At 41.0% G+C, this 61,845-nt stretch overlaps 1 protein-coding gene across 1 annotated transcript; it reads left to right on the forward strand.

Moving 5' to 3' along the window:
- Positions 1-5,369: 5,369 nt before the first annotated feature.
- nxph4 (neurexophilin 4) lies at positions 5,370-56,842 on the forward strand. The gene is made up of 2 exons (XM_030091961.1): positions 5,370-5,548; positions 56,006-56,842. Exons 1-2 carry the CDS (start codon positions 5,495-5,497, stop codon positions 56,813-56,815), a joined length of 864 nt encoding a protein of 287 aa, XP_029947821.1. The 5' UTR covers positions 5,370-5,494; the 3' UTR covers positions 56,816-56,842.
- Positions 56,843-61,845: the final 5,003 nt, after the last annotated feature.

Consider the following 61,845-nt stretch of genomic DNA (forward strand, 5'->3'; position numbering starts at 1 on the left):
CCAGTACCTGAGCTGCCCCACCAGGGAGGAGAAAACCCCGGGCCTGTATGTTTTACATTTAGGAAGCATACAGCTGCCCCGTAACCTTTCCCAAATTGGAGATGGAGAGAGCTACAATTTAAGTTTGTGCACAAGACTATGAACAACTGCTTGCATGTCACGCGTGGTGCCGACAGGTTGTGAATAAGTAAAGGTTACTGAAAGTGGAGCTGTTGTTCCTGTAGCATCAATATGCATTCAAACAATATATAGTAAATAATAAAGCGTTAAAATACTACATACTTTTATATAATAAAAGTAAACAGTTAATAATGCAGTAAATAAAAGTATATACAGGTATATAGAGAGATGATGGAGTTTCTGCTCAGTCAAAATGCATGCTTAGAGGATCAGGTTCAAACAAATTCAAATAAAAAAATAAAACCTTTATAAATTAGCAACAATTGAATCACAACTTTCTTTTTAAAAGTAATCATGTTCGACTATTTACTTAAAATGAAAGTGACTAATTACTGAATGAATAATTCTTAAGCTACTTCTCTCTGAGCCTCTCAATGATGTATTGCTGTGACTCAGTAGCTGAGCTGTGACCACGGTTTGGGTCAGTCTGATGAATTATTCACTCAACAAATTCACATGAAGTGTGTTGGAAGTCCAGCGATGATGCACTTTTCTTTTTCAATCTGTTTGAGTTCCTCAGTACTAATCCTTTTTAACTTCCTGTGCAGCTGCACTTTTCAGCAGACATGCATGCAGCTGTTTCTTGAAAGAAACCAATTTATGAGCTAAAAGCCAACAGTAACAAAAGCTGCAAACACTCTCAGAAGGTCTGATGAAGGCAAGGTAGCGGTTTTACTGCCACAAGTATTGAAAAATAATGTCTAATGACTAAAGCTTTCACTTGTGCATACTAAAGTTTCAAGGTCAGAGAAGATTTAGTTACTGTATCTGATTTGTTGCCAGTCTACATTACAGTAACTCGAGACTTTATAATGCCTTGTTCCCAACACAGAACTTCTTGACAAAATGTGGAATTTATGGTATCCTGTAGTAGACGGTTCTTCTGACTGAAGCAATGAGGGAGGTGCAGTTGTGGGGAAAGTGCTTAAGGAGGTGTTCGCATGTTAGGTTTGGTCTGGTTAGAACAAATCCCGGCGATATCGCTGCTTCAGTGCAGTCCATCAAGTTCATATGCCCTCGGTTCTCATCACGCAGACAGAGACCTGCTTTTCAAACTATCTCAGTACCTGACATGACTTGATAGAAGTTCACAATGTGGATGAAAGACCTACAAACGGACCAAAGAGTGGACGTGATTAGCTTCAGAAACACTGTATCCTTGGAGATCTTCTTTGTTGCTGTTGGTGTGTGCAACGAAGGAATTCCTGCCACGGTTTTGAATCCTTTATACATTTTTTAGACTGGTGGTGAGTTCTCAGCTGGTAAAACATACCACCTCAATAATCCCACGAGCACCGCATAGCATTAGGTCCAGCACACACAGCCTTTTCAGTGGAAGTTATGAATGGTATGTCAGCTTCCCAGCATGCATTTTGTTTACATCTTTAGGTTCACTGGCAGAAATGTCAGTGTGGGCGCAAAGTGAGCGAGGGTGAACTTTCCTTTGTCCTGAGCATTGAACAGCTACACTTTCACCCATGGAGACAGAGTTTTAAAGGCTCACATTAATAAGTTTATATGATGTGTTAAATTTACATTTCTGGAGCCAAGCGTGTGATTTTCTTCTAAATCTCGTCAGGTAGATGTTAAACTTAAAATTAAGTCAGGGTCTCTCATAGTGTGAGTATGAACATTTTTCATTCTCAGTAAAGACATTTTCATTTTCAGGTAAAAAAAACACACAATTTCAAAAATGACAAGTTCTTCTTCAAACAGATTTCTGAGAGAAACTCATAGCATCTATGTACAAATAAGTGTTTTTAAATGTAATTTACAATGAATCCTTTTGTGTTTTTCACTTTTTTCTTGCAAATATGCTCCTACTTGTACATGAGAAATGTGATATTTCATTGTGACACGTTTTAATTTTCACCTGTCACTCCCCGCTGAGATTATTCCCCGTAGCTGACCCCTGAGTTTACTTCCTCCTTTTTTTTTTTTTCTTTCCACATTATTCTAAAGGTCGCAGTGAATGGCTGCATATTTTAAATTTTGTGTTGATAGGTATTTTCAGAAAATGACAGTGTGAAACACAATACCTGAACATCAAGCAATTTGTGGAGTTATCCCGATAAAATGATCAACATTCACATCCTTTTCTCTTTCTCTCACTTCCCTCCTCTGTGCTTGCCTCTCCTCGGTGCTCGTTTGTCGTTTCCCAGTGTGCACTGACTCTTTCCCTCACAGGGAGGCAGTGCTGTGTCATTCACACAACCGTGAGATCCACTGACAGGCTGCAAAGACTGGGAACTAATTGCTAATGTTCAACACACACATACACACACACACACACACACACACACACACACACACACACACACACACACACACACACACACACACACACACACACACACACACACACACAGCTACAAACAGAAACTCTTCTCTTCACTCGTCACAGACCGGCCGTCCTGTTTCACCTCCTCCGAGCTCATCAGCATGACGTGCACGCCGTCCAGCACTCCCACAGACTGGCCTTGGACTGAGACACGTGAGGACTTGCCACAGATGTGCTGTGGCAACACGTCACCTGCACGGGAATAATTCACAGTGGAAGACAAAGCGCTGCCAGGTACAAACACAAGACAGGTAAAACCCAGAGTATGACAAAACTTCACAGAGAGGCTGTAGTGTCACAACTTCACATGAAGAGCTTTTCCCACCATGCCTTTTTCTTTATAAATGCTTTATTAAAGAAGTTTAGTTTAAAGAACTAAACAGATGAGTATATTCATTTTACTGATACATTATTTGGAACTAAATGTATTTTTCTGTCTTCTGCTCCACTTTTTCCAACAAAGACTCCAATAATGCTTGTTGAACAGATCACAGGACAAACAGTCACACCTCTGGACAGTTTCGAGTCTCTAATTAATGCACGATTCTGGAGTGTGGAATCTGACAAATGTAACCTCAAAACAAAGCAAAACAAAGCACACAAACATAGCAAGAATGTGCAAACTACACACAAAAAGGCCCAGCTGGATTTGGACTCATGAAGCTTCGGCACTTTGCTTGAACTCAGTGTAAAGTTTTAAGCAATGATATAAAAGGATATAAAATGGATAGAAAAGGCATCCTAGTTGCAGTCTGTACTAATTTATATCACACTGAGGCAGAACTTTCTGTCTCCCGATGTTTGGTACTACAATTAATTGTCTATGGATCCAAAATACTATTAATATTAGTATAATTACCTGTGGAATATTTTAGAATCAATGGCGGATCCCAACAAATCTTTCAGGAGGCCGACAACGAGAATACTATCCCTACATGCAGTGCCAGCAAATGGAGTGATGGTCGGCTCGTTCATTCAAAATCTCCCACTATCATGATGCAACTGGCTGAATTAAGCTGGCTTGATGAGATGAACATGGTCAGTGTGGATCAAACCTCTAAATCAATCTGCCTTCATCCAATAAACCTGACATGTTGCCATCTGTGCTTTGTAGTGATTGGTAATGGTTAAACTGTGAGCTCCAGAAAAAACAAAAAACAAAGTGGTGTCTGTCTTAAAAAAATTTCTCGTGCAATTTTATGGATGCTGAACAGTTGCTTCATTTCTGGAGTGTAATTGCACCTCCAACTTTAACTTTGGAGAGACATAAAACCCCGTAAGACTTTGATGCGTAAGATAATGAACATGCAAAGGGAACGACTGACAAAGTAGGCAGGAGGAGAATCACTCAGTGGAGAAAATAAACAGACATTTGACGAGTCAGTCATTCAGACAGACAGCCAGCGCTCAGGAACATACTACATCAAACACTGAGTGTCGACCCAGACTTTAAGCTTATACCGAAGAGCCAGTCATTCAGTCACTGACAACATTACATCATGCTACACAGACAAACACACTTGCGGTCCAGCAGATGGACGCACTAATCTCCGCACAAACTTCAACGATGGACGAGCAAACACTGTGCATCCCGGACCGGTTCATTTTAAAGGGGCCACGATCAGGCAGGCAGCAGCTGGGACTGGCCACGAGGGAGAGATGTGGGGCCACTTCCCCAATATATCCATGCAACATTAATATTTCAAAATTGTTTTCTTGGGAATTTATAGTCTGGCTCGCATGGGCAGTTGGCCTCCATCACACACAGTCATGCAGGGCAGTCCAAATTCTAGGTTTCTGAGCAAAGGAATGATTGTTTTCTGAGGAGACTTGGTGCTTCACCCCCCTACAAATACTGAGAGGCACACAGTGCTGCTGGGCTTGCAAAAAACAAACAAAACAACAAAAACATTAACCTGCCTATGACATTCTTCCACTTTAATTACATATTTTCCCAAAAGTTATCTAGATGAGGATACAAAATCAATGACAGATTAGCATTATATTGAGACAAAGTCATTAAAAGTAACATGGATAAAGTCAAAAGCCAAAAAAAAAAATCCAAGTGATCATGATTATTGTCACAGCTGAAAAATCTCTGCAAATGAAATGTCAAAAAACCTGTAAAAACAATCTCTCATAGCCAAAGGGGATGGGATAAAATTGCGTGTCTTGCTCAGACATCTGGAAAAAATAAATAAATAAATAAAAAAGAAGCAGCAAAAAACTGAAACTCAAGGGAGTGGAGATGTTGTTGTTTGTTCTTTTAAGTATATTCTAATAAGAAATCATGCCCAGTTGTTAGTTTGTTCAAGTATTTTACAGCTCGTGCACATCCATGGTCATCACCTGAACACCGCCTGGACAGAGTGATCCACATGCAGTTGTGGTCAGTGTGCTTTCCAATAACCGCGAAGCAGCTGTGCGCCGTGACGCGCGCACGGAGGGAGAGAGAGAGAGAGAGAGAGAGAGAGAGAGAGAGAGAGAGAGAGAGAGAGAGAGAGAGAGAGAGAGAGAGAGAGAGAGAGAGAGAGAGAGAGAGAGATCTCATCTCTCCAAGTCATCCAGTCAGGATCCCCCTAAAAAAAAAAAAAAAACGCGCACACACACACAAGAAACAGCGCTCATCCTCACTGAGACCCGTTCTCCAACCTCCACTTCACCAACTGACTCCGTCTCCGCGCGCGCAAAGTTCCAGCAGACGTCCGGCACGAGCGGAGCCAAACACCATGGATGTGCCACGCGAGGCGGACCGCAGGAACTGAACCCGCCGCTCAAAGTTTGCCCCGCAAGCCACTCTGACTCTCACTAAAGCGAACACGCGCAACTTTACGCGTGCTTTCCCGCTTTTGCAGCACTTTTCGCGCGCCGCCTGCCACTTGGGATTGCTTGGATTCCGCGGTGTGTCTTTATATGTTCAGCCGGGGAGACGAGTAGCTTTTTTCCGGGGTGGTCCTCTAAAAGGAAGGTGACATGCAGGTTCTCGGCTGGACCGTAGTTTTCCTCTGCCAGTGGATCCTACGGCAGGTGAGTTTATTGTCTTTCACAGAAGAAATAAATCTTTTTTATTTTTTCAACATTGACGGCTTTTAAAAAGAAAGAGAAAAATAATCAGACCTTGAGATGCTGCGTTTAGAGGGAAACACCTGCCCGATCCTGTTAAAGCTGTAGTTTTTCAGAAATACCACACAGTTTCAACAATGCATTCACTGTGGGGTTTTTTTTTTTTTTATATTTTATTTAATTTTCTTTCATTGGACTCAGCAGGTGTGGCTTATTTTAATTGAATCGTTTTTCAGCTGTAGTCAAATATTGTATCGCCGCAACTTGGATTAAAGTTGTTTAATCCACACAACAGCTGCTCATGCGCGAAAGAAACACAGTAGGTGTTTTCTCTGCCTGAATAATTTTTATTTTACGAGCGTAAAAACGCATGAACCACTATTGCCCGCTTTTTTTTTTTTCCTCCAAACGCGCTGATTTCTGCTGTCTGTGCGTTTCCCCTCTGCTCCCGGTGAAGCAGCCCTCCTTATCTACTCATCTATGTGCGCTCCGAGCAACTTCCTCTAATTTTTCTTCAGAAGTTAAACACGCCCGTGGCTTCTTTTATTATCTCGTCATCGCCATGGCAAAGAGTTTGTGCCCACAGTTTGGAGGCTGCAGCTGCGGCTCGTGCGGGTAAATGCGCACGTGCCCGCCGCGCGCTGTCCTGGCTCTTTGCGCATGATACCAGAGTTGTTTTTTTCTTCTTCTTTTTTTTCTTTCTCCTCTGAATTTCTCACACTGACTGTAATAATGTGCATATCAAGACCACACCTCGACACGTGATAGAATGCAATGCAACACAAAACAACAAGCAGACAGTGGAAAGCTGGATGTCCCAGCAGATACACAACACTGGTGTGTGTGTTTGGCCTCAGCTACAATGAAAGAGAATAAAAACATGACCTTCAGTAGGTTCCTCCTGTGCTCCCTTCCCCTCACCTCTGACTCCTCGGTTTCTATTCTTATCTTCTTTTCATTTATTCTCTTTGCATAAGCTATATCTGCCAATATGTATGAAAAACCACAAAAAATCTGCCAAATCTTGTTTCAGATCATTATATTTTTGCAGGCCGTAAAAAAAAAAGCACTGCTGTCATGCAAATCAAGTTTTATTAGCAGACAAGCATCACTTGATACAAGTGGCAAAGTGTCCGGTTTTGGCCGGTAAAGAGCGTTTTGGAGGGGTGGATGAGTGGGGAACCCTCACTGCCAACAGATTTTGCTTGGTGGCCCAAACAAAAGAAAATCATGTCTGCGGTGTTTCATGTGTGTGATTTTTTTTATTTTTTTTTTTTTACGATTTATTTTTATTTTAACACACCATTGCCTTCTGGCAGATTGGGGTGAGGTTGCAATGTGACAGGTAATAACATCTACGCTTCTTTTGAAGATTGAATGCAAATTATTTCCTCTCAGCAAAGTGGGACTGTTACATCTCGTCCGCATGAGAGTGCAACATGGGATCGAGTATGAGTATTGACTTTGTATTAGATTATAGCAGCCGGGCTTCTCAGTAATGTGCCGTTTGAAATTGTGATACGAGTTTAAAGGGGCACAGAAGCCTGTTTGTTTTGTGCTGGGGACGACACAGTGACATAATATGACAAGTTGCATCCTTGGGAGGTCTATTAGCTTGACGGATTAAGAGATGAAGAGGCAAAGGAGGCTGTCAACAAGTAAAGGCTCCTGAAAAATTGGGTAAACACAGAAGAGAAAAGTATGATAGAAAACTACATTAGCCACCCGTTCGAGCTGAATTTAACTATTAACCTGAACTGAGAGGCCTGCTTAAGTACGTGTGTGAGTGCATCGCTGGGTGTTTGCAGGAAAAGACGAGGGGGAAAGAGAATGAGAAGATTCCCCTCAAGATATCTTAAAATCAATTTCATATTTTCAGGCAGCATTGAAATGTAAAACCCCCTTTATCTCTTTCAAATGAATTTAGATGTGAAAACCTTTTTTTTGGGGGGGGGGGGGTTTCTCATGCTCGTAATACCTGATGATGATAATAATAATAAAAGACTTGCGTTTGCTGCATATGATGTCCTCTGCTGCAATATTATAATTTTCCACCCCGTGCTTTGAAAGGATATCTCCAGTAACAACACTACAAAAGGAGAAAAGATGTGTGAAAAGCTCCTTTGCTGTTTTATGCTCCCAGTAGAAACAATAGCATTAGCCAGCATCTCAACCTGACAAAATCCTCTTATCTCCCTCCATAAAACAACTAGCTGTATACCCCAGGGATATTACAGCAACTGAGTCCCTTTAATTTCATTATATATAGTCCTACTTCCTTTGCAATCATGTCTCATATATTGTGCACCGCTTTGCATTTCAGCAGTGTCTGTGTACGTCTGTGTGAAGTGTGTCTGGGAGATACAGCTGAGTGTGTTTTCAGGCTTCGTGTTTGTGCTCAGGATCAGATGTTTTTTTTTTATGTTTGTTTTTTTTAATTTCCAACACGGATTAAGCCAGGTGGTTGGTGGTTTCCCTCCCACTTGTCGTGTCTTTTTGTCCGTCCGTCCGTCAGTCCACCCTCGGATCGTCTCAACTTGTCAGAGAGCCCACTTTCAGCGAGCGGGCGGCTCCAGTGGCCTGTAATCTGTGCAAATTATATTCTCCATTCACAAACCGATTAGATATGTAATCTGTTGAATCGTGATGACAGAAGCAATCACATTACTGCTATATCTGTAGCCTCTGAAATTGTTCCCACAGATCAAAGTATCCTTTAACCTAAAAAAAAGGAATAAAATGGCACAGATTCACACAGTATTTTAATGAGTCCTAACGTGGCTCCAATGAAGGTTAAGCAACGATCCATTTTATTTAATTTGCTTTCCACCCTTTCAAAAGCCCTCTGCCCCCATTTTTCTGACTAAACCATCACTTGTGAAATGAGTCATCTCTTGCTTGGTTCAGGGAATGGTTCCACCTCAGGCTTTGTATTAGCCTGAAGGAGACTGAATTTTAATTTAAATGTGTGTGTGATTTCATGTATTTTTGACTAATGTAACAGAGAGTAATATGTATTTCCAGCTTTTTACACACAACCCCTCATCACTATTTACCTAATAGAGCTCTTGTATGTGGATTTAAATATATTTGCGTCCGTTATGATGAAATTAGAGCATCAATTTCAGAGACGTAAATAAGTCAGGAGTGTTCATAAACAACTGCAACAAGATCCCACCAGTATTCCGCAAACTCCTCATTATTCGGTCGTGATAAAGTTGTTGAAATTCAATCTCAAATAAAGGTGCGTGCCTCCATGTGACTGACAGCTCGACTCCACCTGAAGTCAGAAGAAAAGAAGCTCTGTCTTTGAAATTATTGATAAGGCAGTGGTATCATTTCTGAGACTCAAAAGTAGAGAAAGCAGGAGTTTTTCTAGATCTGCTGCTGCCGCAGTTCTCACCGCCGAGCTGGATTGTAGCGGGTGTTGGCTTCTTTTTCTGGTTGAGCCACCTGTTTAAGTCTCACATGCAGATTGTGAACGTGTTTCTGAGTCACACATCCAGTTTCAGTTCATGAGTCGTACATCTGTTTCCACATTTTTGTAAACAGCAGTGAATGACATCTTCAGACATTTCAGACATGTGAAGCTCCTGCAACAACAGCAATCGCTTGTGTGTAGTATTTGCAAATTGTACTTTGATTACAGTAAGCAAGTCGACTCCCAAGGCTGAAAATGCAGTGAATTATAATGAAGACTGGTGTCTTTATGAGTGCGTGCCATTTTGCTCTCACAGTTGGCAGAGGTGGAGCTAATATATGCTTTCTTCTCACATACAGTCGTCTCACTGCTTACAGGGCTGATAGAAATACCTCACTGAAGATTTGATTCCAAGAAATTACTTTATCATCCGTGCTAATCACTCTCATGTGCCATTTGATATGTTGAAAAGTATGCTGTCCAAAATAATATGTTTATATTTTTTTACATTTCTATCGTAAAATGTTCCTAAATTATCTCTGGATTTCTGTTAACGGTTGATGACAACTGTTTTTATAGGTGTCATGTGTTACTCAAGCGTGGCTTTTAAGAATTAGTAATTTTGATTTCGAATAAATCAGACCGACCAGGTGAATTGACTAGAAGAGAGGTATGACTTTCCAGAGCTAACCAGTCAAAACTATCACCCATCTGAACGTTTATCCTAATTCAGTTATGGTTACATATTAATGTTTTTTTTGTTTTTTTTTTAGTTTGACAGAGCAAGTAGTGCAGTATGTTTCTTTTCACCTGAAATATGTCTACAGCTAAACTACAAATACATCAAATTTGTGCTTAAATACCAGATTTTGAAATTACCCTGAGATTGCTGCAGCACTTCAACATCCACAGCATTATCATTACTTTTTACCTCGCAGTTGCATATTTGTGTGTGTTTTCAGTGTTGGCCTTGCACTGTCCTCACAGGCGCTGAAAGCCGCATTCAAGCTGCGTAGCGCAACATTTTCCCTGGGTTATTTAATTTCCAGGGCTTTATGGTTTTTTATCACTTTTCAGTGGAGAGGAAACAGTCTGGTCGTGCATGCATGGGGTCAATGAAGGTATCTGCATCTCATCACCTCAGTCTGATCCGGAGGAGCCTCGACTGTAAATAACCAGAGCGTGTTGTATGAAGGAAAGACAAGAGAGGAGAGGCAATCCAGAGTGTGGTGGCGCTCAGTCTAGTCATTTTGAAAACATGCTTTGTAAGGTGTGTTCTTAGAGCAAGTCTGGAAGCTTTCAGCTAAGATAAATGTGTAAAACACCTCATTTCCTTGGCGGATTTGTCGTCGTCAGTTTTCGGCTGAAGTGAAGCAGTTCGCACGTCTGAACAGAAAAAAAGAAAAGAAGAAAAAGCCAGCTGGTAAACAGACACTGTGGTGTTTTTCACTGTCACAAGAGCAAGTGGCTTTGAAGCTTGTTTTAAGGTCGGGTCCCTAAACGTGTCAAAATCCAGGCCTAGATTAAAACTTTGTTCCAGTCTGGGCCCACTGGCCTGTGAAAAGCAGGTCTGTCTGGGCTGCCGTTTGGACATGAACTCGCCATGAAGCCCCGGCCAGTTTTCACTCCAAAGCTGTTTTCATCGAGTTAATGGTGCAGTATCATTATGCTAATTTGTGGGAGAAACACATTTCCATCGATGTATTGTGATGTGTGAAATACCACAATCCGATGTATTCAATTTGGAATTTTGTATTTGTTACAGTTTTATCAAACATTAATGATGTCACTTCCATCTGCTTTAAAGTTGTGTGTTTGGTCATGAAAAGTGGTCCTTCACTATATTGGAGTAGCAGCAGTTCAAACAGCTCAGATCATGAATTTGCTGATTGTGATTACTGACACTTGAAAGCAGTAATAAGGAAATAATGTGTCTGAGTGTCACTGTTGAGTCACAGTCAAAAACAAAGATTTTTATCAAAGTTTGTTAAGGTTAATGTGAAATAATATGTCCTTGCATTTGTCTTTTTTTGGTGAACTCTTTCAAAATGGACATTTTTTTACATCGCCACCTGACAACGTCTATCCCTTTGGATGAAATGTGTGCCGTTTGAGCTGAATACAGACATTAGAATGCCTGAAGAAAGGACGAAAACTGGCTTTATTCAGGTACTGATAAATAAATACATAGACAACATACTTTCTCATTCATTTTGAATCTAAAAGTGGCGTAAAAGTGTGTAGATTCAGCCATCCTCTGTACCGACTGATTCAGTTCAGGGTTGCAGGACCGATCCCCGCTGCCTGTGGGTGAGGCCAGGTTACGCCCTGGAGGGGTAAAATGTGCACATTCACAAGATGAATGTTGATGTAAAGAAAAACAGCAGCAGTCAGAAACTTCTGTGTGCTACTAACTGAAGTGTTGGTCTGCCCAGATATCTACATTCAGTTACACAGAAAGGGAATCGGACCCTCTGCCTTTAACCTCTTCAGATTGTTTTTCAGGAATCGTCTTCTTAATTAGTCACATTTTGCTGAACTGTCCGACGCAGCTTTTTCCAAAAGCATTTTCAGAGGTTGGCAAATGATTAAACGACACCACAGGGTGGCTTTGGCTCAGCTGGTGGAGCGGGTTGTCTTCTAATGCCAACGTGGGTGGTTCGATCCCCCGTCCACTCCTGAGCGTGTGTCAGCGTGTCCTTGGGCAAGACATTGAACCCCAAGTTGCCCCCCGGTGGTGTGAAGCCACTTTCCATGGCAGCCTTCACTATTGATGAATGGATGTGACACTTTATGTAAATTCGTTGAGAGTGATGAAGCGGTATCAGTAAAGTCCATTTAACATTTTGACCGTCATCCTGTGCTGATTAAACCGTTCTGTTGTTGTAAAAAGCAAAAAACAAGCAGGCGTCTTTCATTCACAACAGTGCGATTTGTTTTCATAGAGTTCTGATAATGAAAGGGTGAACACTTACTCGAAAGAAACTGTTAATGGAACCAAATTTACCATTCATGGTTTGCCAAAGATTAAAAAAAAAAAAATTAAAAAAATTGACAGTTGTTCAGTGTTCTGATTAAATTTTGCCTCAACAGCCAGAACATCCCCTGAACACCCACCCCCGCCCACTCACCCGCTATTAGGTTAAGTTTATCAGATGTGTTTTATAACTTGTCACAACCTTGGACCCACTGGTTGGACACTGATTAGAACAAAGGGGGGGGGGGGGGGGGGGGGGGGGGAAGCTGTAGGTTGAAAAAATACAGATTACTGAACTTCACTGACACAAAAAGACATAAATCATGCTTTAGTCTTAGTCATGCTGTGAAACAAATTTCAGTATCGTGTAAATACATTTGAGTATCTTAATGTCATTTTGAAGCCATATTGCTCACATTAAGTTGAAATGCTCGGACAATAAATATATGCAAAAAAAAAACCCCTCCTGTCATTCCTCAAATAGAGAAAATCCTGACCAAGAGATGCGTGAGGTGACATGACTTGAATTATTTCATATTATTTCATTTCAGATCTACATTGATATATGTATTATTAAAAATAACCAATAAAAGCTCATTAATATTTAGAATATATAATAAACCAACAGAAGGTAGTTTTGTTTTTTTTTTCTAATTTCACACCATTCAGACACAAGCGAGCTCAAAGTGCTCGACAGGAACCCTGAAATAGTTTTTAAGAACACGCACTGGAAGAAAATTCCAATTAAAATTATAATCATGTTTGACCTCATTAAAAATAAAGCTAAAAACTAGACAATTGCTAGAAAAAAAACAAAGGAAAAAAAAAACAACTTTCAGTGATTGTATTTAAGCAGTAAACAAAGCAAATTCAACTGATGCAACGATAATCAGTAGTTCAGGAGTCTCTCTTTCCCCCTTCAGTGAGCTGCAGCAAACTGGAGGCTTTGAAGCCCTGATTTTAATGATCTGATGGTATTCTACTATCACTGAGGACGTGTCCAAGTGCATCTGGACATGTATCCAGCTATCATAAATGTTTTTTTTTTTTTTTTTCTACAGTTGAGGAATGTACCTGAAGGTTTCTTAAACTTACTTGGTTTTGATCCGAAAAACATTGAGTAAACCTTTTCCAGATGATCTGTGGGATCTGGATGCTTCATAAGGTACATATAAATCAGAGGCCTGAGACTATTTAGTGCTAATGGACAGGTTACAAGATTTTGAAGTTGGTCATTTGAAGCCAGCACAGTAACTGAAGGGGTTGAGGGTGCAGAGTGGTGTTCGTCTGATCTATATTTTCCTGTTCACCTGAACACTGAATAAAGGGATCAAAATAATTTACAGACTTATATGTTTGCAACAGTGTCATGTTAGTGAGTCGACCAATCTCATGAATTGTATTGTTAAGTTATATTTTTCAAAAGTTTGTAACATGATCCCTCACCCAGATTTACCTGGATGCTTATCAGTGTTGCAGATATGGATTTGTTAGATTTATCAAACTTGCTGAGGTTTGTGTGTGTGTGTGTGTGTGTGTGTGTGTGTGTGTCACACAATGTACCTAGTAACTGTATTCAGCTGTCGCTTCAGCACCATGGACAGCGCTCTATTTACTGTCCATGCCTGTTCATACCCATTTGTTTCTTTTGAAACTGTAACTAAAGAAACATTTGCCTTGTTAATAGTCTAATCAAGAAGTGATGAGCGCTGAAGGATTTCTGTTGTTTCTTGACCAGTTTTGCCTTTTGTCACTTCATTACTCCAACCACTGGTGAAGCGTCATGTTACATAACAGACACGGGCAGCGAGGATAATTTGATCCCAACTAAAGAAACATGATCAATATGAGTGCGTACATAAAGTCTGCCTTAAAATGAGGATCAGCATAAACCACCTATCACTTTCTGATTTCAATTTATTTCCTAATGGATCTCTTTGGATTGAAATCTTTCAATAGATGTGTGTATGTGAAGCATTCTCATTCTGATCAGGATTTGATTTTGATTACATCTGTCCATGTAAACACTGAATGAGTCAAAGCTGAGATGGGAGTATCGTTCAGGCTTTGTGTTGTATAAACTCAGTATTTTTAATTCAGCCTTGACTTTCAGTCACACCTCTCCTTTTTTTTTTCTGCTTCATCATCTTCCAGTCGTGGGTTGCCACAGTGGGTCACCTTCCTTCAGTATTCTGTCTCCTGTATCGTCCTTCTTCACTCAAAATCACTTCCTCCTTGAAGCTCCTCACTGGCCCTCCTATTCCTTGGCAACTTCATCCTCAGCATCCTTTTCTCTTCATAGCCACCATCGCTTCTATTCACATGAGCAAGTCATCTCACTTTCCCACCAGACTGCCAAACACAAGCTGCTCTTCTGATATCCTCATTCGTAATCCTGTCTGCTCTGATCACTCCCACCACCACCTCCACTCACCTCCTGTGTTTCAGTCCCAACCACCATCACTAAACTGTTCACTTAATCAGGGACGGTGTGACCTTCGGCCTCTTGTAAAAGGCTTTATCAATCTCTTGGTGTGTTCACTTGCTTTCTTTTTTCCAGGTCTTAGTTGTTTTCCTTTTCTTTTCTTTTCTTTTCTTTTCTTTTTTTTTTTTTAAATAAATGCTTTTTAAAAAACACAAGCTGCTTGAAGTGAGAATAGATAGGATTTTGCATAAAATGAAGCAAATTTTTCTGTTTAATTTTTACAAACTAGCCTCCAGCTGTCAGGAGAGTCTTACTTTGGTTTGGATTGACTGGGTGGTGATTGCCAGATGGTGGGCTTTCACATAACTGCAAATAAGGTTGGCAATTGGTCGAGGCTCTTTTTTTGTCGTTGGAAAGAAAAACATAAAATTCAGAGAAGCAGACAACTTGAATAGACGCCCCCTTCCCGTCTCGACTGGGCTTAAGTTAATGTAGAAATGGTAAACAGAGCTTATTTCATTTGGTAACAGTTTATAGCATCATGGCAGCGTTTAGATGCAACAAAATGTGCTTCCATCAAATCCACAACCTCCACTGGCTGAATGAAAGCATTACTCTTTTCTCTTTCATGCTGAAACAAGACTGTGAGGTATAGCAGCTCAGAGGAAAAGCTTTATCATCTCTCATTTAACACCTGTATGTCTGATGAGAAGCGAAGATGTCAGAAAATTGATCAAAAAAATGAGTGAGTTCACAGTTGAATTCACAGTTCATAGTTTGCTTTGTGCATGTGTGGAAAGCCTTTTCACTTACATTTATTATAAAATGTTGGTTAGCTCATAGTTTGCATTGTACGCATGTCAACATATTACGTACACAAATATAACAATTTTAATATGCGGTAAATTAATAAAGAAAGTAACAGCCATTCTTAAGACATGATCATCCACAGATGAAGTCCTAAACTACAACACTTAAAACTGACACATTTACACGGCATAATAGGACTCAAGCTGCGCATAACATAGATTTGTTTTTATTTAATGAGAATGTGGGGTTATGCAACTTTTAAAATCCCCATGTATCACACATTCCTTTTGAGAAAATGTTAACTTCAATCCACTTTGCATGAAACACTTTGCTCTGCTCAAGGCTGTGCAACTTGTTGTATTACTACAAAACCTGGACCTTATACAGGTCTGATTTTTGAAGCCTGGAGCCAGTCCATATATTCTGTTTCTAATGCATTCTTGACATAATATGGATGGATTGCACTCTGCATACCTAAATTTTACATAGCACCTGTTGTACGAGCGTCTGAGCCCTTTTTGTCAGCCAGCTTCTCCGATGGGTTGCTCAGGCCATCATAATTCCTGAGAACTGTTTACAGACAACTTTCTGAAGGAGTGAAATTGTTTTGAGCAGCAAGTTTTGAGACATTTACTGATGATCGGCGTGCAGCTTGTCATCTTGGTGGAGAAAAACCTTGAAGAAGATGCTGCTGTTGACATAAGCGGCAAAACTGTGAACCTCTTCCATCTGGCGCCGGGATTCATTGCCCTTCAATGTGCTTCACAATTCAGACTTCAAAGTCACGTGACATCCTATAGATCAACAGACTCATAGGTTGTGAAAAAGGTCATTGTCGACCTTGAATGCCTTCCAAAGATAGTCAGCGATACTTCATTCAGGTTAACTGGCAGCTGATCCCAGCGGGCATTCAGAGAAAGTCAGTGTACCCCCTGTCCAGGTCATTAAGTCTGTCTCATTGTCCTAATGCAGAAAGACATAATAATTTCAAGAATCGAGAAACTGGGGAAAATAAATACTGTCTGGCAAAGGGAGAACATGCAATCTCCACACATAATGGCCTAGCGATTAGGGACAGTACCAGCAACAGCAACACTGTTAAAAAAAAAAACCTGCAATGTGCCATATCAGTCCAAATGCGGTACATTTTTGTATTTTGTTCTAAAGATGTTTGACTATTATAACATGCTGTTAAAAAAAAAAAAAAGTAAGAAAAAAACACTGTCAGAACTGAAGTTTCCCCATTGATATAAAAAGAAAATAACATCATATCTCAAGGTTACTTGGAATGCTGGTCAGTTCATAGCATAAATTATTTGACCTATTTCACACCCACCTTCAGGCCAACTTGTTCCTCAATTACCAAACACGCCTTAGCCAGGGTTAGTGTAAGGTAAATACGCAGTACCCACACTGACGGCTAGAGAAGGTGCATCAGGGTTACTTCTAAAATAATCTTGTGAAAAATGTGTCCTTCATTAAAAGTATGCTAGGAAAAGATTAAAAAAACAACCCTGAAGACGGTAATGGTTGCAAATGTCAACATTTCAGTTAATAAACAAACAGGAAATTATGTGGAGGGTTATTGTCAGCATGTCAAGCCTCTCAAGCCTAAATCAGATGCGATGTTGAAAAGAGAGAGGGAGTAAAAGATGTCAAATATGATGTGAAGCAGTGAACATGTATGCTGCAAGTTGATTTTTAGGACTACATGCTTGGTGAATGTAGGGAATGACTCTAAAGTGCCAGCGCAACATCATCTGTTGCTCTTAATATTGTTTGTGACAATTGGTAGAGAGACTTCACATGAGATATAACTCTAAAAGGGAATAAAACCCACACTGGTTATGCTCCATTTAATGTACCAGGCAGCTACTGTGAGGTGTAGATCTCATGAACTTGAGCATGACACAGTTAAATGTTGTCTCCGTCCTCTGAATTGGGGGTAAAGACCCCTAAAGCCTCCGCTGGTGCTTTCAGGAAGTAAATGTTGCAAAACAAGATTAGAGCCGTTGTTCTAGAAACATTTATGTGCAGGAAAATATCAGAGAAAGTGGACTAAAGCAGTCTGTGGGATGACAACAGAAATGTTGTTACTGTCAGAAAATAATCTCGCTCTCACTGTTCGCACCACATACTTTAAACCACAATGCAACCTCATTTGAATTCGGTATCAACAGCCAACACCAAAGTGGGAGCTTTAACAGCAGCTCGTCATGTCTCTGTCCTGTGAATTCTTGAGCTGCAGAGCACTGGGCTCCACATCAGACCACACCAACCCTGGTTTCAGTGCCAGGATAGTCTGGAAAGGAGGGCCTGTGGACATCTGCTGCCTCGGCCCCATGAGGGTCTCGCGGCCTGAGCCATGTGCAGAGCATCACACACTTGGTGAAGGAGGAAGTGCTTGAGGACGGCGATGACTTTTTGTGGGCACTTTTGATTAATCAGGACCAAACAGCCATCCTAATTCTCTGATGTTCGGTGTTGTTCGTTGTTCTAGTGTTTCTCTTGTTATTGTTTTGCATCTTCCCCTTTCCTCTCAGCCCTCAGTGTTGACTCCAGAGTGTTTTCCTCTGTGTCATCTGTTCGCTCTCTCTGTCTCTCCTCACGGCCCGACTGAAGGGGGGTGGGGGGGGGGAGGATGAGGGCATGGAGGGTAAAGCGCATATGGAGGTCCAGGTCAAGATAACCACACCTGATGTGTCTTGAGCTGAGCTCCACTCGCACTGCAGAACACACACCGCACGGCATCTTCGCCTGCCTCAATAGATGGGCCGCCATTATTACAATAACACCGTGTCTCACTCACCAAATCTTATAGACTGACTGTCGAAAATTGCTCGCTAAGAGGAGTCAGAGGGGGCTAAAAGAAGAGGGGAATGGGGGGGGGTGTCTGAGGAAGCGATAAAAGCTGAAAAAAGAACCCGTATGAAAATATCGCTTGTAATCTGTTTGTCGTGCATGCAAAAAATAAACCGGCGATAAACTGATTTATCTGTGAGCGTAAACATGCTTACAGTGCAGAGATAGAATTAAAGAATCCAGGAAATGTGGCTTCTTGATTGTTCGGTGTTGTCATGACCAAGGTGGGCAAGACAAAGGGCTCATTCATCACACTGCAATTACCAGGGAGGTATTACAGCCGTGATAGCGGGGAGGAGAAAATGAACACTCAGTTTGAATCCGATAAAGCGACGCTGCAGCTGGGTGTGTCGTGGGCCTGTGCCGTGTCTGACAAGAGGGCAGACATCCATCAACACACAGCGTCCCGAGCAGGAGAGAAGAGAGGAGACGAGCAGCTCCACCGCTTCATTTATCGTCATCTGACTTTTTGAATTTCAAAATATTTTTGCCTGTGTGTTTTTTTTTTTGTCACACATTTAGGATTCCTCCATTCTGTCCTGGAGTTGTTCTTTTCTTGAAACGGAATTATATACTGCACTGTACAGTTCCTTATTCAAGTAGTTTGGTCTGAAACTGCTTTCAAAACCTACTGTCTTGTTTTAGTCATGTTAGAAATAAAACTATCAGAATAAATATTTCAGAAACTTAGAGATAGATTGCCATGACGTTTTGTACATATATTTCTAGTTTTTATAGGACGTATCTTAAGGACTCTGGCGATCTTGACCTTTCTATGCGCACTAACTGTTATTCTATTTTATTGAGATAAAATCTACACATATTAATGGAAATCTAAAGATTATTATCGGATTAAAGCTAAAATTTTTCATTGTTAGATAACACAAAACAGTTGAGAAACACATTTACAATCATTCCTATTCCGAATTCTTTTAATTGTAATTTTATTTAGATGCTCCTGAAAAGATCAGATGGTTAATTTGACATAAGTATCAGACTGCGTTTTCCCCTCCTGGTTCACAGAACAGTAGAGATATTCAGTCTTTTCTGGCATTTAGCTTCATTTGGACATCTTTGGAGAAGATAGACTGAAGTTTGAATGTGAAGCAGTTCTACCCAACAAGCAGGCCTCGTCCTGTTTGGTGCCTATCAGGCTTCAGATGGCTTGTAAATGCTTTATATGAACAAATGCAGTTTGGTAACAGGTAAATACATTTTTAGACCATGTGCTGTCCATCATAGAGGATCAGAGCAGATCATCAAAGACGACAATGTACAAACAAAACAAACAAAAATCACTTTAAAATTTACCAGTAGATAAGATGAGTAAATGCGTTTTGCCTACAGAGCACTTCAATGGACACACTGGCAAATTCGCCCTGATCATGCACCTTTGGGGGCAACTTAGGGTTCAGTGTCTTGCCCAAGGACACTTCTTTGAATGATTAGTGTGAGACTGAAATGTCAATTTCTTCAATTGACCTGAATGAACTTGGAGTTATATGACCATAACCCCAGATGAAATACTGATTTGAATGTTCACCAAAAGCATTCCTATATTTACACTTTCCCACATTCTGAGGACTGGCTACGAGTATGAACCTTTATCCGCCCCGATACATCATTTAATCATAAATGCGCTAAACTGTTAACACTTAAGATTTGAATCTTTGTGCACTTCATTTTATGCATTACCCATCAATAACATGTATCGTTTCAGCTCTGTCAGTATTTATATGGATGTACTTATATGGCTCATACCTACACACCCAAATACAAACAATATTTTACTTGATAATCATACATTATAATCATACTGAATATGAATAGAACTACCAGATTTGATACATTTTATGTTTATACATTATATAATACAAGTAAACAACACACATATAATATAATATAATATACAATTATATATTGTTTTTCTTTCTTTCTATAATGCTAACATCATCAAAACATATCTTTCAATTTGAAATATTAGAAATTGCATAGCATTTTTTTTTTTTTTTCACTTTCAAGTTCAGTTTCATTTGCAAGTTGCTTGGTTAGTTAGTTATTAAGTTTGTTTGTATTCTGCAGTTGTTCTGCTTGAATCTCCACTTGGGTTTTCTTGTTTTTGTCCTCTTTTGCATTACTTAATAAGATAAAGCAGTCGAGGGAGACTCTCGGCGAAGTGGTCAGCCCTACTTTGAATTGGTCTCCTCGTGTTGCTCCAATTTGAGAGGTCCCCAGTCATCTTTGTGATGTGAGTGGCGTGTTAATCTCCCTCTCTCTCTCTCAGGCTCTCTCTCTCTCTCTCTCTTTTTCCTGGCTGCGAGGAGCAGGGTTGAGCCTTGGAAATAGATCACATCAGAAGGGACGCTTGGCTCCTGATGATGGGCGCCGTGTTTGTTTCATACATGCATGATGAGCAGCGCGGCTCTCGGCGGGAGTCGTCGGTTATGGCATAACGCTGCTGCCCGTGGTCAATGTGCCGCCTGGTCTCGGCCCCCCCTGGGAGAAAACACACGCTGCGCTTCATACTTTTGCTATTTGATACAGCGGTGTGCATTCTGATGCGTTCATGTGTGTTTACTGGTGCGGGAGACAGCCATGTGAACTGAGTGCGAGCTCACGCAGAGCACAGGAACGCCGCACAGAATGTCAAGATGACACATTGTGTTTGTGTGTGTGTGCTTGTGTGTGTGTGTGTGTGTGTGTGTGTGTGTGTGTGTGTGTGTGTGTGAGTTACGACGCAATGGTGAAAGACTTTTAGCACACCTGCAAAGTGAAATGCGACACCTTTTTCGTATAATACACCTATGCAGCTTATACATTTACTAACACTAATTCTGCTTGGTGTTGCTGTAATCAACAGCTTAATTAATTAGTTAATTAATTTGTCAACACATGAATCACTAAAGACAACATGAGAAACTAATAGAACCAAAAAAAAAAAAAAGGGGGGGGGTCGGGAAAAAAGCCCAAAATAAAACAAAATAATCATTTGGACTGTCCATGCGGTTTCATGAGAACTAGCAGTGTTATATTGAAGTGTTTCTGATATTTTGAATGCCTCATGTCAATAATGTGATGGAAAAAATGTGACAAACATGTTGGTTTAATGTAGACCACACAGTAACAGTGTTTAAAAGTGATTAGCACCCTCCCCTCAGTCTGGAGTCTGAGCCTTTCTGGATGTTCTCGCTCTGCATGCACGCGTTTTCTCATGGTAACCTGATTCCCTTCCACAGTCCAAAAGGATGCGTTTGAGGTTAATTGATGAATCTACTATTGCATGTGAGTGTGAGTGAGACTTATCTTTCTGTGTGCTTGTCCTCTGATGTACTTTTGACCTGTCCATGAGGATGAGGTCTGCTCTCACTCGTATTCAGCTGTGATTGGCTCAAGAGCCATGTGTTGCCTGCACTAGTATTGCTTTTTTAAATTTTCATAGGAAGGATTTACTGCCATCAAATATTGGCCAATCACAGAAAAGCCAGAACGGTCCTTTTGTAAAAGTATGAACACTAGTACTGCCATCAAAGCCCTCTTATCTAGGGCTGGATTAAACTTCAAACAAATCTCAGTGTAACGAAAAGACCGAATTCAGAACAAACCAGACCTGAAAACCAAATAAACACAGACGATGGCGGGCCTCAGTCACCTCGTGATTGAAGTAGTTCTCAACTGACAAAGCATATTCTCAGTTGCTCCCTTTTTCAGGAGTTAGATCATTAAATTATTGTATCTTAGACAAGCTTCATGCCCGATGCCCTTCAGATGGGGATCTCCAACACTCAAGGTCAAGATCTGACTGAAGCATCACCTGGAGTTAATTCTAATGATACTTTATGAAATTGGTAACCAAGTTGTCATTGCTGCAGCTTTATTGGGCCTTTATCTCATTAGTGTAGTCATATATGTCATATACTGCATTTAAAAAACAGTTGTAGAGGCGCAGAGCCATCGTCTGTCTTTTCTTCTCATTTGGCAAACAAGCCAGAAACTTTATTTATAAAGCACTTTAAAAACACCACAGTGACCAAAGAGTTCTACTTATGGAATAAATAACATGTAAAGCCCTTACTGATACAGACCAAAGTGAGCTGTGGGGGCAGTGTTGAAGTGAATGACATATGGAAAAAGTGTTGTAAAAGCCAAAGTGTAACACCTCCAGTTGTGTAACGGCTTGACAGCCTGCAACATGTCCTCTGATTGTCGCTCATTCACCATACTAAGATTAGACTTCTTCCTGCTTTTTGTCTCAGGTTTTGGTCAGTATGTTGATTTACAGCAGTGCAGGGTTATTTAACCCTGGTCCCTGTGGCTCGCAGTCCTGTATGTTTCAGGTTTCTAGTTGCACACCTGGTTGCAATGAGGACTCATTACTGAGTTTTCTACAAGCAATGACCATGATGCCAACATTTAGACTGACGTGTGCTGAAGCAGGGAGAGAGCTGAAACACGCAGGACTGCTGCACACGGGGGCCAGAGTTGAGTAACCCTGCTCCAGTGGACGCTGGGACACAGTGACGTTTGCACAGCTGTAGTGAACCACCTGTGTATGAATGAGCCTTTAGCATTCGTCACATCTATTCCAATCCTAGCATTGGTTTAGTCCTCCATCTCGAGCCATCCGCGTATAGAAGTGACTTTCTGGTCAACAAACCAAACCCAAATCTGCACCATCGAAGGCTGAAGATGCACATGGCTACTGGTGGTGAGTGCTCCGAGATTCTGCTACATGAGTGAAATCCTTTCACCAATGAAATGCATTTTAGCTTTTCTTTACAGCACGCGACTGCTGCTTGACGTGCACGTTTTGAGTTTGTCTCAGCTACTTTCGTTGCTGTTTCTTCTTGTTGGCTTTAGTTTATGAAACTGTTTTCTAGAACTTCTGGTGAAATCCTGAATATCGAGCATCTTCCTCCTGCTCTGATATTTCAGCAACTTGTTTGACTCTCCTCATGCTAAACACATAAATATACAGGTGCATTTTACCATATTTGAGTGAACTTAACACACTTTCAGGTGTGAACGCACTCCTTGATGTAGATGTTGAGAATATCAACATTGTTGATGCAGTGAACCTTTTTTTTTTTTTTTTTTTGATATATAAATGTGTGTTGCTACACCTCATATCATAGAGGGTATTAGCCAGCCTTGGGCATTCCACAACATCTTATGATTAATAGCGCTATACCTGAGGGAGATATATAGAATAGGATTTTGTGCATGTAATGAAATATTAAAGCGTAATCCGAGCAACCCCAAATATCATAACTCATGGTGCAGATGGCAGACAATGCTCAGGGTCAGCTCGGTGTTAGGACCCCACCTCGCACAGGACTGTGGAGGAGGGATTAGTTTTTATCATTTTTTAATATCTCCAGCACAGCTTGTAATGCATTAATTCAGACAAGCCTTGGATTTATTGGAGAATGTGGCTGTGTGAGAGGAGGCGGCAGGGGAAAAAAAGACAGGTAACCCAGCTAGATCTGTGACCTCTCTGGTAAGCCGCAGTACACAGGGAAGCTTAGCAATCACACCATTGTAATAAATAAAAGATCCCGTGTAAATCCACTGGACATTGAATCTCAGAGGTTTTATGTTGTATGTTTTCAACTGTTTAATAATAAATTCGTGTTTTCAGTTGCTTGTGCTAATACAGGATTTCAGAAGATTCACATAGCGCATTATTGATACTGAAGGAAAACAGGATGCTTGTTTTTTGTGTGTGTGTGTGTTGGCGGGGGGGGGGGGGTCCTGATGTAAAAAAAAAAAAACTTTCTTTATATATTGTTTTGTGGATTTGAGCCTAATGGAGAGTGGTTGGGAGGTTTCAGCTGCTCCACAGAACCATTTGGTCACACATCCCTCTCAGCCTATTCCGCCGTCTTCCCTCGAGCCGGCTTTCATCTTACACCTCTCTCACCCGCCACCTGCCTGTCAAAACCTTTACAATCGAGCCTCTATCTTTGCCTCCATTCCTGCTCTTGCAGGCTCTTTCCATGTCCCCGTCCTGCTTGCTTCCCCACCTCGATACCGGCCGTGCCCGCGCCGTGACTGCTCCGTCTGTGATTAAAATGTAGCCCTGGAAACAAATAAAATATGTAAGGAGACTCTCATAGTTTCGGCATCCTTGTGCCGTGATAGTTTGTGCTGTGGAGATGCAATTTGCGTTTTTTTTTTTTTTTTTTTTTTCCCTGTTCCTCTCCTGGTGGTTTCTGGCTTCAGTCGCCGTGTTTCTCTCTGGGTGTTTCTGGATCAAGACATGGCAGTTCTTGCTACTGAATTATAAAAAACCTCTTCTTGGTTTTTAGTTAATTAGTCCGAGCAACGAAGAAGCGGGGGCCGGGGGAGGGGGGGGCGCGCGGGGAGATTGATGGCAAGAGAGAAGTAGTGTGTGGAGGCAGCGAGGGTGGACTTTCCCTCCTTCAACTTGGTCCAAGTTGGCCCAGAAGAGGCTTCTGGGGAGGGAGTCTAGGTCAGGACTGAGGGAGGAAAGGAGTGCAGAGCGAACTGAACTTCAGGCTGTGTGGGCACGAAGAAACATTGGAAAGTCATCTCACATTTTTTTTGCTGCCCTCACAAACCTCATTGCTCTTGCCATGTGTTGATTTTATTCCCGACAATACCCTGCCGTACATCGATACGTTGTCTCCCTGTACAGTGTCGCACATCGGGAACCAAAGACGAACTCGCGGCTGCCTGCTCGGAGTGTCGCTAATTTAGTGTGTAATCTGTGATAAAGACTGCACAGCCTTCCTTCACTTCCTGATGGGGCTCAGCGGGTGTTGGTTTTAATTGTCATCTCGATCATTTCTCTCACTTTCAAAAACAGAACCTTGACAACTTACATGTAAGGCTCTGCCTGTCGGCAGGCGGGTATTGTTTTTTTTTTATTACTCCTAACTTCACTTCCCCCGTTTCAGCAAAAGATTGTCAGTGTGGTGTAATGTTCTCAGGCACGACGGGATTTTAGGTGTGTTAGATTGATTACACATATCACATGATTAAATTGGTCTATGGATTATTTACAGCATATTTTTAACATTTCAATCTTTTTCAATATGTATATATAATTTTGGAAATTTAAATTTCCCCATTATCAACAGACACCAAGTCACAGCTTTGAATTAGTGCGGCGGTGGTGCTTTAATAAGCGTGCATGTCAGGAACGCGCTGCTCCTGTCACTTCTCTCTGAGTCCCTGCTGGACGACAAACCGTCATTTAAGACCCACTCGCCGTGTTTCCCGGTCAGAAAAGTGCAGATGGAACCAGTTTTTCCTGAAGCCTCGGTTCACTCCGCTCAGCAGATGTCACCCTCCCCTCGGCAAACACTTGGACCAGACCCCAGCTTGCATGTAGCGACATGACCAGTCAGTGACAGTGACATAATGTGGCACCTAGAGAAGCAGCCAGGCTAGGAAGTGACAGACAAAGAGGCTGATGGGGGAAACAGACGCATATGTCCCAGCAGCGAGGGGCCGGACGCCTCCGTGCGCAGGCCTCAATATGTTCAGCCGGGGAGAGCATGAACGGCGTAATGCAGCATAAACAAGGAGGGCAGCGGCAGAGTAGCCCGATCCCCGAAGGGCCGGCCGGGGTTTGCTGATCATCCTCTTCCTCCTGCGCTCATGACTTTGAGCTGTGAAGCTGCCAGCAGCATTACCTGGAACTCTCAGTGCATGTCTGTAGAAGGGAAATATGGATGCATTAAGTCCAACAGACTCCGGTTTAGGGATGAAAATCGCTTCAATGAGCTGGGGTCATTTGGAAGCTCTTTGATGCGTTCGGCCTGCTCTGTTATCATTATGAGGCTTTTGTAGTCTTCAGCGCATTCATTATTCACACTGTTAAAACAAACCTTCCAATAAAGGAAACAGTATTATTAACATGTTGACAGCTAAATGGAAATCAAATGGATCTGAAACCAGTCAGATGACTCTTTTTTTTTTTTTGTTAAATAATACCACACCATGCATGCACTGCAAACGGGAAAAGCCTTCAAATCAATATATATTTGCTTACTCAAATTCACTGAATAAAAATTACAGAAAGTTCTAGTTTCTGTTGACATCATTGTGCCCTTGGTTTCAGTAATTTTTCAATAAATCCTTTTTTTCCTGTGTGCACGGACGTGACTTCATGTCATTTCATATGCAACATGTTTACAGAATGAGCCAGCTGTCACCATTATATGTGTGATCAACCCACAGGGACTCTGAGAATGAGCTACCAGTCCAAGGTTATTGTTTTTTTTTTTTATTTGCTGAATAGCTGCTGACCTCATTCAAACAATATGTATGATAAATAACATGGTGATTGCATGTATATACTCAAACACCTAAAAACATTTTGAAGGGGAAAAAAATGTTTTTATTCCTTTTTGTAACGAGTTACGGCAAATTTTGGTCAATGGATTGAACATATGTAGCTCTTCCCAACTGCTTGAGCAGCTCCAAAGTGCTTTACATTGTTAGTGTGCAAGAACACTTCTAGATGTGGACAACTGAACTTGCAGTCTTCCAACTGAGAGACAACCGGTCCACCAACTGAGCCGTAGCTAAAGAAAAGTGTCTTAAGCCATAAGCTTTGGAGAAGAAGCTGCCAAACAAGCATCCAGTGCGATGACACCCATCGCATTACTGTGCGGGCCAGACAGCTCATTAGCTAATTATCTGCAGCCCATTGAACAGCGTAGAACTGTAGCAAATGTCACTACATGAGAAATGCTGTTGTTTTCTGCTGGTAAAACACTGCGTGTCCTTAACATCATCTTTGTTTCCATCCTCTCTTCATTACGCTGCCAGCTCAGGTGTCAATCAAACATGGAGACTTTCCAGTTCACCCGAAGGTCTGAGGCGGAAACACTTAACTATTTTTTATATCTATATGTAATGAAAAAAAATACTCATATCGTTGTTTGTCATTCAGTGTTTTGTTTTTTTCTATGAGCTCCTCTGAGTTAATCAGATTTACAATTTGGTTTATGATACTGAATTACGTGATTTCACTTTGATGATGCTCCAGTTAATGAGAATTGATAATAATAGTTCTCATTTAAGTAAAATTCCTGATTCAGGTTTACCAGTCCCATAATTTTTTTGAACCTGGTAGGAATAATAGGATCCTTCTCTACCAAAATGAGGAGACATCTCGTGGCTGCAGTAATTACAACATGCACAGAAGAGGAAGAGGTGTGGTGTAGAGATGGAGACTGTCTTTATCTGAATAAGGGAGTGAATTGTAGAATGAGTCAAAAAGTGACCGAATACAATATAAAACACTCTGAGCACTAAAGGAAAATAAAAAGGTATTTATATGAAAATAACTTGAATGAAAAATTGCCCGTTTTCACTCGTATCACGACCTTACCTGAGATGGGGGTGTGTTCAGTGGTCTTTGTTTTGTTTAGGTGTGATGACACACACACACACACACACACACACATCTCACATTCATACGTGTGACTGAAAGCTGAAAAGCTGATTTAGTGTCAGGATGTGTTGCTTTGCAGCGTCACTGACAGCAGCTGCCCTGTATTTGTGTTTTGTTGGAGAAATATCTCAAAACACTTGACTTTTGGTGTGAATATTTAATGTTTTCCGAACACAACGTGCAGAGGTTGTTACATGTAGCCAACAACACAACAACCAGCAAACACTTTTTTTCCCCCTTTGTCTGACGTATGCATGTGGCCATGTGGAATGTAACTGCCATTATCTGTTTGGTGTAGGTCTCAGGAATACAAATACACTTCTGCTATGTCACTATGTCTGTGAGACCGACTCGCCAGGGAGTCGGTGTTCCAAACATGTAGGAACACAAATGATCTCTCTAAAGCAAAACCGACACTGACTCTACCAGTACTACTACGATATCAGCGTGTCGTGCAAACCTATACGTTTTCTGAAAATAGAAATAAAAAGTAAGTTATTTAAAGTTTTTTTAATGAATTTTCACTAAGATATCTCTTTCTTACTCCTTCTTATACAAACATCTTTCGCGCTGCAAACGAAACATTTGTCAACCAACATCTCAGCCTGTGGATTAATGATTCTCCTGCAGCTTTTTATAAAAAATTTAATTTTTAATTTTTCATCAGTCAGTCCTAAAACAGATACATGTGTGAGCATAATATATATTTTTATATTGATCCACACATCGCTAGCCAGTGCTGCCGAGTAGAACGTTGAGTCTCTAAGCATCACTTGGAAAATCGCGAGTATCACTTTCCCACTGTGATGCTACATTACAGACTCTGTTGATAAATGTTATCTGATACACAAATGATTGAAATACAGTATTAATTGATGACCTGTTGCTGTCCATACGGAATCATTTACTCAGTTAAAAAAACAGAAAAGTTGTAGCACAGTAGAATTTCTACAGAATGTCTAGCGGACAGATATGTGTGCACGGACATATTTTATACAGTTAACACACCTGAAAGAGCAGACACCTTGTCAAACGGGGACAACCGACTAGTTTTTGGAGTTTTTTTTATTGCTGTTGCTGCATTAGCATTTAACTCCACTCCCCACTCTGCCAAAGTTTCTGAGAGTTGAGTTTTACTCACTGTCTCTCACCACTTTTTTTTTTTGTTTTGTTTTTATATATACTGTATATATTCCAACTTGTTTTCCTTGGATTCATTTCCTTCAAATTTCTTCTCTGTCACTCCTTGCGGCTGGGTGTTTTCGTACAGTGGAGATAAGGAGGCCGGGGTGATCTGGAGTCTTGCTCCATCAGACAGCAGAGTATTGAGAGGCCAGCGTCGTCCTGATGGCCTGCTGCGCCACATAAATCAAACACATGCACACACAAGGACAGAAAGAAATAGATTAAAAAGATATCTGTGACAGATTGACTACCCGGCTGCCTTGTAAAACAGAACGACCAAAAAAAAAAAAGAAAAAACATATAGATACTTGTGCAGTTGTCTGGTATCACAAAATCTTGGTGTGAGACCTTGAATGAGTAAACCCTGACTCTGAGAGCACGACGCACTCACAATTTACAGCCCGGTTTACTGGCCGGACATCACTCTTGTGATCAAGCTTGCGGACTTAACCTTAAAGCAACATCAAAAATGACATGTCCACAAATTTTTGCTCCAACTTAATTGTGTCTCTCAAGGTTCGCCGCATCGGACGGCGTCTCATCAGGCAAAGCAATTCCTACTCGGTTGGATTGTGTGTTATTTGGAGATTGCCACAACCACTAAACACAGATTAAAATGAGATTTACAAATGAATGCTGCTGATAAATGTTTTTTGTAATTTCCTCGGTTGTTTAATCCAGGAGGTCACCGCTTCCACTTCATCACCCATCTCAATTCTCTAAATCACATTCCTCCCGCCGCTCCGTCCTCCTGCTCCGGCCATTATCCCTCACAGGTTATATAGCATGCAAAAGGTTTTAGTATTTAATGTGAGTCGCCACGTAATGCTCATGTTGTGGGGCGTATTAGCATGTCTCCGCTGAACCTAAACACCTCCGCCGTCTTTATGCACATCGCCTCTGCGATGATTTCTATTTTGGGCAGGAATTGATTTTCATCGGCGATAACAAATGTTCTGCGTTGAGATATCATCCCACCCTCCCATTTTCATTTACTACTTCTGATGCAGAAAAGATTAGATTCTGGTGCCAAATGGTTTGGTTAATGATTTCATTCTTGCTCTTCATTGAGATATCAGACCCCACTGTCTCCTTTCCATTCACATTTCCAGTGTTGTTGAGATTAGATTCTGTTGCCAAATAATTTTGTGCTCGTCGTGTAGATCAGTCTGAATGTCATGTCAGATAAAGCCATGTCAGTCCATCTCTCTGTTTGCTCCTGCAACAGTGCACTGTGCGATTTATTCTTGTGTATTTTATGTTTTGTCTTCGTAAATGTGGAAAAGCTAAGCAGTTATAAGGGAAGCAGCAGACTTTACGACTCCAGCCACGGCTGTATTTGATGTTTAAGTGGAGCGAAGGAAATGGATTCATCAAGGTCAGTGTGTGGAAACTTTAGAAAAGTTAGAAATAAATGAACAAAGCTAGTTTTGCTAAGAAATTAAATGAACTTGTTCTGTGTACTTTAACCTTCACCAGATGTTTCAAACTCATTTGCGTTAAATGTCTGCATAAAGCCGGTTGGTCAAAAATAATGATGGCATGAAAATGTAGAATTACCAACATATTTGCATTTAATGCACTCTTACAACAAAATGTATTCTGAAAAATCAGGTATCTGTGGGAATCTATGGAAACAGGTCTAATGTGAAATCCTCTTTGAAAGAAAGTAGGCTTTGGGCCAGTTTCGGCCTGCAGGATCTTCTCTGGGCTTCCTGCATTGTTTAAGGTTAAATTATTTTCATGTCTGTCAATGAAGTATATTCATTGAAAATGTTAAATTGGCAAGCAGCATTCGATCTGTAACAAGGCAGTTTACAATGCAGCTATGCATAAACAGGGGTCAACATTATTCTCTCTCTCTCTTACTGTATATATATCAGTCAGTGAGTTGGTCTGTTGCTTTCTTTGTTTACTCACTGCAGGTAATATTAGGACTTATGAAGACAGATTTCTATAATATTACAGAAATACACACTTTTTAGGCTTTTGATAGAAATTTGTTTCCTTCCCTCTACTGCTTTTTTGTGCATATTATTTGAATATAAATGTAAAAAAAAAACATTTTGCCACAAGAGGCTGTGGTTTATTTTACAATGCAAGTGTTGTCAGACAGAAGTAGGAAAAAGCACAACCAATAATAATAGTAATAATAACAGTTTTCTCCTGCCAGGCGATGCAGCTCGTCTCAGTACTTATTGAGGGTTATTTGTCATATTCTCAGAGCACTCAATGGATTTTTTTTCAATATTAGTAAGAAAAGTGTTTCAATCACAATGAAGAGTCAAAAAGTTTTTTTTTTTTTTTTCTTTTTCCAAACGGAGCGAAAGCAAGTTGTTATTTAGATGATTTGTCAGTTTCTTTTCAGTCGGAGTGAACGGCGGAAGTGGCGAACCAGCAGCAGAGGTCACTGTACAAGAAAAAGATCCACGCCGCATTTAATTTATCTGAATTCTCCAGATGCTATTTTGGGCTGATCGACGCAGCAGCTTGCACACAATGCAGAGTGAGTTTGGACTGGCTGCATCCTCGTCGTAAATTGACTTGATGTTGGATTTGTAATAATTCTGGCTCTATCAAGATGGCTTGCTCTCAGTTTAGTTTTCAATCAGCGGCTAATTGGGATAGTCCAGCAGGGACGTGAACAGCTTTACCAAGACCACAAACAAATGTGTAAATAAAGAGCGGGCTGCCGGCTGTATTGACTTCAGGGTGTATTGGCGAAGCTAACAGAGTGTGTTGGATTGGTGTGTTTGCGGGTTAATTGCCCCCTTGACACCAAACCAACTGTAATGAGACGATCTGTAAATGTCTGTCGTCCCTCAGAGTCATTTGGTAGGAAAATAAAAAGTGAAACGAGAACGAGAAAGCTCAGAGTTTGCAGTGTGGCGAAGAAATCTTTTCTCATCCAAAGCGGAGTGTTTGATGTGTGTGTGTGTTCATGTTTTTGAGTTGATCACAAGGAAAAATAGTATAATTGAAGGCAGTTTGCTAATCCTCAGAAATATCTAGTTCTCATGAGATTTTACTTTATGCTTCAAATTGAAATGTTGCGCTGGTAATTATTCTCTTGCTACACTGTAAATTACATATTTAAAACTAGAGGAAATATGTATAATTTGTAACTTCGGTTCAGTTACCCACTTGAAGGTAAGACAGAATTAACTCCACGTCAGTCACTAGTATCACATTTCCAACCATACCTCATAAAAGTGTTGATATAAATTATTTTTTTTAAATGGAAAATAAATAATAATAAACCATAATCCAGAACTGCAGAATCCTGCAGCTGATCCAAGCAGACTGCAGCTGACAGCAGGGCGGGTCATGATGGCATTCTGGAGAAAACTTTAGAAAAACCACACGTGAGCAGCGAAACGTGGAAACCCCACCCAGGATCGTCTCAATATGAATCAAGAGTGGTAACCTGTGCTACACTGCTGTGAGCTACTCATTCTGTTTGTTTTCCGGCATTGTTTAAATCATTATGTTTAATGCAAAACTTTTGGGAATAATGTCAATGATTGCTACTACTGGATGAATTGAAAAAAAAAAATCCCAACTATTTGATTGGCGTTGCATTTTTTTCCATCAAAGTTACAAAAATATCTCAAAATCAAAGAGGACAGATTCAATCAACCAGAGGTAATGTGGCCAGATAACGCTTTAACGTGTTTAACGACCTGCAGAGTCAAATCTGCCCACAAGTAGACAGATATTTGTTTGGGTTATTTGAGTTTTGAGAGCTGATCCTTCAACAGCACTGCAATGTTTTCATTAAATGTCACACAAAATGTGAAATCTAATCTACATTGAGAGTTCTACATTCATAATGTCCTGTTTCGGTATCTGGTGGGACACAAAACAATATGTATGCGGCTGCCCCTCTGTGGGTCCCTCTCTTTTTGAATTGCAGCACAGGAAGAAAATCAAATTGCTAGAAGTTAGTGTTTGCTTTGCTGAGAGCTTCAGAGTGCAGGCTGCATAATGTCATTACTGATTCAGTCAGCAGAGGGGGTTGTCAGGAAGGATGGAGGGGGCGAAGAAGCAGGAGGAAAGTGCAAAAAAGAAAAAAAAAACTCAGCTAAAATTAAAAAATGCCACAAAATGAAATAAAGATGAGTGCTCTGCTGAGCCTCAGACTGAATATAAAAGACAATCCTGTGAAATATACATGCTGGCAGGAGAGTTGTGCAGAATGCTAAGCTCCAAACTCTACCTCTAACCCACCACGTCCTGAGCCTGTTGATCACCCCCGAACATTTAGGGATCAAACCAGCGTCTGGGATCTGTCCAATGGAGCGGCTTCCTCATCGCCGTGGCAACAAGAGACAGGAAGACATGAGGGGGGGAAGAGACCGTCTCTCTTATTTAATAAGATTTGATGTTATTTTTTTCCTGTCTGTAATGCCTTTATTATTGCAGATTGGCTTAGCGATGAAAGGTATCGATTGTGAGCCGGAGACCCAACTGGGATGGAGGGAGACGGAGACGGGGGGTGTGGGCCGTTACCGACAGGTGATTTGTATTTGTTAAAAAAAAAAAAAAAAAAAAAAAAACACGCTCTCTCCCTGCTTATGGAAGGTGTTATTTTCCAGCGTGCATAACTTGAGCAGAGAGGGGTTTTACTTATTTGAATAAATCGGAGCATCAGTCCCTGGAAGAGCTGCTTATTGTCAGACCTGACGTGCACAGACAGTCCAGCAGCGAAATGCGGTGCATGCAGCAGCGTGACGGCTTGAAAAATCACACTTGCGCATTGAAACCAACTCAAGAAGGCAAGCGATTCTCTCAGCTAATTCAAGAGCATTAAACACATATTGATTGAGTATTGACTCGTCTGTACTGATAGTTAATTGTGCTTAATTCAGAGCTGTATGTTCCGAGGCGCATTTAATCCCACTTAAGCTCACAGGCAAGACTGCTAACTGTTTTAGTCTTTCCAGCAAATCTGGGATGAAAATGATGAATTGGAGCAATGGGGGAGGAAAAAGAAATGCCCAAAAAGCAGAGTTATATGGAGATGATGAGTGAGCAATTGTGTTTGTGCTCCTATTCTTAGTCCTGCAGTGGGGAAACAGGACTAATGATACTTCCCGACCTTAGAGCTGAGCGCTCAAGGTCAGCCCTTCACCGATGCATCGTGGGCAAGGTGTCCCGGACTCCGAGCAGCTCCGCCGGATCCAGTTTGTTGCTGCTGCCGTTGTTTTCTGTGATTTCGCTCCAGAATTCATCACTGTTCTCCGTGAAGGAAAACAAACAGATACAATCACAGGACAGGACAATTTATTCGGTGGTGCAGCTCTGAAGTTACCAGCAGCACTCGCTCTGCAAGTTATACACTTGATTTTTCAATATTTCTTCAAATTATAAACTGATTATAAGCTGATTACTTCACACTGCTGGAAAAGTTTTGGAAGAGAGGCAAACTGAATGTCAGAGACGATAATGAATTAGCAAAATATATAAATTTTTATTCAGAAATTACAAGAACATGGTGAAGTTATGTCTGTTAAAAAAAGCCCCGAGTCGAAAGATCTTAAAACTCGTACGCTAAAACTACCGTTTTTCAGGAACTATAAAGAGGCAGTCAGAGTGTTTTGCAGGAGTGGCCTGCAAGAAACTAAAAAAAAAAATGTAATGTTTATGTATAGTTTCAGCTGCTTTTTTTTTTTTTTAAGTAAATGCAAAACACTCTGAAATCAGAAGAAAAGTCAGATGTCTCAATATCCCAGTGAGTAAGCTACTGACTGGTTCAAATCTAAAAAGAAAGGAAAGTTTCTTCGTGGCCCTGTCGGGACAAACGGAACAGCCTTCATCCTTCTTTACCATTTCCTTCATTTCTCTTTCTGCCTTCTTCAAAAAACAAGTGGCAGCATGTCAAGCTCAGATTGTGACATGAAGCTTTCCAGTGTTTTTGTAATTAATTAAACTTTAACGATCAATAAGCCCAGCGCACCCTGCTGGCGTGGCGTGCCACCTCACTGCCGTGCACACAAGTGAAGCACATTCCACATACATATTTGGCGACATGCTGCTTATTCATCTCTCCTCTTTACCTTCGAGTTGTTTTAGATTGTCGGCTGAAGAGGACAATTACAGCTTATCAAAACTCACAGCTTCATCTAGCCGAGACTTCATCTTGCCTTGTTTATTGCATCATAAATAAAGTCTGTAAATTAATAAAATGTCAGTCAAGCACACTGTATTAGAGATAATAGAGTATGTATCAAGTTGCAGTGGCAGCTCAATATTAATCCACGTGCATGTGGATTACTGAGTGGTCTGTGTTTGCTAATTTAGCAGCAAAGACAATCTGATACTGATTTCTGGGAGTTTTTCTTGTTTTTTTTTTTTTAACACATGATGATCTGAAGCAGTACTCACATGAAACCTTTGTGTCACTGTGATACTCTTTACAAAGTTAATGCCTTCTAAACTATATTTTAGCTCTGTGGAAACAATTTTCACTTCTATTCTTTTTAATTAATTATTGAATTTAGAACAACTTTCCATTCACTTTATTGGTTTTTGATCTGTAGTTGCAGCTTCTGATAGCAGTACAGAAGAGAAAATTATTACCTAAAATGATCACGCGGCGTTTAATTCAACATGTAAAAGCTTGATTTGTGTTGAGGATGTACCTGTTTCTGAAATACTTGAGTATCACCCTCCGCGGCCACCTACTTTCTTCTGCACTAACAGAATTTCAAAGTGCATCTGACGCCTTCTTTTTTTGATAAATTAGTAACAGAGTTATTCGGGAGACTTTTCTAATGTGTTTCTTTCATCTGCTTTGGCTGGGTTGTGAAAAGAAAGGTAAAACCAGAGAAAGGAGGCGCGTTTAAAAGCTACTAAAACACTAAATCCAGTGCAAGAGGAAGATGGAAGAGGAAGGAGGGCGAAACGTTGACTGGAGGGAAGGAGAGTCAGGCTGTCTCACTTGCTTGGATCATTAATTTGTGTTCTAATTAGCGGGAATGCCACAGTTGGAATGCGACGCCTTCGTAAGGACGTCGTGAGTGTGTGTGTGTGTGTGTGTGTGTGTGTGTGTGTGTGCGCGTGTGTTTGTGTATGACCTGCCCTGGCTCTGAGTCTCCTGGCTTGTTAGAAATGACAGATTGACTTTCTCCTGCACCCCCCACCCGAAAGGACTGCCACCCTCCTCCTACCCCACCCTCCCATCTGCTCTGGAAGCGCGCCAGATCTTTAGACCTGTCTTGTGTTTACGCCGTGCGGGTGTTTGTGCGTGCACGTGTGTAGCTGTGTTTAGTTTTGTCATTGTTCGGCCGGGGGTACCAGTCGAGGGGTTCGCGCGAGGAAATTCTAGTCATGTTTTTGTCGCATCCATCACTCTCTCCACAGTGCATGCCAAGGCCGAGTCGGCTTTTTATGCTTGTTTGCCTTTTAAGAGCACCGTATATTGTGCGAGCCGATGCTGTAGCGAAAAGAGCATAATGTCAGCGATGTTTTGCTGTTAATCATGTCTGTTTGCTTAACATGCGCGATATCGCAAGTCCTTGGACTCAAACTTACAAAGGACCGCTGGCCAGCCGAGGATGAATCCGCTCAGTTAAGCTCCCCGCCCACTAACTGTGAAATAGCTCCGTGAAAGAGCTGAAATTAACCGCATAGGTCACTGTTCATTTCCTGTGTTTTCTCACTCATTGTGGATAAACTGCCTCAGCCGAGCTTTTCATCAGCTGTCCCTTGGTTCTTAAAGACCCGGTCCGTGCAGTGAGCCTCTGCTTCCTCAGGGCCTGAAAACATTCATTTAGATAGTGCCAATATCCAATCTTCCAATACGTTTCCTTTGGACATATCTTAAAGGAAGAAACCAGAGAAATGTATCAGTGTTGCTATCCTTTGGTCATTGACATCACATTTATAAAGCCTGTGAGTTTGTGCTGGTGTGTGTGTGTGTGTGTGTTAGTTATTCCAGCGGAGCGTCTAGCCCAGGGACAGAGGAGAGCTGGCCCACACTGTAATTGAACCACAGATCCTGCTAGACTATTAGTCACAAGTCTCGCTCTGTCCAGACCCTTTTATCGCTGTGGAATCAACACAAGCTGCAGGTCAGCAATACAAATGTAGCTATCATAGAGAGCCCCGACACGTTTTCCTCCATACAAAACCTCCTCAACCATTTCTGCACAGAAGTAGGACGTTCGGTGTAAGAAACACTTCCACAGATTCGGCTGTGCCTTTATATCATTATTTCTGGAAGAAAGCTGTTGGTTTTATAAATCAGCATGTGCAAAAGTGAATGTCCAGTGTATGATATGGCATAAATGTCATTGTATCAATTAATATGAAAGTAATTTTGCATCTGAATTAGGTCAGATTGGTAAAATGCTCTGATGGTTAGACTGTTGTGTGTTCAATAAGAAGCAAGCTTTCTCTGCTGCATCGCTTTTTCCTCTTTGGTTCCATTTCTTTGCTCGAACATAAAAAGAGCATCAGTTATTTACTGTAGCTTGCAGACTTGTTTTGATGCACATGAGTATGAGTCAGAAAAAAAAATCAAGCCACACTGGTGTATGGTTCAAGGAACCTTGAAATTATTATCAAAATATATACATTGCTTTTGGTTTTTAATTCCTTTCACATTTTTAATGTATAAAAATGTTTAACCACGATCTATTTCATAGCTTTTGTATCCTCTTCCTGCATCCAAACACATCTGAGCCGGATGACTTGACTCTGCTTCACTTCACTCCTGGATTAACCTTCCGCATTTTGTTTTTGTGCCTGACTGTGTTTCATCCTTCCATAGAGGACACACACCGTTTTGTGGAGGCACGGTATTTTATACATGTGGGCGGTGGCATTTATGTGAGTTTCCCTGCGATTTTCACACATCTGGATGTTGACCGTGACCAAATGTTCGTCCGCTGGGCCGCAGACCGCAGGTGAGATGACCTGAGCTGAACCAGAGCGGCGGTCCTGTCTGGTACGGGGAGAAAGACGACGTATGGCTGAAACACTTTGGTCCTGATGGAAAGATGGCAGGCAGGCGGTCCCGAAAGAAACAGGCCTACTTAAATCACTGGATTGCGTGACACAAATAACCAGAGTCGACAGAATTGTCTGTGGAAAGACAATTCCGTGTTTCGCTTTTTTCTTCATATCTACTTTGATATTGGGTCTCAGACTGTGAAACCAAGTCGAATGATGGAAGACCACGGTCTCTGGGGGAGGGCAAGCAAGCGAGGTGGGAAAACGAGGGGGGAGCGGGTGTGAATGAAAGCTCCGGACAGTTCTGGACGGGCAGAGGCAGTGACAGCTTCTCTCTCTCTCTCTCGTTTCCCTGCTTCTGTCTCTCACCCCCTCTCAAAATATAATCACTGTTCAATTCGACTCCTCTTCACCTCCAGACAGAATTTTGCACAAAGTCCAGCACACACTAAGCAGTTGTGGGATTGATTTAGGTTTCTATCTACAGAGCGCCGCTGCCGCCCCCCCCTCCCGCCTCAGGGCTCGTCCTGAGGAGCAGAATGAGAGCAGGGCCGCTGGTCAGCACTCTGGCTTTCTGCATCCAGATGGTAGATGTGAAAGATCCCAGTTAGGGGTCCCAATGCTGTGTCCTTGAAGCCGGGTGATTTATACACTGGCAAAGGCATCCAAAAGGCGGCGGAGAGGAAAACACACTGTACATTGTGTGCTTGCGTGGGTGCCGTCGTATCTTTATTTACCTTAAAATCTGGCGTTTTCATCCCCTTTTAATCGAATTAGCCTCTTAGGATAGAGTCGTTCAGGCGGCAGACTTGTGGTTTTTGTGTTAATGATGCTACGGTGTGCCGTGTCGCTTCCCCCTCAGTAGCAGGTGTGTGTGTTTGTGTGTGTGTGTGTGTGTGTGTGTGTGTGTGTGTGTGTGTGTGTGTGTGTGTGTGTGTGCGCGCGCGCATAACCTTGAAGTGAACAGGGGAATGTCGCTTTGCCCCGCTGCCAGCATCTCTGAGGAGTTTAATTCGCTGGCACCTCCCACTGTTTTCTCTCCAATTAACTCTGCCTTCAGCCCGGTAAAGACAGTCTGGCCCGAGACGGAGAGCGCCACCCCCCCCCCCCCCCCCCCCCCCCCCCCCCCTCACCTCACAGGTTTGAGCTTTGCCCCCTCCCGATCAGCCCCTCTCAGCCCCACAAAGAGCATCTCCTGCAGCATGGGGACGGTTAGACTTTATTTTAATTTTTGTCTAATCATTTTACTTCATGCTAAGAAGTCCCAGCTTGCTCCCAGATGAGGGGGCAGATACTGAGAGGCCTGGGGGGGCTCGGGGAGGGGGGGGCGCTGATAGATGAGAGAAAGGTAGAATGTTGATTTATTGAGAAGGAGTGAAAGAAATTAATGAAAGATCCAGAGACGCAGTCACCATTGTGCCACTGGAAATATATGTGAATGTTTGCATAGATAAAGCAAACGTAAGAGGAAAGATGATAAAAAAATCTTTGAAACTCAAGCTGTTTCAAAATAAACGTACAAATATGACTGAAATGCTTCTTGCGGGTTGCAGCTAAACAGCCTGTTCTTCAAACACCACCAAATGTTCTCTTGATTAAATATCTCAACTTGACTTTGTTTGGCTGATTTACATCTTTCCATTTATTGAACCGTTCAGGAAGCTGTTTGCAGTTGCAAATCTGTTTTAGTTTAATTAAAAATGATCTGCGGTGTGGTTGTTTGGCTTTAATTTAATAAACTCTTTTCAGTGGTTACTTGAATTTATGCTAAAGTTAATTTCTGTGGGTTGAAACCAGATTGTTGCTCCTTTTTGAATAAAGCTGGAGCTGCTGTTCAGGTCCTGCTGGAGCTTTCGTGCATCTGGACGTCATCATGGAAACAGACGTCCAGGACTTCATTTAATGTGGTGAAAACGGAAGTAACACTCTATCGCTACTGTAATGAAGAAGATTTTTATGATCACTTTTTACCTTTTACTCGATATATTTGACCTCAGATATGTTTAATTTATTCGGTACTAATTTGATCAAAGCTGCTGAAGGCAACAATTATCAATGCTGAAGCTGCAGAACTTCACAAATCAGTAATGGTTAAATGAACTTTCAAAGATGAAACTCCTAAAAATAAGGGATTTGATTTATTTAATTATGTTGAGGCATAATATAAACTGATTAATTTTTCTTTTAAATTATTTTGGTTTGGAGTCAAGTCAGTTGAATCATAATCTCTGATCTCAACGTCTAGAAATGGACATTTTCAACTGTTCTAACTCAACGACCAATGCAAAGCATACCACTTTTATGAAAACGCACATTTTATGCAGGACAGTAACACCATGTGGCGTAAATTAACATTTTCGGGACTTCCAGTGGCAATGGTACGTAATGTTGAGTTTTTTCTTCATTTTGTGAAATGCTAAAACTCTTTTTTCTGACTTTTGACAACAAAAACAACATAAGAGTAAACTCATTTTTATATATGTATTCTTCCTGCACAGTTGCAATCTGATTCGGGCTGAAATGATGGGCTGAAGGGTGGGAGCATGGCACAAAAAAAAAGGGTTTAATAAGGGACAACCATGTAGAGATAAACTGACACCACAAAAGGGAATAAAAAGACAGAATGCTGTAAAAACAAAGGAAAAGGTCAAAGAAAGTTGGATGAAGTAAAAAAAATTAAAAGCTCATGGGAGAATTAATGAAAATGGCAGAAAAATATGAAAGAGGACTGAAAACATGAGAGGTAAAAATGAGGCGCTTGTCATATTAACAGACGTGGGTGGAGGATTGAGAGACAAGGATGCAAGTGAGAAGGAAATAATGGACGGCTGAAGAGGAGGGGGAGGCGGAAAACAGTCTCACAAGCAAGGCCTAATTGTAGTCAAGGATGAAATGATGGGTGGAGAGGATCTACAAGTACAAAAGAGCATTAAGAAAGGAGACTGTGGGATGCAGAAATGACAGGAAAAATGTAGGGTTTGATGAGAAATCACAAAAGGAAAGAAGGAGCTTGTTCAAGATGAATGGAAAAAAGATCTATGGTTAAAAATAAATAAATAAATAAAATGACGGAAACAAGAATTGAAAGAAAAGAAGGAAATTTGTTGCTTCATCGTGACTCTAAGTAAACATGAGAATGTTGGGAACTCTGAACATAAATGTCTTGTATTGAGGGAATAAAACACACGAGACACAAATGAAGGAAGTTGGAAATGAAATGAAATTGGTTGTCGGCAGCGGGACGGCAGGTGGCAGGAGAAATAAAAAAAAAAGGAAAGCAAATGTGAGGAAAAGGAGCAGGTCTTTATTATGGTGAGTAACTCTGACACGCTCGCGTAGCGCCCAGTGCCAGTCCATCCGTCATCCAGCTCTCCTACTGATGAGCGCTGGAAACAAATCTGAGGAAGCCGGGCTTTAGTTTGCCGCCTGGGTGACTTGTCGCAGTCGTCACGAGCCCGTGTGTCCCTCGGATCCCTCCCCGGCAGACGTCTCCCAGCTCAGTTTCACCCGCTGGGAGTCTCTGCCTCTCTTCCGCACGCTTCCCTCCATCTCGTCTATTCATTATGCAGATAGTTGTGTTTTTTTTTTTTTTTTTTGGACAGTCCCCTGTGTTCATTCGATTCTTTATTTATCTGAAATGTTACTGCTGTTTATCTGTTCACAGACTCTGTGTGTGTATGTGCGCTTGATAAGTTGCGAAACGCAGAGGGCATCAATCACTGTCACTTAGCTGTTCAACATGTCGCTCATGCCGACGGAGTCCTCCTCCAACCCCCCCGCTTTTTTTTTTTTTCCGCTAAGTCTAACCTCAATGAATCCCAAACTCTTTTAATATATGAATCCATGAGGGGGAGAGAGAGTGAGGATGGAGAGGTGCGAGCCGGATGAGGACAAGCACTTTTTGCGCCTTTGCAATCTGACTCAAATATACGTTTACAAGCTCACAAATGAGAAATCCATGAGCTCCACGTCAGTTCTGATACTCCCCCCATGCCCGTGGCGGCCTGCCGGGCACTGCAGCCCCTCCTGCAGCAGACTTCTGCAACAGTTATTTAGATGAATGATTAAAGTTAAGGCACAGCCAGCAAAGAGCCTCACCACTCTTATTTAAGGAAGAATGGGCAAGCTGTCATCTTTTGATGCATTGCCTGCCATCGTGCATGCAAACAAGACACCCTCCCGCCGCCGCTGCCTCCTCGCTCCTCGGTTTTCCCTCCCGCTCCCTCTCAGATGTGTCCCCAAAGACTTGCTCCGGGTGATTGATCAGGGGCCGCCTGGCATCGCCGGAGACATACGGAGAGGCTGCCCACCCAGCAAGCGGGGCAAAAAAAAACAACAGTGGCATGTTGATCTGATGTGATCAGTAAGATAGGAGGAACAAGGGAGGATGACTGCACACAGTTGATCTATGGCCACGGAAGTCTGGCTCCTGAGAGGGGAATCTGCTAATGGCTTTATAGATAAAGCTTACCAAGGTTTGTATTAACTTCCTCCCTTTGTCTACCTCTGGGCAAATGGCACAGGGGAGTGTTGGGAAAGATGAATGCAGAGCGTGGGACATGAGCAGGGTTTTGCCAACTCCTTCTCTAAATGATTGTTTAAAAAAATGTTTGCAGGTTCAGACTTTTCAACAGTTACTTTCTTTACTAAAGTGAACGACAATCAACAACTGATAACTGTACATCTTCAATCTCCCTATTTACTCTCATAGTTTATAGTTCATTCATTCATCCACCTTCTGTATCACTTCATCTGCTTCAATGTACTTAAAATCACAAAGGATTTCATTCATCACTAGTATATTTAACCAGGGCATTTATGTCAAATCTTTCTCCAAAAGCAAAACTGTTTCAGGTGCTCCTCCAAGATTCTAAACAGGTCTAAACAGAGAAAGAAAGCAACGGCAACGTTATTGTTGCATCACCTTGATTTATTTTTCCAACTCATGTGCAGCAGGAGATGGAGGCATACTGGGAGGTAAACAGCTTAAATTCAACTTTTATAGGATTTTCAGTCTTACTTTCAGATGTTGTGACAGTAAAAACACCTTATTCCTTCTCTTTGCCTCACTTTCTTTCTCACCATATACATACATGTACAGTATGTACGTGACAAAAATACAATGCATATCCTTCTTCAATAGATCAAACTGATATTAAAAACATGAGTAAATGAGCTGCATCCTGCTATTCCTGCAGGAAGTTTCAAATCTCTTCCTGATGGTCATCCTCTTGGCCTCTGTCAGCTGGATGTCAGGAAGGACGACGGCTTCAGAAGAAGATTTTTGAACCAGAGCTGCTTGGGGTTGTTTTTATGCTGCTGTGGACTTGTGTCAGATTTCTGTCTGATTTCCGTCACTTAGGCGCCTTTACAGGTGCCTCAGATCTCATATTATCTCAGTACCAGCCTTTAACTTCAGTACAATACCCCCCTAATACTTGAAGTACCACAGAAAATTTGAGAATTCCTATTTTCAGAGAATATTACAGCTGGGTTTGCCTCAGACTTTAGTTTTTTTTTTTTTTTCAGAATTTTCCAAAATCACTATATAAGGCTACTAATGTTCAAGAAAATGTGATATTACCTATTGATATACACACATGTGGACAAAGGTGTACAAACAGGAAAGACTGTATATTATGACCAGCACCTGCAGAAAAAAAGCTGATATTTTCAAGACATGCAGACCTGTGAATGTATTAGCTTCAGCTAGCACATTTGAAGGATTTTTTCAAAATGCAGTTCTGATATTATCATGATAAAGACTGTTTTACCATTATTGACATTTTACAGTGCAATGGCCTGGATTGTGGGGTTTTGTTTAGTTTTTCAAAATTCAAATTTGTTCTCTAAAACATCGACATATTTCCTTACTTTCCCCGGCTGACATGTCCAGCTCTCCATCCAGTCTCTCCATGGTGTGCACAGACAAACGAATATGTTATCAATGCCGTTTCCACCAGATTGTCTTCATGTGAAATGTGAATATAGTTTAAAGTACATAAAACCTTCAGGTAAGTCTTCCTATTTGCCTTGCTGGATATTCTTAGCTGAATAAATCAGAGTGAAGGATGACTGTGCTAAATTGTTGCTAATACAGAAGTTTTAATTTCTTCAAGATATTGTATCTTTGTACATTTGTTGCACAGATATTGTAGGGACTAAACCTACGCTTGAAGCCCCTGAGGTGCTTCTACAAAAATTTTGGCTGACGCGCCGACACCCTTCACGGCGTGGATCAGGTGACAGAGGCGATCGTTTGCTGATTAATGATATGTCCATTTATTTTTACTCAAAACAAACTCTAAACCAAAAACCCCCCACATCTTCCATGATGGCGACGGCAGTCAGAACCGTTTTTCCTTCTGGGCAGCAACACCTGCCGGGCAATGATCAGTTCCCTATTTAATACCTTGCGCCAACTGACTCCCTACAGAAGTATCTTTGATTCTTTTCATGAAGGTAAATAAAAATCAGAGGGTGTGATTTGCTGATTCACATACATTCGTTTGCAACGCTGAACACTTGAAGAATAAAGTAAGATTTCCTAGAGGACTGCACCTCCTAATCCTTCGACTTTGTTGGAGCTGTTTTGTTGTGGAGTTGTCAGCTAATGCATTATTAACAGTAATGACTGTTGCGGTGCTATTTGAACATACATGAATGAAAACTCCCACACAGCGCTGGCACTGATGTGTTGTTAGCATTGTGTGTTCATTTGGCAGCTGCTCCGGCTCGCTGTTTGTACAGCCTCCTGGGTTAATGTCTTACATGGCTTTATAATCCCACCGCATTTCAGAATAAATGCTGTAAACGGGAGCGCCATTGTTCTCTTCAGTGCCTTGTTTTAGCTCCGTGTGTTGTTTAGCAGGAGCGCAAACAAATGTGCTGGATGTGGCCAGTGGCTTAGACTCACGTGTAACGTTCAACAGTGTTGCTGTGAGTGATTCATGGGTAAATTGACTGTGTCCTGCGAGTAACCTTGTTGTTTAGCGCAGAGGAAGCTTGGAGGCTGCTCGAAGCCTTTCATGTCATTCTTGGCTAGACAGAGCAAATCCTGACATGGAGCTCTTTATTTGATTACATATATGTGCCAATATGCACGATATTTTTGGTTTCGACAGTGGAAGTATCTTTTTTACAAATATCATTAAAAATGTTTGAAAAAACAGGTTGATTGTAAAAAAATACTTATTTAGAAAGTGTTTCAGAAACAGCTTCTCACATCATGGCTCACATACACCACATGTTGTAAGCTTACAACTTATAGTTCATTTAGCTTGCCAAACATGGGCTAAGGGGTCAGACAGCGGTGCACACTTGAGGTTATTTCATGAATCTAAACATCACTATTAGGTTTGAATGCGTTCCGTCCAGGTTTGTTCCGTCTTCAGTTCAACAAAACGATGGAAGATAAATGGATGGGAAAATGCCAAAATTTTATAAATAATTTCACCCAGTTACTAAAATTGGCTCCCGCACTGTGCTAGAACAATAAAATTTAAAAAATGACACACATTGGGACACTTTGGTTTTCTTACTGTACTTCTTGGTACCTTACGCAACACATCTGGGGATTTTTAAATTTCACTCTCTTTCCAATTTTAGCGGGATCTGCAATATTTTTTGCAATATTGTGAGCAATATTACACTTAAGTCTACACACAATGCCTTCATAAGTCCTCTTATGTAGACATCAGATTGCAGAGTACTGTCTCACGCTTTCTTCATTTCTCAGCTGAACTTTATTTTTACTTGCGGTATATTCTGAAGATATGTGAAGGAAAACTTTTGTTGATGATCAAACAGAATCTTTATTAACTTTTGTCAGAAATACCAAATAAAACACTTTACCGCTTCTTTAAGTAAAATTTCTTCAGAACTGAGCTGGTCCTCTTGAAACAATATTACAGATATTACTTCTCAAGAAACCTCTGATTATTCTCTATGGGGTGAAGTGATTCTCATTTTTGTCTTATTGCTCTCATAATCTCACTGTGTGTCGTATATATATTGTCTTTTTACCTTTTCTTTCTTTCTTTGCACTTTCGCCCTCATATTGTTTTACAGACCTCTCTGCTTTCTCTACACTCGTCCGCTTATTCGTTTTCTTTCTCTCCCTTACTGTGTTATCTGTCTCGGCTCCATTTCCTTGCTCTCTGATACTCCCTGACTCAGTAGCTTTCATTTTCATGATAATCCAGCGACACCACTGGACTGCGAAATCGCTTTTACTGCCTTTTCTTTTTCTCCGTCTTCCCTCTCTCTCTCTCTATTTCTCCATCTGTGGGTGTCAGTCTCTCTCTCTCACTCTCTCTCTCTCCCTCGGTTTTCCCCCTACTGGTTTATCTTTTTCCCCCTTGGCTTTATTTTGCCTTTTGTAATTAAATGTCATTTTCATCTATCCTGTTTTTTTTTTTTTTTTTTTTTTTTTTTTTTTTCCTATTTGGGATTGCTGGGTGGGGGGTTAAAAGTTAAAAAGTTTCCTTCTTATTGTACAGTTGTTCGCATAACAGAGCAGAGTCATGGCCTGTCTGAACTGAACATGTCTGAGACACACCACCATTAAGGTTTGAAGCTAAATAAAATGTGAGAATGAAGGCCGGATACATTGTGAGCGCAGGCACACACCATCCACTCCTGCAGCCAGTTTTCAGTCATCACCTAAACTCAAAAGCATGTTTCTCAACTGTGGAAGGAAACCAGAGAACACTGAGGAATCAGGGATATTCTCACTGTAAGGCAAAAGAGCGAACCACTACTCCACTGCATAGACCTTACACCACTGGAACAACGTCCATCCTGTCCATAAACATCTGCAGATCCATCGTCACTCAGCTGCAGGAGGAGGACTTCTTGTTTTCTGATCTTCTTTTCAGTCACGTCCTATATATCCATGGGGGTCCCGCCATGTTCATAACAGATGGGATTTGTAATCCCTGGTCTGAGACCTGCCCCGAGGTGCTACAGGGAAGCTCCTGTGATGGTTCCTGTATTTTAAAAGCCCAAAGCACCAATTCGTTTCAACCTTTTTATCAGAAGGTGGAGCTCTGTAGACTATCTACTGGAAAATGTCTTGTTCGACAATATCGATATCAGTATTTCATATTTCTTTTTAAGTATTAATGGTATTTTGAAAATCCAGTCAACAACAAAGGTCAATGTGAAATATTACCCTCGAGAATTGGGCCTCAAGTCTCGGAATAAGAAGTTAGAATATTAACAATAATGTTTAATTGAACACTAAATTTAGATGCAAGTAATCGTTGTCAGTACGTATTCCCTTCTTAAGCTAAAGTCATGAACATCCCTGCATTCATGTCTTGGCTAATTTTGCCAGTGAGGTCAACTTAATCCATTAGTCTTCTCCATTGCAGAAATATCAGAAACGATCCCAGCTGACTGTGGATGAAGGCAGGTTACACCTTGAACAGGTCGATCTCAGTCATATTCAGACTAGAGTCACCATTGAACCTCAGATGCTTGTTTCTGTACTGAAGGAGGAAACTGGAATGGACATAAAAACACACACATCCCCTCACACACACAGAAAGTATAAAATAGCAAATTGTAAATATCTTAGGAGCCAACTGTATTCATTTTGCTACTATATCAATGGAACATTTATGTATTTGAAACATCAAATGACAAAACAAATGTGAACGATCTGTGTGAATCCTATGAAACAGTATGACGTTTTTGGTGCCTAAACTGCCTGAATAGTAAATGTTCTTTTCTTCAGCATGTGTTCCGCAGGGTTTTTATTAAAAAGCGTCACAGTAAGTAATTTCTCTGCTGGTAATTAATTTGTTCCACGTTTACTCAGTAAAATTAAAGTAACAAGTGGTGTGCTGAAAACTGAGCGCTTTAAAGAGTTGTTCAGTCGGCCATGTTTTTTGTTTTGCTTTTGTTTTGTTTTTTTAAGTTTCTAGACAGTCTGTTGAGAGATTCAGCTAAAAGTACTGGATCTCAAACAGCCACACAGATCTGAGGTTCATCTTGTTGTTTCTGCCTTTGTGTGTCAGACAGTGTTCCTTGACTTTAGGACCTGCTGTTGTGTGTTCTGATGATTACTTGCAGGTCTGGCTGTGAGGAGTTTTTTGGGTTTTTTTTTTTTGTAGCATGCCTGCTGTGTATCTTGTGTCTGCTGTTTGGTCCACACACTGTCTGATTGCAGACACTTGTATCCACAGTGATATGTCCTTTCATTTGTATCAGGCCGTCACTTGTTGGCTGCGCTGATATTCCTCCTCCCGCTCGAATATCTCCTCTAATTCCGTTAACGCACTCACACAAAGACGAGCACAAGCAGCACCTCCAGCTGTTTTCATGCCCATCTGTAAGTTATTTTGGTGCCAACCAAATGAGCGCTCGCTGTGCACATTCAGTCACATTTCTGCTACACTGAACTGAATGTGTAGCTTCAGCAGCACATTAGCAGAGTGGCACCAGCTCCAGTGCACAAGAGGCGTTCAGGCACAGCTTTGACATATTTCACACCGTTTAAAGGCACTCATTCCAGGAGTAAAAATAACCATTTGCAATGTGATAGTTTGAGTATCTGCCAACACCCGTGTACATTGATTAGAACTGGATTTTGTGCCTGTTTCATTTGACGTCTTTGATTCTCAGAAGGGCTGAGAAATCAGATATCTTCTTGTTTTTTTTTTCCTTTTTCTTTTTTAATATGGATACCTATGACTTCAATTCAATACCAGCCTATACCACAATATTTAAATTCTAAATGAAGTGATTACTGTAGGAAAAAATATTCATACTGGCAGTAAAAATTATGCATAGCCTGGTGGAAACAAGACTTTTGTGGAGGAGTCTGCTCCTGTTTTTAAGTTATTGTGAATAAAACATAATCTGACAGCATCTGTTGTTCACTACAGCTTTATGTAACATAAAATACTCCCTGTCAATACATTAAATCCCTGTAGCCGCACAGCGGCAGGACGACAGATACATTAACAAATCTGTGGTGGCAGAGTGCGCCTACAAAATAACCCGGTACACTTGAGCACATATCATACTGGTTCATTCCAGTTGCAGGAGTGCACGATACCTTTTAAGCTTTAAAATATATAAGCTATTTTTTATTCATATTCTGTTTTCAAAATCTACAATATTTTTGACATGATTTGTCCGTTTACCACATGACATGAGATGCACTGTTATGTATGGGGTCCCTTAACTATTTTGCTTGTATCTGTACTCTTGGCAAAAAAAAAAAGGAAAAGAAAAGAAAAAATTGCCTCTTCTTGTAATGTTGCGTTTTCAGGTCTGATGCATGACTTCCAGGAGAATTTTTTTGAACTTTTGTCATCATGCATCACTGTGTCTGACTCAGGCGATTCAGAGCTATGAGACCAGCGGCATGACGGATTTGTTAACCTTCACAACCTGTGATCTATTTTCCACTTCGTCCGGCCGCTTCACTGTCTGCGCTGCAGGATCCATGAAGCATAGTAGCAGGTGTTGCTCAGAAGCCAAACCGTAAGGAGGTATCACTTTGTAACTCGTCATGTTAGTGATTCAAATTGGAGTTTAAAGACTCGACAACTGGTGTTGTCTTCTGAAAGCAGTATTGCCGTAAAAGTAATGGAACAGCTCTATTTTCTGAAGCTTTAAAACACTCACACCAGTTACAGGTGATTCAAGCGTACAAGTATTTGAATCCTCAGTTCCTTACATTATCAAAACTGTCTTGTTACTCTTTCAAACCTCTACAGAAAACAACAAAGAGAGGGAAAACACACTCAGCAACCAGACATCAGCGAGCTTCCTGTGTTTCACAGTAGATATTTACATCACATTCATTATATAACGCCTAAGTTAAAGCTCTCCTAAAAAACTTCTGTTATTAATCAAAACTGCACAAACTAAAACAAACACCACTGACATTGCCGGATTGTTTGTGGGTTCAGTTTTGTTATTTTGAACCTGCCATCAGTCTGACTGCGGCAGGAAAGAAGCTATTGTGGAAACGTGTCCTGTGTGTGAGTGTGTGAGTGTGTGAGTATGCTGTCTGTTCATTTTTTTCCTCAGATTGCTCACCGAGTGTTTGCGTCTGAGAGGAGAGTGAGCTGGGCGATGTGTGTCTGTGATTGTGCTGTTGGATTTTCTTTGTTTTTGTTTTTTTTTTTTCCTTGCATTGCTTCTGTATATAAGTGGCGTGTGTGCCTCTGCTGCCCAGGTGTGGTGGAGGGCCAGGGCAAGCGGTCGGGGCTTTATCTTCTCAACTACAAAAACAAGCACAACTGAATGTAACTGAGTCACGTTAGTTCAATTCTCTTAAATTTCTGTCCCATAGAGAAAGCAAATCGCAATCAATGTAATCTATGCACATGTCTACAGCAGTGATCTCCACCAGGATGTAAATCTTGCATGCTCTGCAGCAAAGTTCCCAGTGACGCAGGAGAAACATAATAATCTGTTGCAATTTCACCAAAAAAAAACTCCCTGACCCTTTGACTCACTCAGTGACTGTAATTCATTCAAAAATCTCAGGGTCATTGAAGCACCCAAAATGAAAATAAAAGGAGATAGTTGAAATGAAAGTCATAAAATTTTCATCACTTTCCAACATTTCATAAAGCGGAGGCAGATAGGGAAGAATTTTTATACTCATTTATAAATATATATTTACAAAATGTATCTTTGAAGCTGAGAACTACAAAAAGATGCCTTCCTTTAATGCGTAAGAGCTTTTCACCCACACAGATCTGAACAAATAAGTGGTAAACCGGGACTTCAAGTAGAAACTAATGTCTACTCAGACTAGCGTTTTATCCTCAGGTAGTGTCCTCCGAGTGCTTATAGATTCTGTGCAGCTTCTATTAGTCCAGCAACAGGAAATATGAGATAAACTGTCTTCTAATCACAACAAGCTGGAAAGCACTTGAAAGAGGAAGTTGGGAAAAAAAAAAGAAATGTTTCTCAGTTGTCTGGTATCACAGCCTGTGGTTTGTAGTGCGGTGGGAGTGGAACCCTACATTTGACTCCTCTACGTGACAGCGGATCAATGCAGCCTGGAGCACAGATAGAAATGAATTGATTGTCACCAATAAAACTCCAATTAAACAAAAGGAACACGCCTGGGAGAGCGCTCGGAGACAAGCGCCTCTCATCCTCACATCAGTCCTCTGGGGGGGAGGAGGAAGGGGAGGGAGGAGCCGTGAGCACAGTTCATTTCCTCTGAATACTCCCGCTATCAAGAAGGTGTGGAAGTTATGGATGAGTGTGAGAGTGAGTGAAGTGCAGACAGAGGATCAGATAGCCGATAGACGGAGAGAGGGAGAAAAAGAGGGAGCCGAGGCAGAGGTGCCGCCATTGATTCCCGAGCTTCCTTAATGATGAAAAGAGATCTTAATTGCAGCGACATGTGATATATCAAGTTTCAGCAGTCAATTGTGGATCAGATGACCTTATTTAATAAGTTAGTGTGAAGCCCTTCACCTTTTACCAGCCGTTCAATCTCTCAGTAAGTCCTTTTCTGCGAGCCCCCGTCATTTTCCTCTGTCACTCCCATCGTTGCTGCTCTCATAATGTTCTTATTGAACAATCCTGACTTTTCATTCTTGCTTGTACTTTCAGGTAGGTTATAGGCCTCCCATTACAGCAGCAGCTAAGGATGCTTTTTACTCATATGAACCTCCAAATGAAGTTAAAGATGATTAATGGTTCCCATTCCTATAAAATGTACAAGATCTTCTTACTCCCTCTGCTCCTCATCTCACTTCTCCACTAATAACATTTTCCTCACCATCTCCCTCTATCTCCACAGCTCTGTAATCTGATTGTTGGCTCTATGATTGTACTGTTATTGAGTTGCAGGGATCATACATATGTATAAGTCCACCACAAAACTTATTTTATTTTTCTGCTGCGATATGCTCCAAACATCCGACCAAGCAGGAATCTCACTTCTTAAAGCAGGAACTCCAAACTGCATGTTGACATGTGTAAAACTTCACGGTGCGTATTGCTGCACGCCAACACGTAACACTACCTCCAGCTGAATTTGAATGTCGCTGACCTTTACCTTCAAGTCATGTGAAGCAGGCTGAGAGTAAAATAAGATGCACATCTTCTCTTAAATGAGCTTCCATTTCCTTTATAGGTTCTATAATAAAGAAGATGCCTAAAATGATTGTATTCCATGAATTACAAATTTGTACAATTTGGCATATGTTTTAGAATATTCTAGTTTCCTGATTTGACGTGTTGATCGGTCGGCCAGCCTGATCATTTGTATGCGTGCATGGCAACGCAAGTTTATTTACATACAGCCATTCAGACACAAGCCAGTTCACAGTGCTTGAAAGTAATACAATAAGTAAAATTTAGTGGGGCAAATTATCTCGTAATAATATTTATAAGGTCCGATTTAAAAGACGTGAGTGTGTCAGCTGCCCTCAGGTGTTCAAAAAGTTTGTTCCACAGGTGAGGAGTGTAGAAACTTAAAAGCTGCTTCACCTGGTTTACTTCTGACTCTGGGAACACTGAGTAAACCTCTTCCTGAAGACTTCAGAGGTCTGGAAGCTTCGAATTCTACAAATAAATCTGACATGGATTTAGGCCCAAGACTGTTCAAAGCTTGATAGAGAGGAAGTAAGATTTTGAATTAGATCGTTTGACACACAGGAAGTGAGTGCAGACGTTTAAGCTGAGGTGTAATGCGTTCCAGTCTCGATGTGTTGATGAGGATTCTGGCTGTGACAGATTTTTTTACTGAGATGTGAACACAGTGCATGTCGCTGAATTGGTTGTTTTGCAGTTTTGTCATTACTTTGATTAGTTGGTTGAATAGTTAGGTAGATGGTTAGTTTGTTCATTGTTTGATGCATAGAAATGTCAACTTGTTAAACTGACTGGCAGTTGTTCTGCTCTTGATTTGGAAATTTTAATCTTCTTTGCAGATCACTTTATTTCAGAGGTTTTTTTTTTATTATTTTTTGGAACATCTTGCACACAAATATTGAATATCATTCAAGTCTGTGCTGGCTCCTCTTAAAGATAGAGCCTTTGTTCATTGTGGAAGCTCAAGGAGAAACGTTGTTGCGGCCTAGTTTGGGTTACTGTGTTGCTCTGGAAATCTGCTGTTGACTGAATGTTAATTGTTCCATCTCCAACTTTCTCATATTTCATGAACCGAACAATTTCTGAAATCACCAGCTAACAGCTCTGGATGGCGATTCTTGACCAAGCTTTTAAGTCATAAAGAGTCGATTTAGGGCAGAGAAGAGTTTCTGTGAGTCCACGAAATAAAAGGTAGCAGCGCATTAACATTTAATGAAAAGCAAATTTTTAATGTCTGCAGTTGTAATTATTTCTCTTCACTTCAAAAGTCAACAAAATATATATTTTGCCCAAGGCTGCCAAGTCTTTTGCATACCAATGTCAGTTTCTTTCAAGTGTGTTCTACACATTTGCACGTATTTGTATGAAGTACTTGGTTGTGCATGTGCACCTGTGTCAACTTAAACTCATCACCCCTCCGTAAACCCAACGGTACCCCTCTGGCTGTTGCTCTCAAAGTTACTTCTCACTCATTGTAACTTAAATGAATACAGACTGAAGCGGAAGACAAGCATGAGGTATTATTTTTCAAACGCCAGTCTATGTCTGAATGCTGCAGCCTGATATGACCTTATAGCAAACATCCGCTGTTTCAAAAAGTCTATAGCTTATGGATTTCATGTCCAGAGAAAATATTTGATATTTCTTCTAACAAATCCTCACCCTTTAAATGGATTTACTGTCAAGCACAAAAAATCATATTTATGCTAATAGCAAGTCCATCTATTTATTGGCTTTTGTTGGCATTTTATTACTTTCATGCCACAGAAGAAGAAGCCCTTTTCTCATACTCATCTTTTTGCACTCAATCAATGTTTGTTAAAGTTGCTGACTGTGTACAGTTGCTTTGGCCCCTTCAGAAAGACTCACGCCGACCCCAACATGAAATCATTTCTGAGCTCCATGCAGTTGACCTCTGAGGTTAGGTCGGGAAGTCCGCGGTGTGATGTTCCTGCTGAAGACGGTTCAGGATTATGATGATTGTGCCGGTTTGAGCTGCGCACCACGAGCGAGAGAAATGATGAGGGCTGCACCAGCCGAGTGTTTGCCTGACAGATGGCAACACATGGAGCTCGCTGACAGCACTGCTGACAGCGCATTCACCAGAAGTTTCCACATTGCATGTGCTGTACACACTGATTTTTGCCGTACGTATTATGATTTTTTTTTTAATCAACTGCAGCTCCATGCCAGAGTCTGCTCTCGCCACCTACCAACACCTCTGCATAGCCCCACTGTCATGGCACCAAAGGGAATATGGGTCTTTTAAAAATCTGCAGTGAGACATTATCGTAGTCACTGGCCATTTATCAAAACCTTTCTTTTTTGCTAATTCATTCCTCTGGTGGTCAATAAAGTTTCAGTTATTTTCTTCCCGATCAATTTACTTGGAAAGCTGCTGTGCGGGCATGTTAATGAATGACCAACAGAAATAGATACATTAATTGAATGACTGAATACATTAGGAGTTGTATTGAGTGTTGCGCTTTTCCCTCCACACACAGCAATATGTAGTTGTTATTAGGTTCGGTGATTGATGAACGATGGGGATAGCTTTCACACAAACCTGTCGGTTACGCTGCCCTGGATAAAAATGAGGGAAGAATGAAATTGTTCTTGCATGAATAAATACAAAGATCTGATCCTATACTTGATTTATGACTTTATTTATATTGTATTCATTATTTGTGGTGGTGGTGGTGGCACTGGCAGTGTGTGTGTGTGCGTGTGTGCCCGAGTGTTTACGTGTATCATGGGGGATGGTTGCTTATTCGCCCTGTGAATAGTTTTAAGCTCCATCCAAACGCATCCTCAGGGAAACGCGTGTAACCCTTCGGAGTAGTTGCAATACTTCTCACTGTCACTTCATGACAGCTCCAGGCTTGAAGTTCGCACGTGTGCGAATGTGCCTGGGCTCGTCAGTGTGCATGTTCCGAAGTGTGTGCGCGCACACACATATGCATATGGATGAGCATGGCAGTGATGTGATTGATGAGACATGAAAGAGTGCAGAGCAAGATTTCCAGTCAATCAGGCCTGTGAATAACCACCTAGGCTGTGGATTAAAGGCAGAGAGCTGTCTCGACAAACAAAGAATCACATCCATTACCTTACATGCGGAGTTGTTTTGCTCTCTGGAGCAACACTGACAACAAAATTAAAGTGTGTTAACAAAAATAGATGGTTTTGTTTTCTCGAATTCGGGAGATGAAACACGGCAACATCCAACGCTTAGAATGCTTGTGGAAGTAAAACGGGTGTGAGCCAAAGAGAGTACAGCGAGACAGTGACCTGTACAGCATTTCAGATTATAATGGAGTGTGTCAAATTAAATGTGACATAAAAGAATTATTTAACATTGTGTATATTTGGTTTAAACTGAACTTTGCTGTTTGATCTTTTTCTGCTTGCTGTCGTCTGAGAACTAGAAGTTGCAGTATCCTTTAAAGTTTCTACCACTGACAGTAATGGACTCCAGCTCTTAAAAAGTATGAGAAAGAAGGAAATAAATGCTCTCTCTCTGACATTTAGTGCTCTTGAGCAAGGCGCCAAACATTTTTACCACATCAGTTTGAATGCAATGTTGAGGCTTAATGGGTCCACGACTCCTGATCATATTTCAGTTTTCAAAATAAGTTAAAAATGTGACACACAGGTTGATTTCATGAATAATATCACTTTACAGGCTGTGGTTAACTGCTGTGTCACCACAGCATAGAACACAATCAGAATCAAATCAGGCAGTATGATTATCGTTTTGGTTGAGTGGTTGAACAGTGCGAGCGTATGGAGAACAAATCAGATAAGCAACCAAAAAGTCTTTTGCCCAAGCTCTTAAGTATTACTGTACATGTAATTTGGTAATTTGTGAGTTAGAGGTGTGATAACACTGTGATTAAGAGTCAGTTGGGTGACTGCCAAACTACGAGTGTAACGAATGTTTTGCTAAATTTAAAAGGCCTTCGTTTTATGATAACACATTAATTCCGTTGGATGAAAATCAGGAATCAGATGCAAAGGTATAAAAAATAAATAAATAAAAAAAATAACTGAGTAGACTGACCTATTTTTCTTGTCTAATGTCCCACTGTATTTAAGGCCCCATCAATGTTTTACATTTTACCCTCTACTGAAGATAGTTTGAATTCCAGCAGGTCTTCAATCTAAACATGGTTTGATTCAGTTTGCTGCAATAATCAACAAAAGACCGATCGGAAAACAATGACCACAGCAGTAAAGCATATGTTTCCTCTCTGTCTCTGCTGCAGGTCCAGGGGTTGGAGAAGCAAGTGGACTTCTCTGATCTGAGCCCAGTAGGGTCTGTGATGAAGACTCTTCCATATGGCATCGGTGGAGGCACGGTGGGAGGAGTGGTTAAGCCTCCGTATCAAACGCGCATCTTCTCCACATCCATTGACCAGACACCCATGAAAACCAAGCCGCCCACCTACAATTTCTTTAACCCGTATGACTCCGCTCGAAACCAGTCCCTGCTGCTGGACCAGACAGGCTACCGCTCCAAACGCAAACCCTCACTCAAGACAGCCATGAAGACCAAGAAGATCTTCGGCTGGGGGGATTTCTACTTCAATGTCAAGACGGTGAAGTTCAGCTTGCTGGTGACGGGGAAGATCGTGGACCACATCAACGGGACATTCACCGTTTACTTCCGCCACAACTCATCCAGCCTGGGGAACGTGTCGGTCAGTATTGTACCGCCAACCAAGGTGGTTGAGTTTGAGGTCCTTCAGCAGCAGCAGCAGCTGCACACCCACACCCAGCAGGATGTCCAGATCCAGGACACGCAGCAGTCCACCATTGACCCCAAAGAGCCAAAGACCTTTAACTGTCGGGTCGAGTATGAGAAAACCAACAGGTCCAAGAAGTCCAAACCCTGCCTGTACGACCCGTCTCAGACCTGCTTCACAGAGCACACCCAGTCCCACGCCGCCTGGCTCTGTGCCAAACCTTTCAAGGTCATCTGCATCTTCATCTCTTTCTTTAGCATCGACTACAAGCTGGTGCAGAAAGTGTGTCCGGACTACAACTTCCAAAGTGAGCACCCTTACTTTGGATAAGTTTTGAAGACTGAACTGAAATCAAGAAAAAAGAGACTATGTTAAATGAGTATAATGATAACGATGGAAATGATAGTCATATTGATTACGACGACTAAGCAGGGGACAGTTTTTTTGCCTCTAAACTGCTGTGAATTGTGGATTTAAATCATGTATAACCAGAGTTATTGGTGGGTAGGATATGGCTGATTTCTCTAACTTGTTTTCCAACTTTGTATTTGTTAACTTCTGCTTTTATTTCTTTTTTGTTTTTTGTTTTCCTTGTAAATAATGTACTCAACCTCAGCAGACTTATTGTTTTTAGATATTTGTTTCTCAGTGTTATTACTTTCTGCAGTTGGAGAATTTGGTTAAAAACAGCTGGGATCTGTATTATGCCCTTGGAGTACAGACGGAGCCTCCGAGGCAGCTGTGCTGTGCCATCGCTGGATGGCAGACGTAACGTTATGGTAGACTGACTGTTAATCATCCACTCAGCTCTACATTTCAAACCCTGGATATAAGAGAGTTATATGTATGAGAAATGCTATGCTGGATATGCATACAATATACTGTATGAAAAAGCACATTAAAATCTCTTTAAACTGTCTGTCTTTTACTGGGTGAACATTTTTGTGCAGAGCTTGAAGCACAATTGCAGGGCACAAGCAGAGCCGCATATTCATGTTATCTAACTCAGCAAGGACGCTATTATGAATTAAGCTACAATGTAGTTCTGATTAGGACCTCGTGCTCAAGCTTCCAGTGAAGATACGTAGTTTTAATTTTCTCGAACATATTGAAGAAAAGTTTGTTACGGATTGAGTTTGAACATGAAAACCAACTGTGAAACTTGAGTCTTCAGATTAAAAAAAGAGTGTTTTACTTCTTTTGAGGGAGTCGATACGTACAGTAATAGAATCCAACAGAAGTATCTGATTTTATTTTAATTACGTACAACCTAAAACTGGAGAGTAAAATGAGGATCGCATTGGAAGCATTTTGACTGACAGATTTCACTGTGTTTGATCATACGAGCAGAGACAGTATTGCACACCTGAGTAAACATTTTTGCCTAATCCTCCAGGTGGCTTTCTCACATGTTATTGACTGCTGTATGACTGCCGCCAGTGTTTTAATCTGGGCTCCCTAATAAGATTTACTTCATCAAAGCTCCCTGTATGCTGTGGGTACGAGTTTAATAGTAACATTCAGCAGGATTGAATCACTAATATCTCTCCCTCTATCTTCTACGCCTGCCTCATGGAGCTGTTGCATTTAGACTGGAGTGATAAAGGTGGACAAACCATTTTTTTGGTTTATGTTCTACATGAAAAACACACCCTGGTCCACAATAACAAGTCAGAAACAAGCTTTAGAGCCACTATTTAACCTAAATGAGCAAACATGGCTTTGGGTTGTGAAAGCAGGCCAGTGAACTCGGGAGAAATTCGCTCACAAGAAAGGAGAAAAGTCCAGAAAGGAATCCTCTTACCACGAGGTGACAGTCCCATGCATGACCGGCATTGCCAACATAATAGATAATATATGTACACTCAGTTCACAAGTTCATAATTGAAGGCGGTGATAAAGTCAACATCACTTTGGTTTAACCAAACTAGAAATCTGATTTCCCACACTAGTTTGACTATTTCAGTCAGCAGCTGTGCAGACTTGTCATCTTTAGTCTCCAAATAGTGCACGAAATTTCATTAGAAAGCTCACATGGTGCAAAACTAAATCTTCATTTTACATTGGCTCAATACACTATTGTATTCTTAATTGATGACATTAAAATGGAGGTCAGCGGAGGGCTGTGTATCTCCCACACGGCGCACAGTTAAGATGGCAAGATTAATGGAAATCCTTTCATTGTTACACGCAGTCTATACAGAGACTTAGTGAAGAATCATTACACAAGCTACAGTGGACCAATCCTCAATCTATGTCCTCGTTTGTGTGTTTAGATTGTATTTAAGAGATTTTGAATATGTCAGGTTGAATATTCAAATATTCAAAATCTTTTATTGACTTCCAACACAACAAGGAAGACACACACAGCGTGGTAAGATAATAAAGTCAGAGAATAAATACTATTGTAATACAATCCATCCATTCATTCTCTATACAGCTTTACCCAACTTAAGGTCACAGGGTGTTGGCATGGACTCTGGGTGAAAGTACGGTAAACAATGAACAATCACCGGTCCATCACAGAGCTGGAAAAAAAAAAAAAATCAAAGCATCCCAATATTCATTCAAAATCAATATGATCTTTTTTTTCCCACAGTACAGAATCAGTTTTCCACCAGCCCATATCTCTTCTGTACAGACTTTATTGAAGTTATAGCTATCCATAACTACAATCATCCAAAGCTGGTTTGGCTGGTTCAAAAGCAAGGTTAACTCTTAGTACGTTTGAGCAACTTCACAGGATTAATGCAAAGACACAGACAAGTACTCACACCTACATGCACCCGATGTTTGATTGAGAGTTAGTGGGGTAACTGGTTTCCAGTGTGCTACTTTGAATCCACATAGAGATGCACCTTGAACACCTTGTTCTCACCAGTTCACTTAGCACCAAACTAACGGGAACAGACTGAAGATATCTCATCACCGTTTCAATAAGAATTCTAACAGCAATTATTTACATTGGCATTCTGTGGATTTCACTTGTTTTACTGTCATGAAGCTGTGGACTAAAGAGTCCAGCAGAAGTACATACTGGTATGCATTAAACACTGTAATGCCATGCTGGCCTCCATAGTCTCAAATAATACACTTTGCTTTTCAACAAATGTAGATCTACCTGGAGAATGATGTGTGACATTTGGTCCGGCATAGATTACTCCCAGTTCTTTCAGGTTTCCAACACTTCCCCGCATCTGCTGTAAATGAATAAACATGGCCTTCACTGGACACTTGTGCTGACTCGGAGGACAAAAAACCACTGATGGGTGTCTGATACACCTAACAGTCAACAAATTCAAACATTTACAAAGTTTTTCAGTCAAAAGTACAATCCTTTAAAACCAATTGTATCATATTGGTATCAATCTATGAAATACTGTTTCCTAAACACTTGGAAAAATCCAGTTTTGTGAGTGAAAACGGTCCTGCAAGTGAAAAAAACAAAATTTATGGAGAAACTTTAAAAGGTAATTTATAAATATACTGCCCCTCCTGTCTCACACAGATCCATACATATCCTGCTGCTGGGTATTTTGCTGCGCTCCAGTGATTTACATTGAACCAAGGTATATTGATCTGGCCCCTCTCTGTGGACAGTGACAGCGCACCACTGTTGACACAATAATGGATACACAAGGAGATAAAACCTGTGGCCAATTGATTATTATGGGAAAGTGAGTAATTACTAAAAAGAAAGTATGGAGCCCGAAGGTTCACTTTAAAAGGATTGTGGGATCTGATTCGTCATTAAAAAGTGCATGTTTCTTACTGATAGAGCTCACATTCATGGTTTCTTATCTGTTGGCGTGTGCATGAGTAATATGGAATTGGGAAATGAACCATTTCTAAATGGGAAGAAAGCATCTGAAAGCCATAAAACTAGAATCTTCTCAGTGCAAAAGTGCACTCCTGCAGTAAATTTGATGTTTTTCAAAATGGCACTGTTTTTGATGAAAGTTAAAGGTTACTTTTTTTCAACCACCATTGTGGGTATCCTCTATGAATGTTTGTTCCCAAAACAAAGGAAAAATCTGGACTTTGTCATTTTAGCTCAAAGGAGACACTCTTTAGATTCACTCAAGAGGGTGCATGTTCCATAAAATGAACTCTAATACCTTCCCCACGGCGTAGCATTGCCAAAGGCGGCCATACTGCTTGTCCATTATTGTTATGTGACCAATGTCAAGTTTAAGAAATAAGAGCTTCCTAAATAAACGCCTCTGTTCCCAGCAATGGCAGCATAAAATCAGTTATCTGACAATATCTGGACAGAATCCTTGAGAGCCGTAATACTTCAGAATCAGAATCAGAATCATTTTTATTGCCAGTACAGTTGCCCATACGAGGAATTTGATGTGGTGGGTTCACAATGAAGAAAGAAAGAATTCCATTGGTAATTAATTCATTTAAGGTTATGCATTTTATATGTGCTCACTTTTTCGCTGTCTCACACAAGCTTTTGATGCATGATGGAACAAACTCTAGTTTGTCTCGTGGGTATAAGGTATAATGGCAACTCAAAAGGTAAGTAGAACAACAAAAACAGTCACAGAAATTGAATACCATCATAGAAAAGAAATTACAAGATGAATTAGGGCTGTGGTTAGCACTGAAATGATATAGAAGGTGGATGAAATATGAAGTCGAAGACAAACTAACGTCCGGTGTTTCCATGGTGACTGTTTTCAGCGACAGTCAAAGGATCAGCATCTTCATTAAATAATCTAAACTCAAGGGCAACCCTTTGGTTAAATATACACTCTCTCAGTGTTGTTGAAATATTATATTGAGATTGTACACGCTCATTAATTAAAGTGTGCTCTCAGTTACCTTTCACTTGCACAGCTACTGAGTCTGACCAAACATTCCCAATATTTTATTTTACTTCCTATATGTTATATGTGTTTATATCTTTCCTATTCATTTTATGGATATCTCTAAGGCATTTAATGCAGATGACCAACTGGGAATCTGGGTATCTGGGAGACAGACTGAGGTACAATGATGGCAGTGACTGTGTTATGAGATGGCTCAGAAATGACTTTCACAAAAGCTAGTTTTTACAACATAGAGTTTTATGGCATTAATCCTCAAAAAGAGAGAAAAAAAATGACAACATGGGAATCTGGATCACTGACAAACTGTCGCTTGCTCCCCAAAGCTTAAAGTTCTGCTTGCCCCTAAGAAGTATGAAGACTGATGTGATTAAAAAACACAAAATCTATTTTGTGGGTGTGTTGGATTAAAGTAAGACCATTCATGTAAGTGTAGCTTCGTCAGGTCTCCACAGGACAGGTGAACTCAAAGGTCATGGTACGAGGTACAAACCTCCTGTTGTATCACAAGGACAATCTGTG

The sequence above is a fragment of the Salarias fasciatus genome, chromosome 5, assembly GCF_902148845.1.
Source record: "Salarias fasciatus chromosome 5, fSalaFa1.1, whole genome shotgun sequence".
NCBI classification, from domain to species: domain Eukaryota; kingdom Metazoa; phylum Chordata; class Actinopteri; order Blenniiformes; family Blenniidae; genus Salarias; species Salarias fasciatus.

Bases quoted from the DNA above. Each gene is read 5' to 3' on its own strand.
- nxph4 (XM_030091961.1), top strand. From the start codon at position 5,495: ATGCAGGTTCTCGGCTGGACCGTAGTTTTCCTCTGCCAGTGGATCCTA. The intron at 5,549-56,005 runs GTGAGTTTATTG...TCTCTGCTGCAG, and splicing joins GCCAGTGGATCCTACGGCAG to GTCCAGGGGTTGGAGAAGCA.